Here is a 69104-nt window from a genome sequence, read left to right on the forward strand (position 1 = left end):
GGTAGTTTAACGATGTTTCATTTCGCCTGCCTTGATCATCTAGAAACTGCACTAATAGCAAAACCCGTGGGATAGGCAGCCGATTCGTCACTAAGGCGCTGCTTCAGAATTGGAGGGAAATTTCATCGGTTCAAAATTTCTGACCTTAAACGCGCAAGCCCTTTCCCCTGCCTCCAGCAACAGCCCTCAGGGGCCCCACCCGCTGTTGGAGCGGCGAGGCAGGATCATAATCAAGAAATAACTTCACTTCCAATTTCCATTCTTCATTCTGGACCTTGAGATCCATTTCAGGGTCATTAGAGTCCCAGTCTCCGGCATTACTTCAGGGACTTAATGATTAGAAGCATGTGCTCTGGGGCCACAGCGCGTTATGTCCACTGTGAACCTCAGGTCCACAGCTTAGTAGTTGCAGAACTTTAATCACTGTGCCTCAGTTTTCTCAAGTGCAAAATGGGGACCAAAGATAATTACCTCATAGGGTTATTAAGATTAAATGAGTTGAAATACGAAAAGCCCCTAGGACAGTTACCCGCGCACAGTAAGCAATATCTTAAGTATTTGTTAAATTCAATTTTTGAAAATGACCTGATCCTTGCATTCTTCTCTTAGGGAAGAGAATGGCACAGTCCACCAGCGAAGCATTAAACAAGTTATCTTCTCCCTTTAGCCATGTCACTCTACCCTTTCTTCCCTGAATTTGTGTGTGTGTGTGTGTGTGTGTGTGTGTGTGTGTAGTAAAAAAATGCAATCATTAAATTCACCATTTTAACTTTTTAAGTGCATAGTTCAGTAGCATTAAGTACATTTGCATTGTTGTGCAACTCTTACCACCATCCATCTCCAAAACATTTTCACCTTCCTGAGGCTTTGTACCATTAAACACTAATTCTCCATTCCTTGTCTCCCAGATTTTGGCACCCATCATTTTACTTTCTGTTTTTATGAATTTGACTACTCTAGGAACCTCATATAAGTAGAATCATGTAATATTTATGCTTTTGTGTTGACAGATTTCACTTAGCCTAACGTCTTCCAGGTTCATTCATGTTTTGGCATGTATCAAAATGTTCTACTTTTTTAAAGGCCGAATAATATTTCAATGTATGTATATACCACATTTTGTTTACCCATTTAACTGTCAGTGGACACTTGGGTTGCTTCCAGATTTTCACCATGGTGAATAATGCTACTGTGAGCAGGGGTGTACAAATATCTCTTGGAGCCCCTGCTTTCAGTTCTTTGGGGTGTACACCCAGAAGTAGAATTGCTAACCATATAGTTATATTGTTTTTAATATTTGGGGACTCTCCATTCTGTTTTCCACAGCAACTGCATCGTTTTCATCCCCATCAACCCTGCACAAGGGCTCCAGTTTCTCCACATTCTTGTCAACACTTTGGGTTTTTTGGGTAGTAAGCTTCCTCAGTGTCTGAATATATTTTGACTAAGTGTATCGTCAAGCATATGATTGTCAAAATGCCAGTGCAGAGACTGGGGCAGTGCAGTGATCACAAGTGACTTTACTGAAGGTTGTTTTCTTAGGGCAGATTGCTATTATTTTAGAAAATACCTTTCTTTAGTATTGTGAGATGAGGCAGAGATATATATATATATATTTTAAGATTTTATTTATTTATTTGACAGACAGAGATCACAGAGAAGCAGGCAGAGAGAGAGGAGGAAGCAGGCTCCCTGCTGAGCAGAGAGCCCGATGCGGGGCTCAATTCCAGGACCCTGGGATCATGACCTGAGCTGAAGGCAGAGGCTTTAACCCACTGGCCACGCAGGCGCCCTGAGGCAGGGATATTCTTGTTACTCATTCATTAGGTAAAGAAGGGAACTGGCCATAGTCAACATGTCCAGGTCTTCCAGGCCTTGCCCTCCTAGTTTAGTTCAAGGCCAATTGATAGATGGCCACTGAATTAAGGCTCTTCCTCTTCCAAGGTGAGGGTCATACCCCACTCTCTCCTCACTTCAGCTTTAGCTAACATCTTCCCTCCATATGCTTCTTCATTCACTGAATCTTTCAACAAACACTGTCTCTTAAGAAGAAAGGAACTGAATATTTTAACTTCTAGTTTACTTTTTAGTGGACAAGTACTGAATTATGCCTTCAGGAGCTCCGGCACTGTGTCTCTGGATACCAGAACCGGGAATGCAGTTTTCAAGGTCAGTTCCCTCTTGCCCATCCCCAAGTGCTCTGCCCTCGGCACATGTCTCAGCCACAACCCGTTTGTTGGAAACTGAAGACATCATACGGCAGGCTAGACTTTAAAAGCACCATCAGACAACACTGAACAGACAATATACATCATAAAACTATAAAGAACTATGAAAAGAAAAAGAAGCTAAGGAGACAGAAGAGACAGTCATTCCTTTCTCCTGGAAATTGATATTTAATGGGCCTTTTATTTAAAAGATTTTATTTATTTATCAGACAGAGATCACAAGCAGGCAGAGAGGCAGGCAGAGAGAGAGGAGGAAGCAGGCTCCCTGCTGAGCAGAGAGCAGATTTTGAGGCTTGATCCCAGAACCCTGGGATCATGACCTGAGCCAAAGGCAGAGGCTTTAACCCACTGAGCCACCCAGGTGCCTCTTAATGGGCCTTTTAAACTCAATGCTTTATTTCCCTATGATTGTAGTCATATCTTGGGAAGCAGTCTTTTCCTTCTCCCGTTAGGGTTTAAGATGCTAAGAAATGGCAGTGCTAGGGTGGCAGACTGAGGACTCTTCCCCTGTCCCTAACAAAGACCCATTTCCTTCAAGGCTATGCTATAGTAGCTGGAAGATGTATAACAAATTTTGAGCACTTACTCTGTGCTGGGCACACTTTTAGTCCTGTGACTCATGAAAGTCATCCAACTAGATCTAAAGACAGACACTACTTCCATTGATTACAGGAGCACACAAAGCTACCTGTCTTTGAAGACCCTGCCAGGAAGTTAAAGAAAATTTCTCCTAGGCTTTTTTTTTTTTTTAAACTTCTACCTCCAATCTGCTGACTCTTGCTCACCATACTCATAAGAAAGGATGGGACACAAGGGCTGTGTGTCTGGTTCGTCTGTCTACAACCCCAGAGGTTGGGTAGCTTTGGAGACATGTTCATGGTTAAGGAGGATGGTCCTCTGCCCTCAGTTCACAGCCAGAAAGACGGGGCCCCAGTCAATTTAAACGTTTAATTTCATTTTCTCTTGTATATTTCTTCTTCCCCAGGCTTCTTTCTTCCTCTCTATTTTAAAGTGTTAAGAGCTAAGGTTAGGTGGATTTCTGTAAATAGAGGTTTTGTTTGGGTTGTGGGACTATGGGAGCATTCGATTTTTCTTCTTCATTTTCCTTCATGAGATTTAAAATTTTTCGTGACAAAAGTATTTAAAAAATCTATGTACCCACTTAAAAAATTACTCTTTGTTTCTGTCATACTGAGCATTTGTTATATGGAAAAAATTCAAGGATGCCACCACCAAAACACACACATAAAAAATAAGAAGCAGTGTATTCTGTAGTGAAGGGTCATTTTCTGGAGTCACACTGCTTGAGGCTAGCATACTTGCTACGTAACCCTGGGCAAAGGCTGAATTTTTTATGCCTGTTTCCATATATATGCCTCTCATAGGGTCACTGTGAAAATAAAAATAATCCACGTGAAGTGCTTAGGGGAATACTTAGCACTCAGCACTCAGATGTTGCTACTGGCAGCAACAGTTGAAAATGGAAAGGTGCTTAAAATCCCCGTACTTGCAAATCAGATAGCTGATATTCAAAATTAAATGAAAAAAAAATTAAATGATAGTCACTGCATTTGGGTGACGTTATCTTCGAAAGTGAAACTTGTTGATTAAATATCTTAGGGAGGGTGCGTGGGTGGCAAAGTGGTTAAGCCTCTGCCTTCGGCTCAGGTCATGGTCTCAGGGTCCTGGGATCGAGCCCCACATTGGGCTCTCTGCTCAGCAGGGAGCCTGCTTTCCTTCCTCTCTCTCTCTCTGCCTGCTTCTCTGCCTACTTGTGATCTCTGTCAAATAAATAAAATCTTTAATAAATAAATAAATAAATATCTTAGGGAAGGGGAACCTGGGTGGCTCAATTGGTTAAGTAACTGCCTTCAGCTCAGGTCATGATTCTGGAGTCCCCAGATTGAGTCCTACATCAGGCTCCCTGCTCAGCAGGGAGTCTGCTTCTCTCACTGACCTCTCTCCTTTCGTGCTTTCTCTCTCTCTCAAATAAATAAATAAAATCTTTTAGATAAATATCTTAGGAAATAGCGTACTGCGTGCTACTCAAACTGTACTTACTGGGCCCCCCAATTTACTACGGAAACATGCATGTCTCCATTCCATATATGAACATGGTCTCAAAAGCTAACATAAACTAGAAGCTCCAAACCCCAAAAGGGTCAGTTCTGTTTCTCTAAATGTTAGGACAGATTTTCCTTCTTTAAAGATTTAAAAAAAAATTTTTAAGTCATCTCTATACCCAACATGGGGCTCAAACCCATAACCCCTGAGGTTAAGAGTTGCATGTTTGAAGGACTGAGCCAGTGAGGAGCCCCTGGGCTTATTTTCTAAAATACGTTTTTCAGGTCCAGTGTTCCCAGAAACCTAACTGACAGAACGGAGATGGGAAATTCAGACTTGCAGTTAAGTCTTGACTTTATTATAAATTCAACTGGCTGCCTTTCGGTCAGTCAAATTTCGAGACATTCCCTCAAACATAAAATGCGAAGAACCGTTCGTTTTCTTATTTCAAAGATGGCATAAGAAGCATACACAACTCACAGATCTGAAGGAAGAGTTTATATCAAATTAGGTATTAGCAGCCAGTACTCCCGGGCTGCCCTCCTCACAGCGTGACCAATTATAAAATGCTTACCTTATCTCCTTGCTCAGCCTACCTGTTCTCTCCTCTTTATTCTCATTACTGTGTGGTTAGTTCCTAATCCCACACACTTTGAGTGTGAATCAAATTTTGAGTGTGAAGAGGAATCAAAACACTACCATCGTGGGGCACCTGGGTGCCTCAGTCGGTTGAGCGTCTGACTCTTGATTTCGGCTCAGGTCATGATCTCAGGGTCATGAGATCGAGCCCTGCGTGGAGCTCCTCACTCAGGTGGGGAGTCTGCTTTCCTCTCTCTCTCTCTCTCTCTCTCTCTCCCTGCCCCTCCCCCACCTCCCCTCTCAAATAAATAAATAAATCTTTTAAAAAAAATATTTTATTTATTTATTTGACAGACAGAGATCACAAGTAGGCAGAGAGGCAGGCAGAGAGAGAGGGGAAGCAGGCTCCCCACTGAGCAGAGAGCCCGATGTGGGCTCGATCCCAAGACCCTGGGACCATGACCTGAGCTGAAGGCAGAGGCTTCAACCCACTGAGCCACCCAGGTGCCCCAATCTTTAAACAAAACAAAATACCACCATTACACAATGAAATGCTTTGAAGGTTAGGTGATAGTTAGTCAATTTGACTAGGCCACGGCATGTCCAAATATCTGGTCAAATATCATTCTGGGTGTTTCTGTGAGGGTGTTTTTGGATGAGAGTCACAGAAATCCGTAGATAGAATCCGTAGATAGGGGCGCCTGGGTGGCTCAGTGGGTTAAGCCGCTGCCTTCGGCTCAGGTCATGATCTCAGGGTCCTGGGATCGAGTCCCGCATCGGGCTCTCTGCTTGGCAGGGAGCCTGCTTCCCTCTCTCGCTCTCTCTGCCTGCCTCTCCATCTACTATGTGATTTCTCTCTGTCAAATAAATAAATAAAGTCTTTAAAAAAAAAAAATCCGTAGATAGAATATAGCGGATTATCCTCCATAAATATAAAAGGGTCTCATCCAGTCAGTTGAGGGCCTTAAGAGAACAAAAGATTGACCCTCTCTTGAGTGAAATAGAATCCTCCTGGGTCATGGCTTTCAAGATGGAATTATCAGCTCCTCCAGCCTACCAGCTCTGAGACTCGAACTGGAACTCCAGTCTGCATGTTGGACTCACCAGCCTCCATAACCGCACGGAACAATTCCTTGTAATAAATCTCTTGACGTATGTATCTCCTCTTAGTTGTGTTTCCTTGGAGAATCCTAATACAGAGCAGTACCGTTATATACTGAAACCCTGCAGATTAAATTTAAGAGGATTCAAATTATGCTTGAAAGCCAGACATAAGGCAGGGTTTCTCTACCAATGAAGGCCGTATATAGATATATTCTCAAGTCACAGGTATTTATGGCCGAAGCAAAAATACATGTAGTACTTTCCAACACATACCATTTTTCTAGTGGCTTCCTACCTATTCCAACCTGCACCTTTGGGGATTACTTGGCTTTCATAAATGAGTCACTTACATAGCTAAAGCTTCTTCAGGAGGGTACCGTGACCCAAGAGGGTAAAGGGGAAAAGGGCACTGAGGTTTGTTTCCTCGGGAAAACTGCCAGTGGATCTTATAGAATACCATGGAGACATTTACACCTTCTAACCACAGCCTGAGATCGTGTCAAAAGCAGACTACTGCTTACAAAAGGCACAGCAGACAGGAAAAGCCTGTTAGATGGGACAGTGTCCTGAGGACAGATGACAGACCACTTAAAGACGAGTTAAATCTGGAGATTATAGGACAGAGATTTTTTTTTTTTTTTAAAGATTTTAGTTATTTGAGAGAGAGAAAGCACTAGCAGAGGGAGAGCACCAGTGTGGGGGAGACGCAGACTCTCTCCATAGCAGGGAGCCCAATGTGGGGTTTGATCCTAGGACTCTGGGATCATGACCTGAGCCGAAGGCAGAGGCTTTAACCCACTGAGCCATCCAGGCGCCGCCAATTATATTTCTGATTACATAAATATTTCCCTCTTTTAAAAAATATTTAATTGCTTTCCTTTTTTTTATGGATAGAGACATAGAGAGGAATTAGTTATATTTCAATTTCTTCCTTAATTAGTTTCAGCCCTATAATGGTCACCACTTATGAGAGAAAATCCAGAACAGCCAGCAATGCTTGAAAAAGCAGGTAAATCCTGAGTCAGCACACAGAAAAAGAAAACATATTCCATTTCCCACAATGGTCATATTTCCAAGTGGTATTTGGAATGTCATGTACTGAATTAGTAGTAGGCAATTGATACCAGTAAATTAATAGATAGAATAACATTTACCTTCATTTTTAAAGAAGGTATTTAAAAAATAGGGGTACCTGGGCGGCTCAGTTGGTTAAGCGTCTGCCTTTGGCTCAGGTTATGATCCCCGAGTCCTAGGATCGATATCTGCATCAGGCTCCTTGCTTAGCAGGGAGCCCTCTTCTCCCTCTCCCTCTGCCTCCTGCTCTGCCTACTTACGCTTTTTCTGTCAAATAAAGAAGTAAAATCTTTAAATAAAATTAGATAATAAATAAATAATAAAGTCTCCATTTTCCTAATACTCTTAAATTTTAATAAACTCACATTAAAAGCCAATAACCACCATGAATACAAGACTTATTTTACCTTTATTTGTGAGTCTGCAGAAGTTTAAACCAGTAAATAAAAATCAATGTTCTTTTCATGCAAAGGAAATTTGCTATTCCACTCTTATCTTCAGAATCATTGTAATAAAAACCTATCTGAAAAGGGTAATACAAAAAAGAACTTCAAGGTCTTAAAACACTGTGCAAAAGTTAGTAACTGGGGGTGCCTGGGTGGTTCAGTCATTGAGTGTCTGCCTTCAGCTCGGGTCATGATCCCAGGGTCCTGGAATCGAGCCCTGTATCAGCCCTGAGCCCTGCTCAGTGGGAATCCTGTTTCTCCCTCTCCCTTTCCCACTCCCCCCGTTTGTGTTCCCTCTCTCGCTGTGTCTCCCTCTGTCAAATAATAAATAAAATCTTAAAAAAAAAAAAAAAAAGTAACTGGCATTAAAAACAGACCAACCAACCAACCACTGAAGGCCTGGCTCCTGTTTTCCTTCTCATATTTGGCTTCTGATCATTCGCTTAGGAGAGTAGTTTCCAAAGTCTGGGGTGTATCAGAACCACCTGGAGAGCAAAGAGAGCAGAGGGAAACCCAGGATCATTTACACAGGGAATGCCTGGGTCTCTGCATCTTTCCTAAATTCTCCAGCAGTGTCTTCCAAACAAGGCTGGTCAAATGACCCGGGTAGGTTTGAAAAACAATCACAGTTATATTCCCACACCATGCGCCTGGAAATTTTGATTCAGTAGGCTTGAGTTTTGGACCCAGAAATCTTAAAATGTACTCATTTGATTTTTTAAAAATTTGAACAAACTTCCCAGGTGGTTCTGGTAAGTCTGATTGGGGAATCACTTATTTAGGACAATGTATTTAAAATAAGTGTCTTTCAAAGAACTCTAGGACTCTGAGTTCACGAAGAATATTCGTAACTTTGAGTGGGTTATAAATCACCATCCTGTGAGAATTCAACAAATGAAGCTGTCTAGAAGTGATTTGATACTAAAAACCCTACCCGATTTAGCACTTAAATTGCTTAATGATTTTCTGTCTGTCTACTCTCCCCACTCAGACAAAGGTCTGCACATAAAATGCGTTTCCTATGGCTGGTAAGTGGTAGGCACCAACGTGCTCAGAAGTGGCCCCGCAGGATTTTGTCCTGTTAACCTCTCCCTCTTCCATTCAGACTCCCCGGGCTGTAAAGAACAGATCTATTTCAGGGCACCACTGCCCAGCGATGTCACCTGCAGCCTTAGGCATCAAGACATCAACCCTGAAACCTTGTGAACCCTGCTCCCACCCCATTGGTAGGGAGATACTAGAAAACCCTAATGGGACAATTGTTTCTTTGGGGAAAGAAAGGCTCTCATCACCCACCACAGATAGTTTAAAAGCTTGACTATTCTTGAAGCCAAGACAAGAGAAAGCCAACTATGACTTTAGACGTTTCAACAATGGTGTGACTTTTGGGTTACCTCCTGTGACCCATGACCCATGGATATCCAGCCCCACTCCTTGCCTGTCTCAGAATCAAGAGGTTTAAATTCAAAGTCCAAGACAGAAAGAATCTGAAAGAAATAACCTACACTGAATTTGGAAAATGCCCTTTGTTCTCATTTTCCTTGAAATCTGAAGTCATATAAGACTGAGATACCCACATACAACAAATGGAAAAAGAAATGCAAAAACAAGTGGGAATTAGGATCCTTAAACCACAGGTGCTGATCCCTAGTGCTCCCCACAAAACCCTAGATCACAAATTGAGGGATGAGGTGATCTTCTTTATACGGAAGGGACTGAGCCCCGGGAGCCAGCAGCAAGCGGGAGCTTGCGGACAGATGCAGAAACACACACGAGTCCCAGGTCTTTCCTTAGTGACGATGGTCCTCCTTCTGGACAGCTTGAAGGAGACAGTTCAAATGTGCTTAACAAGATTGCTGGGTGGGCATCAGAAGGGAAGAGATGAAAAGACCCCCTAAATGTAGGAAGAAAAACAAGCCGGATGCTATGAGCAGCAGGCCCAGCTGGAGGCGGACTTGGTCTGTAGATTGATGTAGTCCCCTTGGGTGGATAAAGACACATCTTCTCTGGAATTGCTCATCATCTTCTCAATGAGTACTCTAAAAAACAAGGAAAACAGACAGAAGACGGATTAAATGGATAGAACAATGGGAGAAATGATGGCATGCAGTCAAGCCATGAGGTTTAAATGCCCCTCTGTCCCCCGTTGAGAAAGGAGAGCATCCTTGACCTTCAGAAGCTGACATTCCAGTGGCTTAGTCTGCTCTGGTTTGCTCAGGAAAAGGAAAGAAGGTCCCAGGGCGCGGCAGCAGAAGGCAGGTAAATCTGCGTGCCTAACCCCCGAACAACTCGAGCTACTCACCTCATGGCCTCATTAATATTTTTGTTCTCCTTGACTGATGTTTCTGTCCAGCCCGTGAAACCATTCTCTTTACTGAACCGGTCAACCTGGTCTCTGCTCACTGCCCAAGGGGACAGGTCACACTGGCAAAGAGAGAACATAAAAAGCAACACCATAAACTTCCGGCAAAGAGGAACACTGCTCAGATGCTTCTGGATGCAAAACCTTTCTGCCAGTGGCTGAGAACACCGGCATCTAAAATCTGGCCAACGTTCTTCCCAAAGAAAGTCCCAGCATCCCTTGAAAGAAGGTAGAGATGATTTTGCCAACTTGAGAGGGGGAAATGGATGCCCGGAATCGGAGAGCCTTTTAGACATGCTTACTCTCCGACCGCAGAGAGAGGCCAGAGCCCATTTTCCTAGATTGACCACATACTTTGTTGGCCAAGAGCAGGCAGGGCACGGGCTCTCCGTTAGGCAGGGTGAGCTTGCTGTCCAAGTCCTGTTTCCATCTCTGGCTATTGCTGAAGGTCGTGGCGTTGGTAACGTCAAACATAATAACGCAGGCTGACGCATCCCGATAGTACAGTCGAGTCATGGAGGTGAAACGCTCCTGCCCTGGGAAGAAAGGAGGGAGCCCTTGAGCAGGTAATACTGAGAACCAGTCTCAGAACGCCCTCCAACACCCTGCCCTTTCTACCTTCCTTGTTGGGGAGGGCAGTGTGCGCTATGGCTGAGTCCAGACCGCCCAAGTCCAAGTCCCTGCTCTGTCATTTACTATCTGTATGACTTTGGGCAAGGGAAGCTTCCAGTGCTTCAGACTTCTCATCTGTAGAGCGGGCATAGAGGCAGTAGCTTTCCTTTCAAGGTTGTGATGAGGATTAACGAGTCACTGAATCTCAAATGCTCAGGAAAGTGCTTGGCACATAGTAAAAAAGTCACCTATTGTTATTATTGTTTCTATTTTCTGGGGATCCTCTTTCTCCCCAAGGTCAGCTGAAACGCTGGAAAAAGCACCCACCTATGGTCTGGACAATCTACTGCCTTGCCAGCCATTCCACCCACAGAGAGACGGCTTGACATTTATTCATGGCAAAACATCTACAAAAAATATCTACGAACACTCTCCATCCACCACAACTCAACCATTCCGGCTCCAGAAAAACATCTTCTGGTTGTGGGACACCTGGGTGGCTCAGTCCATTAAGCATCCGCCTTCGGCTCAGGTCATGATCCCAGGACCCCCATCAGGCTCTCTGCCCAGTGGGGGTCTGCTTCTCTCTGCCCCTTCACCTCTCTTCCCACTCCTGCGCGCTCTCTCTCTCAAACAAATAAATAAAATCTTAAAAACAAAACAAAACAAAAAACCTTCTGGTTTTGCTACCCCCCTTTTTCTGAGAGCTTGCTGATTAAACCAAAATGTCTTCCCTGGTTCCTATCCCATCGCCCCAGCCTACCTGCAATATCCCACAGCTGGAGCCGCACCATCTCAGAGTCAGACCACTGGAGAACCTTCAGAGCAAAATCCACTGAAAATACATGTACAACTGAATAAAATTTACCTTTAAAAAAATCCGTGAATAAACTCAGATCAAATATGCGGTTACAACCCTAGAGACATACAACTCTGATCCCATGTATCTATTTATTTTTAGGCTCTCAATGGGTTGAGATGAGCCCACAGAAAAGGTTTTAAGAGAGGAACAGACAATTCTCTCTTTTTAAAACACTGTTATTTTTAAAGTGAACTCCACCTCCAGCGTGGGATTTGAACTTACGACCCCAAGATCAAGATTTGCATGGTCTTCTGACTGGGACAGCTAGCACAGATAACTCATTACCACTCTCTGAAGGGGTCCTCAGCTTTTACTCTCTCAACAGACTAATGTATTTGATACTACTTGTCCCTAAGGCTAGGGTTAGGAGGTATGGAAGCAATTATGAAAGCAACTCCTGATCTCAAGTGAAACAGTTTCTGGAAGGTCTAGGGGGGTTTTCTGGGGGAAGGGATGACAGGGCAAAAGGGGGAAATGAGGTAAGTGTGGTGGCTTTTGTATCTTCCACATTCAATTTCACTGTTGGTTTCTAATCCAATTGTATTAGGAGAAAAACACTGGGGGAATTCTACACCCTCCACAAGGCTGTAGGGATGACTCTGGGTGGGAACAGGGTCAAGGGAACAGGTCCCAGAGGATTCTAAGGAAGACGACACCCTATGGAAGGTGCCTGAGAGCTGTGCTCCAATGCTGAGACTCCAGAAGCTAAGCAGGAAAGAGTATGCCACAGGGACAATCTTTTGAGGAGAGAAACAGAGAACTTCCCAGAATTGGAAACACATTTTTCCATATCTGTGACAGAAATGAAAGCTAGGGGAAATTGAGAATAAACACTGGAAAAAAAAAAATTAGCCAGAGCCATTATTCTTTACTAAAGGAAAACTAGAGTCATTGCTAAAAACTAATTAGTGAAACACTTTTAACCAAACCCATGAAATAAGAGCCCTCCTATTACTTAGGAGTTTGGGGCAGAATGGTAGGGAAATCCTAAATGTTGCTGGATATTTTCATTGCAATGTTCATGCTTATTAATTTTTAAATTTAATTCAATTTATTTAATTCCCTAAGGAACCATCTTCAAAATTTACATTAGTGTAGGTTTCTTTCCTTAAAAAAGGTTCTCTTAATGTTTGTTAACTCTCCCCTTTTGCCAACTCTTCCCAACTAAAGACCTTAACAAAAAGGCCGTTCTACTTCTGGAAAGACAAAAAGTTGAACCCAAGGCCGTCCCTAAAAAGAAATGAATGAACTTGGTGTTTCCTTCCTTCCCACCGCTTGCAACCCCGCACCCCCCCAACCCCGCAGCTTGAGAGAAAGGAGGGTGGGAAGACAGGTCGGATACCTTAAATAATTTCTAGCTGTCTTTATTTTAAGCAATCCATGGACAAAAATACACAGAGCTCCTCAGCCTTGGTGAGCATAAGAGATAGTGCGGCTCAGGGGCTCTTCCACGCAGGCATCCCCCAAACAAAGGGAGGCTCCTTGAGGCCAGACGACACCTTCCTGTTCCTTCATCAGCTACCTGTGAGATGCGGGTCAAGGGCCCCAGCTGGCACCCAACGAGGCCTCCCCGAGGGGGTCCCAGCGGCCTGGGCTGATCGCAGGATTTGCGGGTGACCGCTCGGGAGGCTACGGGAGACCCGAGTTCACGGTGCCCCCGAGAAACGAACCATTGCGTATTTCCTCAACCTCCCTACCCCATTCCTCCTCCTCACACCTTCGCCCAGTCCCTCTCCAGGCGGTCAGCTCCGACTGCGTGAACCTCATCGGGGGAAACCAAGGGGAAACGTGCAAATCGAACCCCGGCAAGTACTACTCCCTCCAGGCTCCCGGACACCGACTTCCTAAGCCGAGTAAGGACCCAAGGCCACCGAGCCCCCGGAGGGCTCCTCACCCGCGCGGGTCCACCCCGCCCCCGCGGCGACGTCTCACCTCCCACGGTGGACTTGTAGTGTTTGCTGAAGCTGTCCTGCGAGTACCGCTGCACGAGCGACGTCTTGCCCACCGCTGCGTCCCCCACCACCAGCACTTTGAACAGGTGATCTCTGCCGCCCATGGCTGGCGGGCCGGACGGGTGCAGGAGGCGGCGGGGTGGGTGGGTGGGTGGGGAGGTGTGTGTGGAGGGAGTCGTCTGTTTTAACCCCTTCGGCTCCGGACCCCCTACAAACTGAAGTTCGGCATTGCAGCCCACCGCCGGTTGGGGCTGCTCTGACGAGAAAAAAGAAAGGGAAACTTCGCACTCAGCCTTTACGCGCTTCCTCCCCGCGCGGCCTCAGCCTGGGTGGGGCCCAGGGCCCGAGCTCCGAGCCCCGGGGCTGTTTGCACCTTCTCCCCCACCCCGCCCCGCTGCCGGGAAAACGGACCCGACGCGGCGGTGCCTCGCCCACCGGGACTTCCCCGGAGCGGTGCCCGGGGCGACTGAAGCCGGGGCCAGGTCATTTCACAGTCGGGGTCAGGTGATGGGGTCTTCCCCGCCCGGCACAAACCAAATTCGGGGGAAAGAGCGGCTCACGCTTGGATTCCCGAGACCCTGGACCGCCTCAGGCTGCGCGGTCCCAGTTATCCGCACGCGTCACGAGCGGGGCAGCTTGGAGCACTACGTTTCCCAGGTTACCACGCGGCGAAGAGACCTAGAAGAGTGCAGAAACTCGCCGCGAGGCCACCTGGGAAATGTAGTTTATGAACTCCCCCAAAAATCTACACCTAATTTCAAGGCTTTCAAACTCCTTCGACGGTTCGAAATCTTATTTTAAAGTCATTCTGTTATAGAAGGATCCTTTGGAGGCTCTTTGTCCCACATGGTTTCTTCACCTGCCTGACTCCTTCTCCAAATTGATTTCTTATGCATGATCTTTAAATGTTTTATGGAACTGAGGCATCTGGGTGGCTCAGTTGGTTGGGCCATTGCCTTTGGCTCTGGTGATGATCCCGGTTATCATCCCGGAGTCGTGGGATCGAGACCCTTGTTGGGCTCCCTGCTCTGCCCTCTGACCTTCTCCCCTCTCATGCTCTCTCTCTCTCTTTCAAATAAATAAATAAAATATTTTTTTTTAAGTAAAGGTTTTATGGAACTAAGATTAAAAATTATTCCATAAGTTCCATAAATTATTCTACTAATAGAAACTCACGAAGTCCATTTGCTATTACTTTAATATATTTATTTATATATCTTTAAATTTATTTATATATTTATATTATTTGTATATTTATATATTTATTTATATATTTTTACTTATATTTACTTTAATTACTTTAAGATAGACATGCCCAGGATCCTATGAATATGAAGGTTAGCTCTTTTATTTTCCATATGACCCAGTATCAGTCAGGTTCGGGAACATTTGATCAAGAGACTGACCCTTAGGAAATCTCATGCCATTAAATGTCAGTTATTATCATTTGATAAGGGGCCACAGTAGTAAAGGTAGAAAACAAAAGACAGTTCCTCATTCTCACTTCCACCATTCCTAGCCTATCACTTGAGCTGGGTGGAAGTCGATTAGAGCACACTGGGAGACCTCCTCCATCTGTTGTTGCTGTTGCTCATAAATAATGATTAACCTACAGTTTTGCAATGACTTAATTTTTTCAGCCCATAATTTTTCTGACCTGTCCCATCGTTAGTTAAAGAGTTAAGGGGACATGAGTTTCATGGCAAGCAAAATAGCTCTGTTCTCTGGGCTGTTGGCCCAGAGGAGAAGAGAAAAAAACAACAAGGCTATGGGAAACACAGCTCTGCCCAGGTCTCTTGACAGAGAGGCTATAACTTATACCCTGGGAGGAAAGAACATTGGCATGGTTCTCAAGGTATTTAGCCCAAAATGTTTGTAACCCAGGTATGGGAGGTCAAGCTGGCTACCCATCTTTCCAGATGTCTGAGACCCCTTTCCAGCAGTCTCTTCTCAGTTCCCATTGGCTTTGACATTAACTACTCTTTGACATTTATTTCTCACATGGCCTTCTTGTTCATCGTCCTATCTTTCTGATGATAATCACCTTTTTCTTTTATGGTTTCTTTTGCATCCGACAGCCCCCAAAAGGGGCTATTTTCTAAGGCTTGGCTCTTAATCCCTGAGTTAATCATTCTTTAAACTCTTTCTCTTTTTTTCTCTTAAAGATTTATTTACTTATTTGAGAGGGAGAAAGGAGAGTGTGCACACTAGCAGGAGGCACAGGGGGAGAGGTAGAGAGACTCTCAAGCAGACTTCATAGTGGAGCCTGAGGTGGGGCTCAATCTCATGACCCTAACATCAGGATCTGAGCTGAAATCAAGAGTCAGACACTCAACCAACCGCCTATGCCACGCAGGTGCCCCTCATTCTTTAAACTCTTTAATGAAGGGGCACCTTGGTGGCTCAGTGGGTTAAAGCCTGTGCTTTCAGCTCAGGTCATGATCCCAGGGTCGTGGGATCGATCCTTGAATTGGGCTCTCTGCTCAGCAGGGAGCCTGCTTCCTCCTCTCTCTCTGCCTGCCTCTCTGCCTACTTGTGATCTCTGTTTGGCAAATAAATAATAAAATTTTTTAAAAATAAAAAAATAGATAAATTCTTTAATGAGTTGTCCTTGGCTTCATCTCTCTCTTTTTAAAATATTTAATTAATTTATTTATTTGACAGAGAGACAGAGATCACAAGTAGGCAGAGAGGCAGGCAGAGAGAGAGGGAGGAAGCAGGGTCCCCGCTGATGAGAGAGCGAGACGCAGAGCTCAATCCCAGGACCCCGAGATCATGACCTCAGCCAAAAGCAGAGGCTTAACCCACAGAGCCACCCAGGTGCCCTGGCTTCATATATCTCTTAGTCTTGATTTTATTTATATTTTTTTATCGCCAATCGGTTATGTTCAACTGCCATGAAGGTACCTCTACTTGGATGTCCTTTCATAGCTTCCCTCTTACTACAGCTTCATGAAAAGAGCTCCTTTTCCAGGTTCCCCATTTTTGTCACTGATCTCATTGTTTTTTCTTTCCACTCAGGCTTTGAACTTCGAGCACTTAAAATTTTTTATTTTACTGTGGCAGGAATGCTTAACATAAGACCTATTCTCTTAACAAAATTTTAAATGTGTGACGCCATTCAAAAAGTACAAATGTGTAAGTGTGCCATAGAGGTACTGTGTCTTACAGCAGATCTCGAGAACTTACTCATCTTGCTTAACTGAAACTTAGGCCCATTGCTTAGTAACTCCCAACTCCTCCCTCCCTTATTTTTGGGCAACCACTATTCCACCCTTTATTTCTATAAATTTGTCTGTTTTATTTTTATTTATTTTATTATTTTTTAAAAAATATTTTATTTATTTATTTCAGAGAGAGAGCGCAGAGGGAGATTGGGAGGCAGAAGACGACTCCTTGCTGAGCAGGGAGCCTGAAGCAGCACTTGATTCCAGGACTCTGAGATGATAACCTGAGCCAAAGGCAGACGTTTAACCAACTGAGTTCCCCAGGTGCCCCATATTTTTATTTACTTTATTTTATTTTCAAGATTTTATTTGACAGACAGAGATCACAAGTAGGCAGAGAGGCAGGCAGAGAGAGAGGGGGAAGCAGGCTCCTGGCTGAGCAGAGAGCCCTACGCGGGACTTGATCCCAGAACCCTGGGATCATGACTTGAGCCGAAGGTAGAGGCTTTAACCCACTGAGCCACCCAGGAGCCCCCATATTTTTATTTTTATTTTTTTAAAGATGTATTTATCTAGAGAGAGAGAGGGCATTCATGTGTGTGCTCGCACACAGTGCAGGGTAGTTGGGCAGAGGGAGAAAGAGAATCTCAAGCAGACTCCCCATTGAGCTCTCCGGGGACTGAGACCGACTGGGGACTCCATCCCACCACCTGAGATTGTGACCTCAACCAAATCGAGAACTGGATGCCCAGACACCCCTAAATTTGTCTGTTTTAGATATCATATAAATGGAGTAGTTGTCTTTCTGTGATTTGGTCATTTCACTTAGCATAATGTCCTCAAGGTTCATTCACGTGGTTGCCTACTGCAGAATTTCCACTTTTATGGAAGGCTAAATGATATTCCACTATAAGCATACACACCTTTCCTTCATCTATTTGTCTATCAATGGACATTTAGGTTGCTTCCATGACTTGGTTATTTGTGAATAGAGGTTAATGAACATGGTAGTGCTAATATCTCTTCAAGATTCTGATTTCAATTCTCTTGCATAATTGCCCAGAAGTGGGATTTCTGGGTCATATGGTCGTTCTATGATTAACTTTTTGAGGAACTGCCATACCGTTTTTCCAGAATGGCTGCACCATTTTGCTTTCCCACCAGTAGTGTGCAAGGGTTCCAGTTTCTCCACATTCTTGCCTACAGTTGTCTTTTTTTTTCCCCTTGGGTAATAGTGATTTTTTTTTTTTTTAGAGATTTTATTTATTTATCAGAGAGAGAGAGAAAGCGAGCACAGGCAGACAGTATGGCAGGCAGAGGCAGAGGGAGAAGCAGGCTCCCTGCCGAGCAAGGAGCCCGATGTGGGACTCGATCCCAGGATGCTGGGATCATGACCTGAGCCGAAGGCAGCTGCTTAACCAACTGAGCCACCCAGGCGTCCCGGGTAATAGCGATCTTGACAGGTGTGAAATAATATCCCATTGAGGTTTTGATTGGTATTTCCCTAATGATGAGTGACATTGAACATTCTGTTATCTACCTGTTGGCCATCTGCATGTCTTCTTTGGAGAAATGCCATTTTTTAATCATGTTATTAGTTTTATTATTATTATTATTTTTGCTATTGCAGGCCTCGAGCGTTATGAACACTTCCTTTTACACACATCACTTTATAGCCCCCTCCTTTTAAAAAAGCTTGTCACCACATCATCTGATACTTCTTTCTTTTTTTTTTTTTTAAGATTTTATTTATTTATTTGACAGACAGAGATCAAAAGTAGGCAGAGAGGCAGGCAGAGAGAGGGGGAAGCAGGCTCCCCGCTGAGCAGAGAGCCAAATGCGGGACTCGATCCCAGGACCCTGAGATCATGACCTGAGCTGAAGGCAGAGGCTTAACCCACTGAGCCACCCAGGAGCCCCCTGATTCTTCTTTCAAAACATTTCTCCACCCACCCTTTTTGCTTCATGTTAGGGTCCCTTTCCTGGTTTAGGCTTTCATGATCTCATACCTCGATCATCTTCAATAACTTGTTCATTGGTTTGCCTGATTCAAGTTTCTTTGTCTTCAGTTCATCCTACGTACTGGCCAGGATGACTTCCCTAAAACATCATTGTTCCTTCCACTGTCTAGCAAGTATGCAAAGATTTAGCAGCCTTCCTGAGCTGGTATCCAACACCCTCTACCCTGCCACCCTCCTGACCCAACTTTCTCTCACCTGATCTCAAATGGGAGTTTCCCCCTTCAACAAGGTCTGGTTCCTTATACTCTTTAAAAGCCCTATTTCATTTCTGACTTTGCACCTTTGCCCAGGGCCCCTTACCTATCAGAATACCCTGCAGGCTTCTCTTCACAAACCTCTCTTACCTCACTTCAAGTTCTCAAACTTCTGTGTGCACAAGAATCACCCGGGGCACTTGTTAAATATGGACATTGTGATCCAGGGAAAATTTTTTTATTTGCTACCAACGTGATTCTTAGACCAGATTCCACTTTGAGAAATGCTGTTAAGGCTTGACTTTAGTGTCAACTCACCATGAACATTTCCTTTATCACTGCAGCCCTCAACACCTGTAGCTTTTACAGTCGGCTTGCCTTGTAGTCCCTTATGTGACCAATTTATAATAATCTAACTTAAAAGCAACCAGCATGTTGCAAAGTAAACAAAGACTTCAAATACAAAATTTTGGTTTTGGGCCCTGTTGTCTGTGAGAAGAACTTCCCGAAGTTCCCAAATCAGAAAGGTGAGGACCAAAGATTTAAGAGGGAAGATTAGCAAGTTCCTGGTGTCCCCCGCAACCCCCCATCACAGTTTCTCTCCTCCCTTTGTTGGGGGCCAGGTATATTTCTTCCATAGTAAGTTGCAGTTTCCGAGAGAGGCAGTTATAATAAGAGGGAGGGAAAGCCCATGCAGAGTGCCAAGCAACTGATTTGCATATGCATGTTTGGAACACAGTGGTTTGCAGGCTGGGGCAAGTGGTAAGCCTTGTTTTGTTACTATCACACTTCCTAGGGCTGTCTGCCTCCTTCCATTTTACGTTTGATTTCTCACTTTTTATTCTGAAAATGTTCAAACCCACAGGAAATTTGAAAGAGGAGTTGAATGCATACCAGTATGTCTTTGAGTTGGATTTCAATGACTAACATTGTGCCCCATCTGCTTTGTCTCTTTGTGTGTAGGGAATCATTTGAAAATAAGTCATACATACCATCCCTAAATAGTTCAGCACACAGCTCCTAATAATGAAATTTGCTTACAAGACCCTAATACCATGATAACACCTAAGAAAAGTAACCTCAGTTGAGGAGTATCTGAACCTTTACATATTTCTATAGCATTGAAATATTTTTTCTTGCCTCTAATCTAGAATACTAAATTCATGCATTGTGTTTAGTTCTTTTATATCTTTCATTTTTTTTTAAAGATTTTTTTTTTATTTATTTGTCAGAGAGAGAGAGCACAAGCAGGGGGAGCAGAAGACGGAGAAGCAGGCTCCCCACTGAGCAAGGAGCCTGATGCTGATCTCAGGACCCTGGGATCACCACCCAAGCTGAAGGCAGACGCTTAACCACTGAACCACGCAGGCATCCCTCTTTCATCTTATTTTAATGCAGAACTACGCTGTGTCCAGTACAGAACCCAGTAGCCACGTGTGGTTATTTATATTTAAATTAATTAAAATTAAATACATTTAAAAATCAGCTCATCAGTCATCCTGGCCACATTCCAAGGTGCTCAGGGGCCACATGGGCGCCGCTGGTGAACAACCCAGATGTGACCATTTCCACCATCTGTCAGACAACATCAGTCTGTAATCTTCTTTTCCTTTTCATAACATTGACTTTCTTTCTAACGAGTCCAGGCCATTGTCTTGTAGACAGTCTCACAGTCTGGATTGTCCGTTTTTTTCAGTGTTAGTTTCTGGAAGGCCATGTTTTGGCCAGAGCCCTGCACAGAGGATGTGTTCCATCACTAATTGCAGAAGACTGCTAGTGTTACCTACGGTATGAGTCGGTAAGTACTTACGTAGGTGGTGACCCAGTACTGGGCAGTCACCGCAGGGCTCAGGAGCTTGACTTCAAATAGAAGAGCAAAGGGTAGGGGCGCCGGGGTGGCTCAGTCGGTTAAGCCTCTGCCTTTGGCTCAGGTGGGGATCCCAGGGTCCTGAGATCTAGTGCCACATCGTGTTTCCCTGGGCTCCTTGTTTGTGGCAGGGCTGCTGCTCCCCCTGCTTGTGCTCTCTCTCTCTCTATGACAAACAAAAATCTTAAAAAAAAAAAAAAAAAAAAGAAGAAGAGCGAAGAGTTTATATGGTCTCCAGAGCCTCTATCACTGTGCCAGGACAGGGAGGAAAATGCTTTGTGACGTGAAATGCAGACAGAAGTGACACAGCAAGCAGCCCAGCAGCACAGAGGGAGAGGAGGCACGGACCCAGGAAGGGGGAGGTCCTGGGGCTCTGGCTGTCCCTGAGCCCCAAAGTCCATGCTCTTTTAAATAATCATAACTGTGGGGGCACTTGGGTGGCTCAGTTAGGTAAGCGGCCAGCTCTTGATTTCAGCTCAGGCCCTGATCTGGGGGGAGGGTCCGGGGATTGAGCCCCACATAGGGCTCCGCGCTCAGCGGGGAGTCTGCTTGAGGATTCTTCCCCTCTAGCTCTGCCCTTCCCCCTGCTCGTGCGTGCACTCTCTTGCTCTCAAATAAAGAAATCTTAAAAAGAAATAAATAATCATAACTTTTTGGTGACTGCTTTGGGCACAGGAAGCAGCTTGATGAGATGCCTGTGACCCAGCTAAGCATTCAGCCGGAAGGCTTCACAGCAAGGTCCCCTAGGGAACCCTCTAGAGAGAGGCTGGCAAGAACAACTGCCGCTCACTCCACAGGCTTGTGCCCTGAGTCGGGTTAACTTTGCCCTTGGGAGCATCAAGGGAAAACACCGAACTCTAGTTCTTACAGTTTGGTTTGCCACATTACCTCCTTGGAAGGATCCCCTCCCTTCCACCTCCAAATAAGGACCAGGGAAAGAAGACAGAAAAAGGGCAGAAGCTAGAGGGGAAATTTTGGTTTAAAGAGCTGAGGGTAGGGACGCCTGGGTGGCTCAGTTGGTTGGGCAGCTGCCTTCGGCTCAGGTCATGATCCCAGCGTCCTGGGATGGAGTCCCACATCGGGCTCCTTGCTCGGCAGGGAGCCTGCTTCTCCCTCTGCCTCTGCCTGCCATTCTGTCTGCCTGTGCTCGCTCTCTCCCCCTCTCTCTCTCTGATAAATAAATAAAATCTTTAAAAAAAAAAAAAAAGAGCTGAGGGTATGGTCCCAGCTGTCCATGTTGGGAAGTCGCGTCTGTAAAATGAAGGTGTTCTCTTCCAACACGGATGGTTCTGCTCTAATTTTCTGTGTCCTTTTAGCTCTGCAAGAGGGGAAGAAGACAGAGATCATTGCACCTCTAGACCATCCTTATTATCCACCGACAACCCCTTGCCCCTCCACTAAGACCGGGAAATACCATTGTCTCCCTAGCTCTTGGAGTTGAACTCTAACATGAACATGAATGAGAAGTCCCCAGGCAGGAGACTGACGAAAGTACACACAGAGCTAAAGAAGGAATGCGTTGATCTATAGAGAAATTGGTCAACCTCAGAGGCAGGGAGAGGACACTCGGGGAGTATACCGTTCACCCCTCTTCCGGCTCTGTCTGGTAGACACCAGAATCTTCAGGGAGTATCTGGCTGGCTGTCAGGTATCCTTATCGTGGAGACTCATGGAGCTGAATAACAAGACCCGGTACCTTTCTATCTTCAAGTTATAAAATTAACATTTTTGTTAGGATTTTAAACCCTCTGGGTACCTCCTGACTGCCGACCTTCCCACGAAGCTTGCTCTAGAGAGCGAATGTGCTGGGGAGGCTGATGTGTCTTTTGTGCCCATTTGGTCCTAAGCCCAGGCCTGAAGGAGTCTGTGTGGGTCCAAGTCAGCCTCCCTGAGATGATTTCTGGATGGCAGCAAGTTTCTGAGCCTCTGAGGATGAAGCCAGGCTTGGGGGCGGGGTCTGTTCACCTAGTGGAGACCTACCTGTGAAGACAGCGGCCCCCCCTCCCTGCACAGCTCTGTCCAACTTCAGCTGCACTCATGTCCCTGATGGGTAATATCCAGGATGGATCTGGGTCTGCCAGCTTCTGGATTCACTAGTTCCTTCCTATCACCCCAAACTCTGTATTCTGAGTATTTCTCTTTTTGTTTTGCTCTACCACCAAGTTAATCAACATTATATAGTAATAATAAAAGCTTCTGTTTATTGAATCTTCCATGTGCCCGATGGCCCCACAAGGAAGGCATCGTTGTTCTAATCTATAAATGGGACAACTGGGGGATCAGAAGAGGCGAATTATGGCCACCAGCTGAAAGAGGTGAGATTCAAATCTATGTCTGTCTACCTCTAAAACTTGTGTTTAAATGTTATTATTATTATTGTTTTAAATATCTTATTTATTTTTAAAGAGAGAGAGAGAACACATGAGCTGGGGAAGGGGCAGAGGGAGAAGCAGACTCCCCGCTGAGTGGGGAGCCTGATGCAGGACTCCATCCCAGGACCCTGGGATCATGACCTGAGGCAAAGGCAGATGCTTAACCCGCCAAGCCACCCAGGCACTCTACTTAATATTATTTTAACAATTAAGCCCCATGAGATTAGGAGTTTTCTAAGTCTCCTCATTCTGAAAGTGGACATGGGGATTCTTACTTATTGAGGTCAAAGAATAAGAATCTGTCTTGACTGGAGAAGCAGCTTAGTGATAGTGTCTGGTGAGAGCAGGAGAATTCCAGTGCTGCCCTAGGGCATCCCAGGGGATTCTGACTGCCATCTTTGACCCTGATACAGGAAGGAAATAACCCAGATTCTACATGATGCCTTGTCCTGCCCTCCTCAGCTCCACAGTTACTAGGGAGAAGGATCAGTAGCTACTGTGCTCCAAGCTTGGGAGTGGCTCCCCCGAGAGCACCTCAGGCCTCGGGGACATTCCTCCACCCCAGCCTGAACCTAGATGGAAGGAGGGTTCAGATTTTGGCCTGGCAATCAGATCTTAGTAAATACTTCATATTTGACAGGGCATTTATTCTTTCGAAGCTTTAGTTTCTCTTTCTACAGATTTCTTTCTTTTTTATTTTATATATATATTTTAATTTAAATTCAAGTTAATTAACATACAGTGTAGTATTGGTTTCAGAAGCAGAATTCGGTGATTCATCACTTACATTCAACACCCAGGGCTCATTCCAACAAGTGCCCTCCTTAATGCCCATCCCCCAGTTACCCCATCCCCCACCCACACCCCTCCAAGCCCTCAGTCTGTTTCCATAGTTAAGAGTCTTTTAGGGCGCCTGGGTGGCTCAGTGGGTTAAGCCTCTGCCTTCGGCTCAGGTCATGATCTCAGGGTCCTGGGATCGAGTCCCATATCGGGCTCTCTGCTCAGCGGGGAGCCTGCTTCTTCTCTCTCTCTCTCTCTCTCTCTCTCTGCCTGCCTCTCCATCTGCTTGTGATATCTCTCTGTCAAATAAATAAATAAAATCTTTAAAAAAAAAGAGTCTTTTATGGTTTGCCTTCCTCTCTGTTTTTATCTTATTTTATTTTTCCTTCCCTTCCCCTATGTTCATCTGTTTTGTTTCTTAAATTCCACATATGAGTGAAATTACATGATATTTGTCTTTCTCTGACTGACTTATTTTGTTTCTTCCCACAGGTTTCTAACTCCTCAAAACCAAACAAACACTTCGTTTCTGAATAACTTGTGAGGTAGTCAACAACTTGGGTAATGTACTTGAAACTCACACATGTGACAGTCTGTGGCATAGTCAAGGACAGAAAAACATGTGGTTGTCCCTGGCCGACCGCAGTTTGGAGCAATGTTCTCTATCTACTCGTTCAACATTCCTTTGCTTCCTTTGAACTCCCTTTGATGGGAGTTAAGAGAAAAATAATTTCTATAATGTCCAAAATAAGGGAATTTTTTTGGGGGGGGGCAGGTTACTGAGTGTGACATCACATTTAAACTTATTTGGAATTATTTTAAGTTTTTAAAAAAAGGTGACCAATAGCTTGGCAGTATTAGTCATCATACTTAACTAAACATGAACGTTGCCATAAAGTCTTTCAAATTATGGTTAAGAAAAACCTTTTCTGGCTGGCCAAACTGTTCTCACTTGTCTGCAATTTCTCTTTTCTTTCAATTTGTTTGTTTGCTTGTTTTTAATTTCCTGAAGCCAGTCATTTTCTTGGGAGCCACATGAAAAGATGTTTGTATCTAGATAATGTAATAAAATGCAGTATAATGTGGTCAGCGGCCCGATACTGTCCATTAGTCAGTTTCTGGATTTTAGCTGGAGGAGAACGGATTTCAGGAGACTGTCCACTGGCGCTGGTGAATCTTGGGGCTGGTGTTGTTGTCTGTAATTATGTAGCAAAGATACCATCAAGGACAGACTGGAGCCTGGGAGGCCTGTTTTAAATGTCCACTGGAAGATATTACCTATTTCAGTAGACAATTAACACTGTGCCGTAATGTAAGGTGTCTCATGGGCAAAACTGACATAACAGGTACCACATTTCTGATCATTTCAGCGATGCCTTTGTCTTCTCTATATAAGGCACCTTGGCCAGCTGTTTCATCTGGCTCCAGGCACGGTGGGAAGGCACTGGGCTGAGAGAAGCCTGGGTGTGAATATGTGACCTTGGGCAAGACACTTAACTCCGCTGAGACTCAGTTTCTCTCTTGTAAAAGGGCAATAACATCAATTTTGCAGAGTTATTAGAAATAATATTGAAGTTGCAAATGAGGCCATTATTATTTTAAAAAGTATACGGTATAGTACAATATACTGTGTATTAAAACATTATATAAATAATAATTAACAAGCAATTATCCTCTGTTAGTTCTTAATAAACCTTGTTAACATATTGCTTCTTTGAAGAATTAGTTCGAGAGCCCAGGCCTGTTATAAAACACTGATTTCTGGACGCCTGGGTGGCTCAGTTGGTTAAGCAACTGCTTTTGGCTCAGGTCGCGATCCCGGGGTCCTGGGATCGAGTTCCACATCGGGCTCCCAGCTCCATGGGGAGTCTGCTTCTCCCTCTGACCTCCCCTCTCATGCTCTCTCTCACTCTGTCTCTCCCAAATAAATAAATAAAATCTTTAAAAAAAAACCTAAACCATACTGATTTCTTTTTTTTTAAACTATTTTCTTTTCTTTCTTTCTTTCTTTTTTTTTTAAGATTTTATTTATTTATTTGACAGACAGAGATCACAAGCAGGCAGAGATGCAGGCAGAGAGAGAGGAGGAAGCAGGCTCCCCGTCGGAGCAGAGAGCCCGATGTGGCGCTCAATCCCAGGACCCTGGGATCATGACCTGAGCTGAAGGCAGAGGCTTTAACACACTGAGCCACCCAGGCACCCCAACCTTACTGATTTCTTAAATGTTCTCATGGAAAAAAAAAAAAGAAAAAGAAAAAAAAGGAGAAGAAAAAAGAGGGGTGCCTGCATGGCTCAGTTGATTGGATGTGTGCCTTCGGCTTGGTCATGATCCTAGAGTCCTGGGATCGAGCCTCAGGGTTCCCTGCTTGGTGGGGAGCCTGCTTTGCCTCCCGCCCCTCACCTCACTCGTGCTCGCCTCTAATCAATCAATCAATCAATCAATCAATAAATCTTTAAAGAGAAAAAAACGGTAAATATGTGAAGTGAAGGGTGTGTTCATTAACACAATGGGGGGGAATCTTTTCTCAACCTATACGTGTACCAAATTATCATGTTCTATTTTAAATATTTTACAAATGTGTTTGTCTATTGTACCTTCACGAAGCTGGAAAAAAAAGGCTAATGACTGAGATGAGTAATGCTCAGCATTTAGCATATGCTCGGCAAGGTTGTCACACGTCCTGTGGGGGAAGGGTCCTGGGTGGGCAGGGGTTCCCAGCAGAGGCTTTGGCGTCTGACAGACCTGGGGGCACCACACAGGGCCTCTGCTCTTCCATATCTGCCGTCTCAGAAACACAGCCTTGTCACAAACGTGTGTCAGTGTGCGTCTCATGAAGCCACATTGTCACCCTCTGCCCTCCAAACTCCAGCCACACGCGACTGCCCGTAGTTTCCCAAAGCTGGAGGCTCAATTCCCTGCCTCGCAAATCGCTCCCTCCTCCAGACGGCTCCCACTGTCTGCTAACTCCGATTCCCCTTGGCTTCCTCCCAGACTCCCCTGACCCTCGAAACTGGATTTCACCTTTTCCATTCGCCTGCTCCCGTAGCCGCCCTCCGTGTACCCCTGTGGTCACTGTACTGACACTGCCTTGTCATTGACCCATCTCCCACCCTTTAAATAGTGACTGGTTAGTATCTTGGGGTTTAGTGTGTGCTAGGCACAGAGCCCAGTACTTTATGCATCGCCTCGCTGAAGTCTCCTAGCAATTGTAGGAAAGAGGTATTAGTGCAGACAAGGAAGGCCAGGCTCGGAGAGGGTCCAGGATTCCCTAAAATCAGGAATGCAAGCGGAAGATCTGGGATCTGAATCCGGGCTGGTCTGACTCCAAACCTGCAGTCCATTGTAAATTTCTAAGGGCTTCCAGGGTTGAATACAGTGAAGGCACGTTCTCAGCACTCGACAAATTAGAGCTGTTAATAATTTTGACCCAACTAGATGGTAAGACTCTGCAGTGAGGGAATCTTACCCCACAGACGCTTGTGTTCCTCAGCACAGTACCCGAAGGAGGCGGGCTCCGTGTGGGGAAGGCGAGGACACCGCACTGGCTTCTGGTCTGTGTCCCAGAGCACCGCTCATTCAGTAAATGACTGATGTGCACTGTGGTTTTTTCTAATCACACATCTCTATTTAAGAGCTGTTTCTTTCCTGGTCACGCTCTGGCCCCTTTCCGTTTCTGAGCGAGGACTGCCCGGGTAAGACGCACAAGAGGGGACCGCTCTAGGGTAAGACGCATAGGAACCAGCCACCATCTAAATAAACGTCCTCTTTATTTTACCAAATATAATTTATCAGTTACGTTGACATTTGTCAATTCAGTTATAGTAACTATAAATAATTCTCTTAAGACACAGTTCTGTAACTTTTTAAGGATACAAGAGTAAACCAATGTCGCTCCTTGCAGCCAGGCCAAAAGTACATGCAGTTTGTGCAATCGGGAAAAGAAATGAATCTTCCACGGAAGTCCACTTCATTTTCTTTTCCCTCTCACCCCGCGGCCCTCCCTTTGCTCACGCACTTGGGGCTGGGGGCGCGCCCGCCTTCCTGCTTCTTCGGCAAAGAAGGAGGCTCCAGAGTCTCCAGGGTGGCCTGGCTGAACTCGGGAGATGAGGAAGAGGTGACGGACTGGGGCCAGGGCGACAGGGGGACACAGGGGAGCGGCCTCAGGGGCAGGGGAGCTGGTTTTGGTGCCGTACAAGAGTGTGTGTGCAACCGTGTTCGCAGGTGGACGGCGAGGCGAAGAGAGGGCCCGAGGGAAGAGCGGCTGCAAGCCCAGGCTGGTGTTAATGAACTCCGCTGGCCCCAGCCCCAGTCCTGTGGTCTCTACCTTTCCTTCCAACTGAAAGACTCCAGAAGGTAGCATGGGTGGAAATGGATGGAAAGGACAGACAGTCTCTGGAGGAACCGGCCAAGTTCTGGGGATGAGGCACAGGGTCGGGAGGACCCGGGGTCACTGCCTAGCCTGCCCCTGGAGGTGGACCTTTTCCACTACAGAGAGGAGGGTCGATGGTGAGGCTGCGGATGGGGAGCCTAGGGAAAAACCTGCATCCGAACGCTCAGATTCGCACACATGCGAGTGTGGACAGATTTCTCATCTGGTCAGAGCAATGGGTGGGGCGGATGCCGAGGCTCCCCTGTTCCCTGAAGCTTGTGCTGGGCAGAGAAGGGCAGCCGCAGCCGGTGCCGTCCAGCCTACTGGGTCCAAATCCTCTGTCGGGCGGCTAGTGAGGACAGGTGGAGGGAAGAAAAGGTGAGGAAGGGTGCATGTAGTTCAGGGAAGCGAGCTGCTGGTGGAGCGACGGGCCTGGGGGCTCTCGTGGGGGTCGGCCTGCACAGAGGGGAGATCGGGAGGCAGAAGCTGGCCCCATGACACAGATGCAAACGCTTCTAGCAGGGAAACTTAACCCCGCGAGATTGGAAGGAGCACAAGGCCTTTGTATCTGGGGATGAGGTGAGCTGAGAGCCGGCTCCCTTACCGCTGGCACAGGACCTACCATGCAGCTCAGCGGAAGCCTCAGACCACGCCCGCACGGGACTCCTCTTGGGGAGGCTGTGCACTGGCTGAATGGGTGACTGAGGGTGTGATGGACGAGGGCAGAAGCCAAGACACAGGAAACCTCCACAGCAGGACAGCAGGAGGGATCTCAGGAAGTGAGGGGGACTAAGGTGACCCCGTGAAATGTCATCGGTGGCACTGAAACAACCCCTGTTGCCCTCCGCCTCCCAACCATACCCCGCGTCCTTGCTCCCTGTCCCTAATCTCGGAACCCAACCTGGCAAGCTCTGGGAAAGCTAGTGTTGAGACAATTAGACATCAAGATTGAACAGAGATAAACAATCGATGCTCTGGGCCCCGGAAGGACGTAGATCTTGGTAAACCTATTGGTGGCCTTGGGTCAACCGAGAGAGCAGGCTCTGGTTCATTTCTTCCCACTGTGACAATCAATGGGAAGAAGATCAAAGGGAGGGGTTCGCCGTGTTTATCAGGCAATCGGGTAAGAGGTGTGTGTGCAATTTGAATGGTTAGTCCACCTCAGTCTTTTTTGGGACAGAGGGCCGAGGATAGGGTTAAGGTTACAAAGGGCCAGGAGCAACTATCTCTTTACTAGTGCTTTGAAGTTGGTCCATTTCTAGAAAAAAAGTGTGTGTGTGTTTTAGGAGCTGGGGGGGGGAGGGGAATGATACTTATCTCTCTGTTCAATCAAAAAGAAAAAAAAAAAGGAAAAAAAAAAGAGAGAGAGAAAACAAAAACAAACCCAAAAAGCCAGAGCCCATGCACAAAGGGTTTCTCATTAGGGCACGACTGAGTTTGCTAAAGCTAACCAAATGTCCCCCGACCCCAGATGGAACCCCCGCCTCAGTCTACCTCGCCTGGAGGCACCCACCATGAAATTGCACTTGGTGATTGTCTCAAAAATCTACTTGTACTGCTTATCTCAGTCCATCTGTCCTGTCGGAATTCTTGCTATAGAAACTTGGCTCAATGTATAAAAATTCCCATTGAAAATAATGAGAATTCGGTATCAAAGTGAAGTCCTAGAAAGAGGTGGGAGTGTGGAGTCGGTATGGGCGAAGGGGACAAAAGAAAAAAATTTGAACAGAAAGTGCATGGGGCGGGGAGGGCGGCAAAGGTGGAGTGACCAGGCTAGTCCCCGACATCCGTGTCTCGGTCCCCGATGAGCCAGAGGACATGGAAGCTGAGTGCTAGGAGCCCAGTGCCAAGCAGGTCCCCCAGAGCCGTCAAGTACGGGATGGAGAAGTTGTCTGGGTCCAGGCCCCGGCCCCACATCCAGTGCACCATCCAGTCTGCGATGTACAGGAGAATCAGCACCTGCGGAGACAGACGGGCCCGGCCTATTGCCATCCCCTCTCTCCAGGGGGAGCCAGAGGCCACTCAAGAGAGCACATTCTTTGTAAGCCCGGGCTTGGCCAGCCACAGTCCTTATGCTGCGATGCATCTTTCCACCCCAACCAGACCTTCTGTTTCCTCTGTTTGCACAGTCACTGCCTGGGGCAGACAGTCCGCGTCCCAGAAAGATACTGCTACTCCCCAGAAACCACCCCCAGCAGCATTACATCCTGCCCCCAAGTGGACGGAACGAAGGACTCCAGTGCCTGCCACGGGGGCCTCTCCAGGGGCCTGGCACAGGGCTGGGGCCTGGAGCTGGCTTTTCATGCAGGTATTTCTCCTCGGAACAAGGACAGTGTTTGAGGCTGCTGCCGGCACAGCTGCCTGAGGAACACTCGATTATGCCAAGCTAGCGTCCTCCTGGCCCTTTCCATTCTGCTGTTGTGGGCTCAGACAATGCAAGTCTAGTTTAACGTGAGCCCAGCAAAACAGAATTATGAGTAAGTCGGCCAAATAGAAAGCAGAGAGTGCACATCAATTCAAAAGACATTTTGGATTATCTGCTGCTTTATGTGTGCCCTTGCTTCCCTTCCATGTCTACAGATCAAGCATGATCTCGACTAGACCTCTGCTAGTGGGCCCAGGACCAGTGACATCAACAACAGCTGGAAGAGGGTTAGGAATGCAGAATCTTGGGACGCCTGGGGGCTTGGCTGGTTGCATCTCTGCCTTCAGCTCAGGTTATGATCCTGGAGTCCCAAGATCAAGCCCCGTGTTGAGCTCCCTGCTGGGTGGGGAGTCTGCTTCTCCCTCTCCCTCTGCTCCTCCGCAGCTCATGCTCATGCTCTCTCTCTCTCTCTGTGTCTCTCAAATAAATGAATGAAATCTTAAAAGAAAAGAAAAGAAAAGAAAAGAAATGCAGAATCTCAAGTCCACTCTTGATCTCCCAAATCAGAATTTGCACTTTAGCAAGACTCCCATACACTTTGAAGTTGGCAAAGCACTTGATGTGCAATACCAGGAAAGAGTGGGCGGGCCTGCATCTTCTCTACACTCAACACCAGTCCTGACATCTGGGCTCCTTAAATGACCGCATCTGCGTGAGGGTGAAATGCTTTCTAACGGTAAATCTCCAACTCAGTCATTTGGGAGGGAGGTTTTACTCTTGACTGTACTTTGCAAAAACTGTGGTATGTAAATTCTGCCCTAAGGGGCTCAGACGCAGGAAATGGAGACCTTGGGCGATCCTGAAGCCAGAACTGATACCTAATTTTAGGCCAGCTTTGTTGTTCTCCAGTCTTCTCTCTGAGGCTCTAACACCCTTCCTGCTGCCCCACCCCCCACCTTGCACACAGCTCCCTGGTGCTCCCATGGCCTGCCCCTGGCCCTGTGTGAGGGCCAGTCCCCCACTGCCTTGCGTCCTTTCCAGCAGCTGCAAAAGAGTCCCAAATAAAGAGTGTGACCAGGACTTTGGGACATGCTCCAGGAAGGGCATGGTAGCAGCTGTCTGCTCATTCCAGCCTCATTCCAGAGACACATGGCTGAGCGGAGAGAGCAAAGCGATCAGGAAGCACTCTCCAGGGGACTCAGCACCCCGCTCTGGCCCTCCACAGGCCCAGAGGAGACCGCAGAGGTGAGAGTAGGAGCCCAGGGCTAAGCCCCAGCAGCAGACCCTCGGATCTCCCCGTCACACCCCCCACCCCGCCTTCCCCACGGAGTATACTTAACTCCAGCTTGCAAGGGGGGTGTGGCGGCGAGGCAAGAGCCTATGGCTGGTTCTCGCTAAGCTGTCCCAACACACAGTCCTTTTAAGGTTTGAGGTGAGGGGCTAGAGGATGAGTGTTCACCCAGAGGGAACTGGTTACATGAGATGATGTAATCTATAGGGCAGAAGAATGCCGCCATAACAAATCAGGTTGCTCTCCTCCTTAGGTATCCATGTGGAATGATCTCTAAGATCAACTGTGCTGCGAAAACACAGGCTGTGGACAGTGTGTAGAGTGCGTGATGGGTGTGTAAAAAAAAAAGGGGGAGGAAAACAAGGAAAATTATATGTTTGCTTGTATAAATATAGCAGGCGCTTGAAGGATATACAAGACACGGACTGCGTGGATGGCTGGGAGGAAGACGCTGGGGGACAGAAAGAGGGCGGGAAAGAAGAGCTTTCACTGTGAACCTTTAAAAAGTTTTGAATGACGGGACTGTTATTATTACTCAAAGTCATGTCTATGGAAATTGACAATGTCTAACAGGGTGAGTGTGGCCCCAAGCGGAGCATAGGAGGGGGCTTGTGAGGGGCGAACGGTTCTGTGTCTTCATGGGTGTTGGACAGATGGATCGACACAGGGGACAGGACCACACAGAATTATACACACGCGCGTGCACGCACACGGGTGTGCGTAAAGCCGCTGTCATCTGAGTGAGCCCCATGGACTGTTCCGAGGCTGAACGGCTGGTTCTTCGATGGGGCTGAACTATGTGAGAGGCTTCCAGTGGGGAAACCGGCTGAAGAGACATTAGGCCTCTGTGTACCTCCTATTTGCAGCCTCTTGTGAATGTATAATTCTTCCAAAATAAGTAGAAAAAAATAATGGGCTAACACTACCAGGGAGAGAGCGGATTGTGTCAAAGAACAGCAAGGCTGGGCAGGATCCCGCAGAGGACCCGGTGTGGTGGATCTGACACCGTTTTGAGCTCTGAAACCCTTCATTCAAATGACATCTTCTCAGGAAGCCCCAGCATGCAAAGCAGCCAAGAGGCGCTCTGGGGCCAGGCCAGTGGGGGCGCCCCCCCCCCCCCGGCACCTGACAACCACCACCTGCCCACAAACCACTGCCTTGGGTCCATTTCTCTCAATTGGCAAATGTATCCCGGAGGCTCAGAGAAGGGAAGCGACTGGGCCCGAGTCACACAGCATGTGAGTGACCCTGCCAGACCCACACCCAGTTCTCCGGAGCCCCTGCCCTGCGTCTCTTGGCCAGCCAGACCCAGAGCACGAGGCGGCAGAGTGGGTGGCAGGCCCTCCCCGCGCTCCTGCCCGCCTGTACCTGGAGCAGTGCAGCTGTCATGTAGAAGATGATGAAGATGAAGGTGAGCGTCGTGTGCCCGCCCTGCATGCAGCTGATGGTGTAGAGGAACACCAGGTGTCCTGGAACCACGAGGAGGAAGAGGACTCGGGCCGAGCGAGAATTCACATCTGGGGTCCGGGGAGAGAAGGGAGGACGAGTGAGGAGGAGGTGCCCCACTATGCCCCAGGACAGCAGGGGGCTGACAGTCTCTACCTCACCACCCTGAGGGCCCCTGCCCCAATGGCGTCCCCGGAAAGGACAGTCTCCCTGCCTAGGATCTACTCTCCAGAGAGCCGGCGCCCCTCCCCCCAGGGCTGGCACGGACCAGGAGGCTGGGACTCTGCCATTACCGGGACTGAAGAAGGTGGTGCAAGGACTGGGGCAGCGGCGAGGGGTTTGCTCAGAGTTCTCGCCTGGCGTCCCGTTCATGTGCAGGAAGGTCGAGATGCGGCTGGCCTGCACCGCCACCAGATTCCCCCCAACACCTGCGGAGCGACAAAAGTGCTTAGACGGGGTGGAGTGAGGAGCAGGGAGGGCGTGACACATCACTGGTCCCCAGCAGACAACGATTACCACGCCCCACTCCACCAGGGAGTCTTCTAGTTGCTTCTACCCTCCTCTCTATGGAGACACGGCTGTCCCACGTGCCCCCAGGGTGACTAAGGGTGCAGGAAGGGGCGCCGACAGATCTGCCCACTCAGGCAGCCTGACTTCACCAGCGTAGCCTGCACACCTGCTGTCTCACCCAGCCGAGGGGACAAGGCCTTGCCCTGCCCAGCCCCTGTCCGAGCCGACCCAGGCATCCCACGCTCCTGTGCTGGTTCCAGGAACCAAGTTCAAGTGTCAGGTTTGAGCTCTGGACTCTGGGGCCTGTCCTAGGAACCGTGTTTGTTGTTTGCCCTCCCAGCCCCGACCTCTTCCCTGCTCTTGCCAGCCTTGCCCAGAGCTCTGAGAGGCTGACTACAGACCGTGTCCCCCAGGCTCCCTAGTGGGCTGCTTCTCATCCGGTTTGTTTAACAGGAGCCACCAGGACACGTCCTGGGAGGTGGAAGGAAGGCAAGCTCGGGTATTCTTTTTTCCTTTATCCCTCTCTTTTTGGCAGTGGCTTATCCCCGTCGGGGGCAGAAGAGTGTTTTCTCTAGGCTCCTGTAACATTTTTTTCTCCCCTTGACCCTTGAGGATGAGGGCTTCCGGCTGTTGTTCATCTCTGGGTCCTGTCCCCGCTCCCCGCTCTGTGAGCCGCCCCTTCGCTCAGGTCTGAGCTATCTGAGCCGGATGCTCTTGCTGCGGGAGTCCTGACTGATCCGGAGGCCCCCGCCTTCTCTTCTCCTGCCCCTCTCCTTTTCCCCGGCAGCTGACGCCAAGACCTCACCATTAATCACAGGCGTGAAGACGGCCATCCCTGCAAAGTTGGGGTCAGAGACAGTCTTGTCCAAGATGAGGCCTCCCACACTACAGAGGAAGACAAAGTGACACAGAGATCACTGAGACGTTGTATGTCAGTTCCGGGGAGGACAGGCCCATCTGGCCTTGGCGAGCAAGGGGCTCCCAGGGGTCCCTCGTCTCCTTTGCCAGAACCAGTTGCTGCTTATAATATTCAGACTGGGCACAGTGCCCCCCCCAGAGCAAACTGGTGGTGTGGGGTCAGGCCCCTGCCACCTGTACCTGCCCCCCGGGTTGGCGAGAGGAGCCCGGGACGAGCCGCCCACAGAGACCGCTGGTGTTCTGCCCATTAGTCCCCCTTGTGGTGACAGCACTGGGCTCATTCTCAGGAACCACCTCTCTCAAACTCAGCCCCTATGGTTCAGGTGACATTGTTCTACGGATGGCTAGGCCCCAGCCCCAACCAATCAGAGCAGCACATTCCTGAGGCCGCAGTGAGACAGGGACAGCCATGTGACTGGACGAGAGCCAGTGAAATTCTCTGGCGGGACTCCGTGGAACTGCGGACAGACTTCTTCCCGCCGGAGTTAGTTGGAACCTCAAGCCACAGGCCATCACAGGCACAAGCAGAACCAAGAGAGACCACCACAGCCCCGATGGTGTCATCAATAGCCCTGAAACCAGCTGTGCCCTTCTCGTGCCTTAAGCCAGTGCATTCTACTTTTCAAGGAAACCCACGTCAGATGGTTTCTGTCACATGTGACAGAAGGCCATGGAGCTGATACACTCTGGAAGGTGTTTCTAGACTCTGTACCACTTTTTCTCTCTCCAGGGCTCAACAGGGCATCTGTGAGTGGGTGTGAGAGGGGGTGAGGGCATGTCCCAAGGGCCCAAGCCTACCTGCTGATGGCCATGGCGATGATGACAGGCTCCCAGCCCGAGTACAACACCTCCCTTGTGGCTGGGCTCCGTCGGGCCAGCACCACCCACACAGGCAGCAGGGCCACGAAGAAGGCACACACCAGGGGGTAGATGTATTGCCAGTCATCTGAGAGAGGCAGAGAAGAGGGAGGTAAGCGCTGCAGCTGCCCGCTCAGGCCTGCCCCAGCTCAGCCTGACAACAATCCGGGCAGGAACCAAAAACGCAACACAACACAACACAGGACCTCATTGATCCTCCCTGCAAGCCTGGGGGTGGGGCAGGGAGCCTTGTCCATTGTGTGGATGAGAAACCAAGCTGAGAGCTCCCCAGGCCTGGGGCTAATGAGGGGCAGAGACCAGCTTCTAACGTCCCCTGCTTGGAGACCCAGAAGCACAGTCTCCCGGCCCCTTCTCCATGCTGCGGGCAGATTCCATGCTTCAGCTTCTCTCCTTCAGCCCTTCCCTTTTACTCCTCCAAGGTAAGCAGGAGTCTGCAGGACCAGGCAGGCATAGAGTTCTCAGATCCTTTCCCCTGTGGCCCTGCTGCCTTGTGTGACTTTGAGAGTACTAAGCCTCAGTCTCCAAGCTCGGGTACAAAACTTCGCTCCAACCAGATGGTTAAGAACATAGAGGAAAGCCTTACACATGTGTAAACCCACCACCGTCTCCCCACAGCCCACCCGGGGATCCGCCCTGGTCACACCCCCAGTGGCCTCAGCCTCACCTCGCTCTAGGTAGAGTCCCCAGCTGATGCCTGAGAGCAGTGCCAAGGTGATGAGGTCACCCAGACTGGCGGCAATGGGCGTGGCCACGTTGTCTGGGTTGATGCCAATCTTTCGAGAGCCAATGATGACTCCGATCATGATCATACCTGGGGAGGAAGAGGTGGGGCCGGGCAGGGGAGAAGAGATCAAGGGGTATCAATGAACAAAAGGAGAGACTCGAGGTGCCAGGCCCCGCGACACCTCTGAGGCCGCCTCCCTCCTCCCCTGCCCCGCCCGTCCTTCCTTACCCAGGACCAGGGAAGCGATGAAGGCCGTGGCCACGCTGCTGGCACAGAGCAGGAAGGCGTGCGGGATACTGAAGTGGCCATCAGGGATCCAGCCGAAGACAACGGCTGCGATGGATGCCAGGAAGCCCACGACCGTGGCCTGCACCTGAGGCAAGAGTGGTAACTCAGAGGAGCCCAGGGGCCGCGGGTTTCCTAGCGCAGGTTGCCCGAGTGCCGGGCCAGCCTTCTGCCTGACTCTTAGCAGCCCCAGGAGGCAGGCTGGGCTGGACTGTGCAGTCCTCCCAGGCCAGAATGATGTCTTTATTTATTTAGTTTCTCCCCAGACACTAGTCCTGGGCAGTGCACCCTGCAGGAGCCGGTCATCCCTCTGGGGATTGGGGTGAGAATCAGCAGAGCCTAAGCCTGCAGTCAGGAGACAAGGCCGGGACTCAAGCGGGGAGACTCCCAGTCTGGAATCCATGTCGCCTCACACACAGATTTGACAATGGTGGTCGAGGACAGTCCGGCACTCCTGAGTCTGGTCTGTGGGAACTCGAGCCCAGTGGACCCCTGCGAGCTGGGCCCTGACATGGGACCTGCTGGGGCCCTCCCCGTCTTGGCTGCTGGCCTGGGAAACTTGGTTCCCTCCTAGAGCCGCTTCGGGAGCGGCCAGCTCGGCAGGATGCTGGCGCCTCACTCACAAGCTGGCTAGGGCTGAGCTCAGTCTTTCAGATTCCTGACCAAGGGGGGAGCTTAGCCCACCCTCTCTAGTCTCTGCTTTCTTACCTGGATGAGGGCCATGTTCCCAGTGATCATGCGCCAGAGCTCCTTGGGTGTGTCCATGTGCCCAATGTTGGCCTGGGAGAGGGAGGGCAAGGCTGGAGCTCCAGGCTGGAAAAGGCCTGCGGCTCCTTCGTTAGGACCCTGCCTGGATCAGGAGGCAGTGCACAGGGTCTAGGACTCGGGGACGGGGACATAACCCCCAGGGAACATGAAGCCGCATCAAGGAGGCCAGAAGGAAGGAGCTAACAAGCCCGAGTGAGCTCCTGCAGCTGGGTGGGGGCAGAAAGGAGGCTCCCAAGGCGGCCCCGCCTGGTCCCCCTCTTTTCAGGACGGCTCCATCCTGCGCACTGCTCCTCCCAGGAAGCCCGCGCCCGAGTGGGTCAGAGCGACCCGATCCCTGGCCCTGCAGCCAGCCTTCTGTTCCAGCGCAGGTGCTGGTGCGGGGCTGAGTCTGCAAGAGGGTTTGGGAAGAACGGCGTGGCCCAGGTGGCCCAGGAGTACTCGGGAGGTCAGGCCGTGGGTGGGGGTGGGGTGGGCTGGCTGGACCAGCTGCTGCTCCCTCTGCTGCCTCCTCTAGACTTGTAGCCACATGGGCCAGCCCTGCCCCCCGCCCCCCTCCCTCCGCCCCACTGAGCTTTTCTGCTTCTCACCTTCCACCCCAGAGCCCTGTATCTGGTCCAGTCTCGGGACTATCATGGCCCACCTACGGGGCTGTGGGCAGGGGGACTGATAAGCTGCCCCTTCTCTACTCCCTTAGTGAGGAGCAAGCTGCCGCGAGGGAAAGGGAAAGGGACGAATGGGGGGCTGGGAAGGCCTGGCTCCACTCCTGCCCAGCTGCGGGGCAGGGCTGGAGATCAGAGGAGGCCCCCATCTGTGCAGGTGGAGGGACCAGCGTGATGCTCGCGGGTCAAAGCTGCACAAACAGTCACGAGGCGGGTTGCGGAGCAGGGGGCGAGGCAAGAGTCCAGGGATGGCCGGGACATCCAGAAACCAAGCCTGGGAACCACTCCGGGCAGGGAGCCCCTATGCAGGAGCGGGACACGCGGGCCGGGATCTCCCCACACCTTCCCACCCCAGCCCCACACTCCGGGCCTGGGCTCTTGGGAAAGGCCTGCAGTGAGCTCTCAGTCTGGCTCCACGCCGCCCCGCGTCTTCCGTGTGTTTCCCCGCCAGGACACTCACTGCAGTGGACAGCCTCGACGCCAGGGTCATTTCCAGGTTCCCCTTAAGCCCCAGCAGCGCAGGCACCAGGATGAAGACCTCGGTCACCTTCTGGAAGACTTCCCAGTGCTACAAGGTGAAAACAGAACCCAGGGATTTCAGTGCCCCAAAGAGCTGGCACCAGGTTGAACAGATAGTCTGGGACCAGGGGCTTGAGGAGGAAGTGGAATCAGCAGGGCGTAAGCACGCCGGCCGCCTTTTCCCCAAGAACCCTGGACCCAAACCAAGACCACGGTGCTCCAACAACACAGCCCCCCCCTTCTTGCCACCCAGAAACAGGGAGACACGGAGGTGTTCTTCCAGGCGGAAGACCCCAGCCTGGCTCTTCTCCCTCTGCCTGCTTTCTGGAGCCGACGGACAGGAGGTAGGAACCCACAGGGCCATCACCCCAGGCTACCTTATACCCCAGAACTCCTTTGTGATCCCCCCCTCAAATAGCAATCCCCAACCTCTTTGCCTTCAGCCTAGTTTCTCCCTGGCCTCAGCCTTGGGTGGTGTTGTCTCAGCTGTGAGAGCTGGGCACCATGGGGCTGGGCTGGGGCCGAGGAGATTCGAGTTTGTTTGGTTTCTGTGTCCAAGGGCCTTGGGCCTCAGCCACAGCAACTCTCCTCTCCAATAGGCTCTGAATTAACACAGAGGCCCGGGGCCTCTGCGTGCTGCCTGCAAGAGGCTTCTTATGTGTCCTCTGCAGTCCCTCACCCCACATAGCTTCCCCAAGCTCTCAGGTAGGAGAGGCGAGCGTACGCCTCCAGGAAGAGCACTGGATTAGGAGTCAGGAGACCTGGGTTCTAGTCCCAGGCCCATCAGGCCTCGCTCTCCTACCAGCTCCGTCAGCTGAGAGCTGTTCAGTGCCCACTGCGCACTAGGCGAAGTGCTCTCCGTGCATTTGCTCATTTCGGCAGATCAACAGTCTACTGCCATGGGGGCTGTTTTGATCCCCATTCTGTGCATAAGGAAAGTGAGTTTCAGAGGACACTGTGCTTGTTCCTGCTAAGGGGGAAAAGCCAAGGAGCCAGGATTGGCTATTTGAAAGCTACTTTAATTGCAAGTGAAACTGAAGACTTGCAAAAAAGCCTGGGATTGTGCCTCCCTGCCGGGGCTGACGGCCTCATGGGTTCCTTTCTTTGTTCTTTATTTGTTTCAGGAATGGAACGCCTTCAGGTTGGGAGGAGAGGGCAGGCAGCCAGGCAGGCTTATGGAGGTTGATGAGGGGGTCAGGAGGCAGAGTACTGTAGGTGTGAGGACACCGGACTGAGAGCCTTGGGTCTCCTACAGAGACCACGGTGATGGGCCTCATGATATGTCCCAGCATCTGCCCACAAGGCCCAGCGTGGGGACCTCAGGCACACTATGGGGGCCTCAAGCTCCCGACTATAAAATGTACAATCTGGGGGCCATGCTGGAGGGTCCCTCAAGGCCGTTTCAGCATTGTCACTCCACAGTTGAGACACTGCAAATCAAACCCACAATGAGATTTATCACCTTATACCCATGAGGATGTTACTACAAAGACACCCCAGGAGATAACAAGTGTCAGCCCGGGTGTGGAGAAACCAGAACCCTTGTACACTGTTGGTGGGGATGCAAAATGCTACACTGTCTATGGGAAACAGGAGGCGGTGTCCCCCCAAAATTAAGAGTTTCATGCTCTACTGACTGAGCTAGCCGGGCACACCCCCCCAAAATTAAAAATAGAACTACCATGGACCCAGCAATCTCGCTGCTAGATACATATCCCAAAGAAGGAAAAGCAGAGTCCTGAACTCATGTTTGCTCACCCACATTCCTAGCAACATTATCCACAATGGCTGAGACGTATGAGCAACCGAGGTGTGCACGGGTGGATATGGACACATGAAGGGTGGTACACACAACCAGTGGGATTGTATCCATCCTCCAAAAGGACATTCCGACCTGCGCTACAGCATGGGTCAACCTGAAGGACATTATACTAAAGTGAAATAAGCCAGTCATAAGAAGACAAATACGGTGTGATTCTACTCATGTCAGGTGTCCAAAGTAGCCAAATACACAGAATTGAAAAGTAGAATGGTTGGTTGCCAGGGGCTGCAGAGGATTTAGTGTTCAGGGTTTCCGTTTTGTAAGATGAAAAGTTCTGGAGATGTTTCACAATGATGTGCATATACTTAACACTACTGAACGGTATATTTAAAAATGGGTGAGGTGACAAACTTTGTTAGGCATTTAAAAAAAAAAACAGTAGTAATAACAAAATATGAGCAAGGAATAGCAGAGGGGGCTAGGGCTAGGGCCAGAGACCTGGGGAGGCTGGACACCAGGAGCGCCTATAAGGTAAGGATTTCTCTTCTCTTGTCAGAGTGTGTTTTGTTGGGGGTGTGTGCCTGTGTGGTGGGGGGGACGTCCACACCAGGACTCTGGGGGAAGGGCACATCTTCTTAGGGCTACAACATATGCTGACCTGAGCTCCTGGTCTGGTCCCTCACAGGCGGAGGGCCTAGGACTCGCTTTAGGGGACCCCCTCTCCGAGACTAAGGATGGGAAAGAACCCCCTTGTCCTGCTCCCTCTCCCCCAGCAATAGGTGCTGAGCTTTGAGGTACCCACAGGAAGAACCAGGCCCTTGCAAATGCTGGAAGGGATGCAAATCCCTTCTCACTCCCCTGGAGGAACTCGGGCACTGTTACTCTTAGACACGGCTGGTGCCTACCATTGGGGTTCCAGTTCCCTGCAGGCCTGGCCACACTGGGCTTTGTCCCATTCTTTCTCACCTGAACTGGACCGAAACTGGACAAAGAGCTCCAGAGAGGGGAAGAATTCTCCTCGGCTCCCCTCCTCTCATGAGGGTGGCTAATAGGGGGTTTTCGAAGCTTCTCTCGGAGCACAGCCTCATACCCCTCCTCCCTGCAGACCACCTGCCCCTCCCAGCTTCCAAGCTACTAGCTTTGTGTTGAGGTGTCTGTAACGAATATGGGCGGGCAGCGTCAAGGAGCCTGGACAGACATAAGCTAAGCGTATGCATGGAATATTGTCTCAATTGTTTGTAAGGAACACTGTCTGTGTGATTATTTAAAGACAAAATGTAGGAAGTACAGCTAGGCCCCTCTGGCTGCCCCCGTCAGCACTCCCAGAGCCCTCCGCCTCCCAGCACACACGTGAGCAGGACCCAGAAGGTATAGGGTTTCAGCAGTGATGAGCTGGGAGGCAGCCCAGGGGAACAAGGCGCCACAATACCAGGCTCTGTGCAGAAGTCTTCCCAGCCCACACGGAATTCAGCCCGGGATCTCACACCACCTGACCTCCAGCCCAGGGCTGGCCAATGCCTATACACATTCTCCACCCACAGAACCTTCTCGAAGAGGCAGCTCAGGCGGGGGGCAGTGGGAGCTTCTGACACACACACACACACACACACACACACACACACACACACACACACACGGGGGGCCCCCAGAGGCTAGGGATGTGGAACCAGCCTGGGGGGCAGGGCATCCCTGAGGTTGAGCGGGTAGAACGTGGCAGGGGAGACAGTGAGCGTCTCTCTTTCTTCCTTTGGCCTAATTCAGGCCCATCCTGTTCATCCTGGCTGGGAGTGCCCGCCTGCTCCTGAAGCCGAACCTGTCAGCCAAGCCCACGCCCACGCCTTCCTGCTCTGCTGGGGATAGGAAAGGGCACGTTCCAGGAAACACTGCCCCACTTGGCAGGGGGAGGGCGTCCACAGAGAGCAGTGCTTTGCAGAAACGCCGCTCCTCTTCCCTGCCTTTCTCCATCCTAGAGGGGCCTGAGGTTGGGGGCTCAGGGGGCTCTGCTATCCAGGGGTGAGAAATGAGACTGCTCCCCCATACCCCCAAATAATCCTGACTCAAAGCGATCACTGTCAGTTTCAGACCGCAGCAGCCCAGCTGGTACCCCTTCTCTGTCCTGTCAGTTTCAGACCGCAGCAGCCCAGCTGATACCCCTTCTCTGTCCCTCCCTCTTGCCTCTTCTGTCCCTCACCTCCTCCAGCCCCATACTCTGACTTCTGCCTGTTTGGGGAGTTCGGCTCCGAGCTCTCCTCCCCACACCCCACACCCCACACCGGGACAGCAGAAGCAGGGAGGAAAGTCAAAGCCAGGAAGAGCTGGAGTCAAGACATTAAGAAGATGACAATCCCTAGAGGTAAGCTCTGAGCACCAGGCTGTGGGGGACCCCAGAAGCTGGGCTGGGGTTGACCTTGTGGGGTGAGGACTGAGTCAGATCCCCTGTCTGAGGCTTTTCCCCTCTGCAGGCATCCCAGGCATCCAAGGAGGAGGGCCTCGGGGCAGTGCCTGGGTATTCAGGGCTGTACAAATTGTGAGAAAGCAGGTGGTCCAGGAGGACAGGTTCCGTCCAGGAGCGCAGGTGGCCCCGGGAGCAGGCCAACCAGGGGGGACCGCTTCTTTTCCCCTCCACTCCACTTTCATCTTGGTGGACTCCTCTATACACACAGCAGGGAAGGGAAGCTGGACGAGGAGGTGTTTGGGCGACGGGTTTGTCTCCTTTCCTTGAGATCCTCAGCAAGTGAGTCGTAAGTTAAAATAAGGACCTAGGGGTCCCACCTGTCTTAACACAGCTGGGAATTCCGAGGAAGCAACCTTCCCCACCACCTCCTGTCTCCCCTATCCGTCAAAAGGCTGACAGCAAAGGGGAGTGAGATGCTCCCCAATGGCCTAGGACCAGACTTGGGGGGGGTGGCCCAGAGCACAAGTGGCAGATCCAGAGCCAACTATGTTCAACCAGCTCCAGTCCCAACATGGGGCCTGATCCTGCTTTCCTTCCTAAATATCATGGGAGCTGGCAGCCACGGTGGGACTGTGGAGCGGGTGGCAGTCCATTTAGCCTTTTTCTACTTCTGGCTGGTACACCAGCCCCTTATCTCACTGTAGAGGCTGGCTGTACACGTTGACTGGGCGGAAGGGCAGATAAGAGGCAACAGAAATGACCTTCCAGAAAGAGACTGAGTCTTCTGCAGTAGTAGGGAAAGATGGGGGGCCCTGACCAAGGAGACACTGGCATCAACTCAGACTTCTGCTCATTTGCTCTGAGATGCTGGGGACACTCTCTAGCCATCTCCTCCAGATGGCCCCAGTCTCTTAGGCACTCCCAGATTCTGTCTCACTGAAGGCCAGCTTAGCTTATGGAAGGGGGATGCGAGTGCGAATCCCTAGAAATCATCCTTCTCTTCCTGAATCTGAGCTTGTCAACCACCCCTCCCCCGCCCCTGACCTTTGCCTCCCTGGATGTGGAATAAGAATGTCCCTGTGGTCCCATGTCCTAGTCTTTCTGCACCCTCCTCCTCCCCTGATATCACTGTAGCCATCTGCTTCAACCCAGCTGTGGCAGGAAGGCTGGGGGAGGGGGGCAAGGACAAACCAGCCATTGTCATCCACATCCAATGGACCCTAGCTCTAGGGGTGGGCCTAAGGGCCACACCGAGGGCAATTGCTGGCCCTCTGTGGGCATGTTGGGCAGGCACCAAAGGTCCCTACCAATGTCTCTGGCTCATGGGTGCGGAGGCTGGTGGTGGGGCAAGATGTCAGAAGCTTCTTCCAGCTCTGGAATTCTCCAAGTATGTGGGAATGGGGTGGGGGTGGGAGACTGCTAAAGACCTTTGCTCTTGTTCACTTTAGAATATAACTCCAATTGTTCCAGATTCTGATCCACCCTGTTCTTCAAGGGAAGACACAGAGAGCAGACTCCTCCCTAAGTCTTTAACCAATTGGTGAACCATGGACATGGTGTAGGCCATAGAGGTTAATGGCACCGGCTCTGAGTCAAGACGACCAGGGACAAGTTATCCAATCCCTCTAAGCCGAAGGTTCCCTAGCTACAAAACGGGAGATGATTACGTTTCCTCCTCATGGGCCTACCTCCAGAAGGGCCCAACAAATGCTCCCCATTACTGTTATTAGTACCCAGAAAATAAAACAACTGGAACCTGGTGCTATGCCTCTATGTAAGTACCAAACCAGAACTCAAAACTCTTAAGAATGAGAATCAAGGTCACAGGAAAGGGATGGAAGAGTCGGAGAAATTGCTACCCCCGTCTTATTTCTCCTCCTGCCACCAGCCCCCCTCACTGCCCTAGGAGGCAAAGCAGCCACTAGGGGGAGGGACCCAAGGTCTGGCTTCCCAGCTCCAGCCTGGCTTCCCAATCTCCTCGAGAAACAACCTGGAAGATAGTAAGTTAGGGGAGAGGGACCGCAGCACATTCTGGCATGACATTAAACACCATCCTCATTAGCAACAGGCTTCTCCTAAGGGCTCAAGTCAAAGTGGTCCGGGTGGACACCATTGACAGAACCACCTATAACCAACCACCCTCCGTTCCCTGGGACACCAGCATAGTGACCTCCATCCACCAGCAGACCTCTCTGCATCACTGCGCCGGTAGGGCTGGCTTGGCACTGAGAGGGGACACTGAGTTCCACGTCCTCCTGGGAGATTTCATGGTTAGGGACAAATTGGAAGGTCCCCAGGGCCAAGGCCAGATCTCCTCTAGTCTTTGCATTTCTCCAAGTACCTAGGACAGAGCTCAGCATCCAGCAGGAATTTGATACCTGCTAATGATTACCTTTGATAACCCTAGAGCCTTGGGGGAAACTCCACCGCGCTTGTCATCCTCAACTTCAAAACCCTCCCCTGGTAACAAGACTGGAATGATGTCTTGGACCTGAAGGTTCTGGGTGAGTCCTAACCTGCCGTGCGTTACATAGCATATTCCTGGCTCTCAGCTTCCAGGTCCTGCCAGTTTCCATCCTTAAATTTGCCCAGTAGCTCCACAAAGAGCCCTCTTTGCCTAGGGCAGGTTCATGAAAGTCAGGTAAGAAGCAAAGAGAAGAGGGAGTCTGCCCAGGCCCGGTTACATCCTGTCCCCATTTAGGGCCCATAATTAGCACTTCTAGGTCTTGCCATGTCAACCCCCCCACCCCCCCGCCGGCCCAAATCATGCACCAGACAGCATGTGCCCACCCCCGTTCCCCAAGGAGATCATGCCGAGGTTACAGGCAGATAAGCAACACAGAATGCCTTTAAGAACCTTCCCACTTAATCTGAGACCCTCTTGGCAGCTGAATAAATTCCTACCCAGCAGGGGGATGGAGGGGAGACTTGAAACTGAACTTTCTACTGTGGCTATCCTTGAAACCCCAAGTGACGGGAAAAGAAAGCATAAAGAGGAGTCCCATGTAAGTGTCTCCCCTATGGAGCTGGCTCAGGAGGAATGCCCGGGAGGGACAGCAGGCAACAGCCTCATTCCATCTCTCCTCCTCCAAGCCTAAGCTCCGGAACAAATTCTGCTTCTGTTAAGCAATGCTGCGCTGACCAGCTCCTCAGGTGAAAGTAACTAGACCAAGAAGAAATCGAGGACATGATCCAAAGGGAAACGGTTCTAGGAAGCAGCAGCTGCTTCTCACAGGGAGGTGGAGAGAAAGCTACAGGAGTCGGTTTCCCAGGAGGAAACGGTAGCCCCAGGCTCATGGTCAAGAGCTGCCCTAGCCAGGTCCTACCTGCACGATGTCCAGCACCATGCCAGCAGCCACAGTCCCAAAGCCTGCCAGGAGGAAGGGGAACAGCACTTGCAGCCCGATGGAAAAGGAGGTCTCCTTGAGTGGGGAGGGCGGTGCAGGGCCACGGTCCGTGCTGACATCATCACTTTCATTGCTCTGGCTCCCGTTCTCCAGCAGGGCGTCCTCCTCCCGGACCCCCTTGGCGTTGGCCCCGGGACCTCAATCACCACCACCTCCACCCCGGCCCCATCAGGCCCCAGGAACTCGGAGGTCCCGGCCAATGGCTCTCGCCCGGGGCCATCTGAAGAGCAGGGTGAGGGAGCAGGGCCAGTCCCGTTGAGCTGGTGGGTGTCCTTCGGCTCTGCTTAGAGGACATGACGGGAAGGGAGGGAAGGGAAGGGGGACCTTTCCTTTCTCTCTCCCTCTCTTTTTTTCTTTTTTTCTTTCTCTCTCCCTAAGTCGGGAAAGCACTTAGTCTTGGGATGAACCCAGGCTTGGGCGCCGCGGGGCCTCTTCCCACGGCTCTCTGCTCCTACCAGGCGCTGCAAAAATGGATCCAGCGACAGGCAGCCCCATCAAGCACTGCAGCCGCGAGCTGGAGGGAAGCAGGAGACCCCCCACCAGACTCCACAGCCAGCCACCAGAGGTGCAGAGGCCTGACTCCGGCCGGCCAGCGCGCTGTTGCGGGGAAATGTATCTGGCCTCTTATCTTCTTTGGTTCTGAGCAGCAGGCTCCTCAGAGCCGAGGGCATCCAGAGTGGAAGAGCCCAGTCAAGTCAGGGGCACCCTCGGAGGTGGCCCTTCTTTCATGAAAAATAGCCTGAGTTCGAATCCCCCAGAAGGCAGCCTTGGCCTAGGGCTGTGGCTCCCGCCCACGCCTCTGGCTGGGCTCCTTCGGTTTCCCGCAGCTCCTCGGGCTCTGCTGGTCCAGGCGCACTGTCTGCTGTCCTTCCCCTTTGCTCCAGAGATTTCCTTCCTTCCTGGGAAGACCTTGTACTGCCCCAAATCCCTGGTCCTTCAAGTCACCGGAATCTGCGTGAAACACCTGGTGTGGGAAGGAAGAAGACAAAAAAGAGATGTCATGACCTAGCCGAGGACAGTTCACACCCAGACGACTTTCCCACAAGGCAGGCAAAAAGGGTTTGCTGATTTCCTCGTTCTTTTCACTAAAACTACCCATTCCTGCCCTGTGAACTCTGCAGGCCCAGCAGGAGCTATTCCTGCCCTCCTCCTGCCCAGCAGCCCACTGCCGCACAGGGATCATCTTGCTGGTCAACAGCATCGAGATGAGGCCGGCCTGGGGATTGGGACGATGTGGCTGGCGCAAGAGACCTTGACATTGTCTTCTCAGAAACCAGGGGTGGACAGGGATGTCCTCGGGGAGATCCCTTCCTGAATGTTCATTAAAAACTCAGGATTATTTAAGTGTCGTCTCCCAGTGGGGTCAGTCATAAATTCAGTCACAAGCTCCCTGCCACACAGCACAGACACCCCACTGTAGAAAGTGATTGTTTACAGTCACAAGACAGCTGCGCAAGAGAAACAGGCAGAATCTGATCATTAAATGAGAGTCTCCAGACCCTCAAACGCCCTAGCCCCCGAGACGGGGAAAACAAAACAAAACTAGGAGGACTCCCTGGGCAATGGGGCAAGGCTGCCAGACCAAGGCCAAGAGCCAGAGGCCTACCCACTCCTGCCCTTGAGAGTCAGCAATGTTACAAAAAGCTCAGACGCTGACTGGGATCCAGGCTTCTGTCTCTACTTCTCTCCCCCCTGCTCTTGGCCCTGTGGGTCTGTCAGATAGGACAAGAGAGTTATCTCAGTTTGAAGGGGGAGAGGGCAAAACTATTGGTTATTATGCACACGTTTCAGTTCCCTAGGTTCACCCTGTTCCCCTGGGTGACTGAGAGTTGGATATAGTGGAATTCTAAAAAACAAAAACAAAAAACAAAAGCAGCAACCAAAAAAAAAAAAAAAAAGTAAAACAAAGCAAAGCAAAATACAAAGCAGTATAAGCCAAAATGCACTTGCTCCCAAAGGCCACCATCTAGATGGAATGGCCCCACTTTTCTTGTTTAAGGAATCCCCAAGCCCTGATCCCACTCTATCCCGTTTCACCAACATAGTTCTTACGAGGAGAAAAATAAATTTAAAGAGAATTTCCCTAGGCAGGATGAACAAGTACTTAAGTATTCCAGACACACACAATTAGTCAACTCCAGTTTGGGAAAGGGTGATTCAAACTCCAGTAAGTGACCCATGGGAATTGTTTTCTCTTTCTATGGGCTCAAGTCACACATCCAGATTCCCTTTTCCAAACTCCTAAAACACGGTCCCGTGGTTCTCTCAGGTTCTCTCAAAGACCCTCGCGGGAGATCCAGAGACTGCCCTCAAGGCGGGAGAGATGCCCCTATGCCAGCAGCGTCTGCTAGAACTTGACCCTCCCTCCTCCGCCGGTCTTCCTGCCAGGCCACCTAAACTGAAAGGGGGCTCTCAGGAAGAGAAGCCTGTCCCTCACCCCACTCCTTCCACTAAAGACACTCCGGACGGGCCTAAGGCCCTCGGATGAAAGCAGCAAAAGTGAACCAGGATGCCCTGAGGAGGGAACAAAAAAGACCCGTTTCAGTATCTGCAAACCCAGGGAGGGGGAGAAGTAACTGGGTGGCCTCCCCCGCCTCTCTCGCATTCAGATTCAGCAAATGCGCTGCGCGCCAGGGCTCCCGCCCTCCGCCACCCACCGCCCCAGACCCCACAGGACTGACCTGCCTCTCGCTTGGGAAGAAGGGGGGAGCCTGGCGAGTGGCAGCAGGGACCCGTGGTCTCGGGGGGTGCAGGGCTCCCCCTCTTCTCATCACTCCTCCTCGGCAGTCCTCCTCGGCCCCCGGCGTGCCCACCCCCCGCACCCCCGGCCAAGGCGAGCGTCCAGCCGCGACACCCGGCTCGCTACATTTCGCCTCTGCGTTACAGCGAGGCCGCCGCTCCGCTTCCACGAGGGGTAGGTGGCCGGGGAGGGCAGGATATACCGCCTCGGGCCCGGGCGGGGGGGACCCGGACGGGGGGACCGCGGGGCTGAACTCACTCGCCCCCAATCGCTTCTTGCCCGCGGACTTGGGCCCGACTGGTTGGCTGCTAGTGGCAAACGTGATCTAGGGCAGACTGGGTGGCACCCCCCCCATCAAAAATAGGTTCGGGATGGACAACGGCAGCAGCCAATCGGAGGCCGGGGAGGGGGCGGGCTCGGCCTCAGCCCGGCCCCTTTCCTTCGCTTTGTGCCCGGGAGGCGGGGCGGCGGGGAAACGCAGTGCGAGGAGTGACGGGAGCTGCGGGCCCGCGGCCGGTGTCGCGAGCTCGCGGGTCCCCTCGCCCGACGGCCGGCGACCAGAGGTTCCCGCTGGCCGGCGCTCGCGGCTCAGGCCACCTCCTCCGGGGTCGTCCCGCCCCGCCCCGCCCCGCCGTGCCGGGAGCCCCCCCTCGCCCTTTAAAGGCGTGTGCGCCTGTGCGCGTTTCCTCGCGCGTCTTGAGTGTTTCCTCCAGCCTGTGGCCTCCGGGAGGACGGGGAAGCGTCGGTGTGGGGCTTGCCAGCTCTGGCCCCGCGGGCTCAAGCAGCCATCCCCGGGCTCCTTCCCGCGCTCGGCACCGGGAGAGAACCGTCCCCACCTCGTTCTTGGACACAGCCCCTCTCTGGTTGGCTCGGCACCTCGCGCTGCCTCCGGATCCCGCCTTCCTCTAAGCAAATGGCTCAGCCCTGACGGAACCGGCCTTAATAACGTCCCAGTTTTGGAAGGGGTGGGGATGGGCGGGCGGGAGGGAAAAGAGGTCAGACTCGCGCCGAGGGTCCCACGGGCACCACCTGAGGGAGGGGCGGGTGGGGGGAGCCTGCCTTCCTCTGACCCCCTGATCCTGATGGCAGCACAGGGGAGAGAAGTCTCCATCCCGGCCTAAACGAAATCCAACTTTCCCTGACGCACCCTTGTGGATCAAAGAGGGGTGTTCCCATCTCGCTTTTTTTTTTTTTTTTTTTTGCCACTTCCTCCCTGGGGTATCTCCACCTTTCCAAAGCAAACTCAGTACCAGCTCTCTTTGGGATGTTTTTGTGAGGGGGTGTGACCTACCCCAGAAAGGAATTGCCACCCCCCAGGTTTTCCCCTCTTGTCAGTGGAACCTGTGATCAGTGGTTCCTTCCTGCCCTCTTCCACTGGGAAAGTGGCTCAGGGGGCATTCTAGCGTGACTCCAGACCCCTGGATGCGGTTTGGAATAGAGATGGGCCTGGGGAGAGAAACAGTACTGGGGTTTGAAGCTGTTGGCTGCCCCTTCCTCTCTCAGACACACAGGAAAGCACAAGTACCCTGAGTAGGTAATTCCTTTGGATGCGGTGACGATCATGAGCGCCTGGCCCCCTACCCCCCACTCTAGTACTTAGGATTATTTCAGTTTAGCTGATAGGACATTTGCATCAACGGCCTGCCGTCTCGCAGGATCTCTAGAGGAAATGTCAGTGTCTTAGAACCCCAATTTTGGGGGCACCTGGGTGGCTCAGTCAGTTAAGCATCTGCCTTCAGCTCAGGTCAGGACCCCAGGATCCTGGGATAGAGCCCTGAGCAGGCTCCCTGACTTGAAGCTTCCAGAGCATCTCCCTGACTCTCTGCCCCTCCTCCTGCCCCCCCACCTTTCTGTAAATAAATAAATAAATAAATAAGTAAAATCTTACAAACAAAACAAAACAAAAAAACCCATCCAGTTTTGGCTTAAAACACTGGGTCTCTTTGCCTGGAGACAGAAGTGGCTGTTAGACTGGGGAAACAGTGGGCTCCAGCCAGAAGGACCCAGTTTTGAATTAATAGAGGGTGTAGGATTAGGTGGGAAAGGAAGGCTGGTGTATCTGGAGACTTTTTGTCCAGGGACTGGAAACAATTCCTGTCCTGCTCAGTTCAACAGTCTTCCCTGCTGCTTTAAATCGGTGCCACAGCTCAGCCCCTTGGATGTAAAATCTTCATCTCCCCCTAGTCCCTCCCCACCTTCCATTTTTTACCCACCTGAAAATAGTTTGCTCTCCTGTGGGTTTTGTTGTTGTTGTTTTTTATCAAAGTATACCAGACACGTGTGAACATGCACAAAGCCTAAGTGTACTGGTCAACAAATTATGACACAGTGAACATACCCATGTAACAGTGAACCAAGTCAAGAATTAAATCGTTGGGGCGCCTGGAAGGCTCAGTGGGTTAAAGCCTCTGCTTCGGCTCTGGTCATGATCTCAGGGTCCTGGGATCAAACTCCGCATCGGGCTCTCTGCTCCCCAGGAAGCCTGCTTCCTCCTATCTCTCTGCCTGCCTCTCTGCCTACTTGTGATCTCTGTCAAATTAATAAGTAAAATCTTAAAAAAAAAAAAGAATTAAATCGTTACTGGCATCCCAGAAGCCCTCCTCGTTTCCCCTCCTAGCCACCACCTCACCCTCCTTACCAAAGGTAACCTCTAACACCATACAATGGTTTTGCCTGATTTTGAACCAGTATCATTAGGTATCATTTTGTGTCTGGTTTCTCTCAATATTATGTTTGTGAAATTCATGCATATCACATTGTGGTAGCAGTGGTTCATCCATTTGCATTGCTTTACTGTATGGCATTAAATGAACATACTACAATTTAACTGTTATTCTCTCTCTCTCTCTCTATTTTTTGTTTGTTTGTTTGTTTTGTTTTGTTTTTAAAGTAGGCTCTATGCTCTTGGAGCCCAACATGGGGCTTGAACTCACCATCCTGAGTTCAAGACCTGAGCTGAGATCAACAGTCAGTTATGATCTCATAACCAACCGAGCCACCCGGGTGCCCCTATCTGTTATTTTGTTGGTGGACATTTGAGTTGTTCCAGTTTGGGGTTATTATGAATAATGCTGCTGTAGCACTTTTGTTTGTGTCCTTTGGTACACTTACGTTCATCTTTCTGTTGGATATATACCTAGGAACAGAATTACTAGGTCATAGAGTAATCCTACGTTTAGTGTTAGTAAATGCTCCTAAATAATTTTTTGAGCTGCTCATGTTAATTATACTTCTGCCAGCAGTGTCTTAGAGTTCCAGTTACTTCACATTTTCAGCAACATTTTGTATTATCAATCTAAAAAGGTTTAAAAATTTTAGTCATTTAAAATTAACAAGTCAGGAAATGGACAGATGTGGTGAGGATGTGAAGAAAGGGGAACCCTCCTACACTGTTGGTGGGAATGCAAGCTGGTGCAGCCACTCTGGAAACCAGTATGGAGGTTCCTCAAAAAGTTGGAAATAGAGCTACTCTATGACCCAGCAATCGCACTACGGGGTATTTACCCTAAAGATACAAATATAGTGATCTGAAGGGGCACGTGCTCCCGAATGTTTATAGCAGCTATGTCCACAATAGCTGAACTGTGGAAAGAACCTAGATGTCCATCAACAGATGAATGGATAAAGAAGATGTGGTATCTATATACGATGGAATAGTATGCAGCCATCAGAAAATGAAATTTTGGGGTGTCTGGGCCGCTCAGTAGGTTAAGCATCTGCCCTTGGCTTGGGTCATGATCCCAAGGGTCCTGGGACTGAGCCCCACATTGGGCTCCTTGCTCAGCGGGGATCCTGCTTCTCCCTCTCCCTCTGCCTGCCTGCATGCCACTCCCTCTGCTTGTGCTCTCTCACTAACTCTGTGTGTCAAATAAATAAGTAAAATCTTCAAAAAAATGAAATCTTGCCATTTGCAATGATGTGGATGGAACTAGAGAGTATTATGCTAAGCGAAATAAGTTAGAGAAAGACAATTATACGATTTCTCTGATATGAGGAATTGGAGACGCAGGGCAGGGGGTTGTTGGGGATAGGGAGGGGAAAAAATGAAACAAGATGGGACCAGGGAGGGAGACAAGTCATAAGACACTCTTAATCTCAGGAAACAAACTGAGGGTTGCTGGGGGGTGGAGAGGGGGGATAGGGCGTCTGGGTGATGGATATTGGGGAGGGTATGTGCTATGGTGAGTGCTGTGAATTGTGTATTGTGTAAGATTGATGATTCACAGACCTGTGAATGAATCGAAGAAAATAATACATTATATGTTAATAAAAAAAATTTTAGCCATTCAGGTGGGTAAATAGTGGCATCGCATTGTGGTTTAAATTTACATTTCCCTGATAACCCATGAGGGGAAGCACATTTTCATATCTTTTGTCATTTGGATATCTGTTCAAAGTATTTTGTCCGTTTTTGAGGGGTCCATTTTTGTATTTGGCTTTCCGTCTTCTTGTTTTGTAGGAGTTCTTTAAATATTTCAAATATGATGGGGCGCCCGGGTGGCTCAGTGGGTTAAAGCCTCTGCCTTTGGTTCAAGTCATGATCTCAGGGTCCTGGGATTAAGCCCAGCATTGCGCTCTCTGCTCAACGGGGAGCCTGCTCCCCACACCCCTGCCCCAACTGCCTCTCTGCCTACTTGTGATCTCTGTCAAATAAATAAATAAAATATTTTTAAAAATAAATATTTCAAATATGAGTTCTTTGTTGGCTTTAGATATTGGAAGTATTTCTACACGTACATAAATACAGAAGACTTTTGGTTTTGGGGTTTTCCAGCCCCAGGACCCCTGGGACAAGACTGTGAGCTCTGGGTCCATTTTGATCACTAGTGTATTCTCGGTTCCTAGCCCTTAGCAGGACTCGGAAAATACACTGCATGAGTAATGGATGGGAAGCTAAGACTCGTCCAGGTAGTTTGTCCTGTGTTGTGCTGATCCCTAGGGTCAGACCTCCAGAGGGGCTGGAGGGAGCAGATTTCCTTCCAGCCCAGCCAGCTGTGACCTTGGGAAGGGGAAGACACCCAGCCCTTCCCTACTAGAAGAGCAGAAATAGCTACAATCTGTGAAGACAGAAGCACGGATGTAGGGAGCAGAGGTCACAGATGAAAAGGCAGGAACTAGCAGCAGGTAGCAAGCTAGCCAGATGCTTCAGAATGAAGGACCCAGTTGGGAGTGGATGCTCAGAGACCCTCAAGGAGACGGTGAGCATCACAGCACACAAGAACCTTCAAAGTTCACATGGGGCTCCTACTGCCTCAAGACATGCCCACTCCTAAAGCTTGACAGCTGAGGGAGCTCACCTCCACTTAAACACACCTCCCTCTCTGAAGGGACTTTCTGGAGACTTCCGTTGCCTGGTCTCCTTCCCACCTCCCCATGCGGAACTCTTTTTTTTTCAGATCTGGGCCTTGATTTCCTCATGGCCTGTAAAGTCTATCCTAAAGAAGGGAAAAAATTACGTCACTGCCAGTCCCTTTTCTGGGAAGTCTTTGCCCAGGCCTGTGGCGTTCTCTAGCCCTTCTCTGTCACTGTCCTTCTCTCCGGTGTCCTCTCCTTTCTTCCTTCAGCCATAGCAGATACCAGGTCAGCTCGGAAGTCTTTATAGGAGAGGGATTTCTCTCTTGCAACCTTCTAACACACTCACAGCGCCCCTCTCCCAGGTCCCTAGAAGACAGTGAGGTTAGTGGTGCCTTCAGAATTTTCTATATAGGATGAATGTGAGGTAGAAGACTGGTGGGAGAGAAGCTACACGGCATGTCATGAAATGGTGTTTGTATCACACCCACAGTATTTTCCCTCAGAATATGAGATTTTTGGTGGGGTTGAAGGACTTGGGGGGAGGCAGAGGTGTTGCTCATCGATAGGGGCCTGTGAAGGAAGCATCTCTGTGGGGCAGGCTGCTTCAGTCTTGCATGGCATTTTTCCTAATATGGGGTTCAACCAGCCTCAACCCTGAGGTCCTCCATGTCTTGTGGCTTTCCTTTAGGGACAGCTGGTCTACCAATGGCTTCTCCATTGATTACCCGGATACTCATCCTGAAACATCATAAAATTCGAGAGCCCTGTTCATCCTGGATCCCCTAACGAGTATGGCATAGTCACAAGACTAGCCCTGACATGGCTGGAAACTTTTCTGTCTTTTGTTCCTGCTCGGGAAGGGATGCCCCCTCCCATTTTTCCCCTTGCCATAATCCCTCCCCTGCTATCTCCCTCCCAGAGGTCAACTTCTTTCCTGCTGCCCAGAGCTGAGGTGATATCCCCTTCCGGCTTCATTCAGTTCTAGGAGGATGTAGTGATGGGGGTGGGATAGGGAAGTGTGGCCATCTGTGCTCAGGGCTGGTTGCTCTCACCATTGCCTTTGCTTCCCTATAACTGAGCTCCCCTTTCCCAAAGTCCCCTGGATACTCTCTCTGGATTCCTGTGGACAAGAAGGTTCCAAGTATTTCCGAGCTGCAGTTCTGAAATCACTGGCTATTGTTGGAAAGCCCCAGCTTCAAGTCAAATTATCTGGTGATGTGTAACTATCCATGCTCGGCCACATATTAGGCCCATGACCTTGGGCCTTTTATGAGACCTTTGGGCTCCTTTATGTCTCTCAGCCATATCTGTAAAATGGAGACACTACTCCTTTTTGCAGAGATGCTGCGAGGGTTGGTGATTATTAATAGAGCCTTGGGAACACTTCCTGCAGATGGTAGGAAAATTTTGATTCCACCAAAGAGGAAGAGGACGAGGCATCAAGGGGCAGGACGAGGCATATGGAAGGGGCAGGTCGGGTTCTCTCTGGGATGCACACCGAAGTGTAGGCTTGAAGACTGTGTGGGTACTCCTAACTGGGAAGGGTTAGAGATGGACAGTCTTCAGCATGCCCGTGGGGAGCTAGCAACCAGATATGGGTCATCTTTTTCTTTCCAGAGCCACAAGGCAAGAGGATCCTAATTTACAAATCAGATGATCATTTTGATCTGCCCTCCATGTTTTCTGTTCTCTAATTATCCAAAAGCCCAGGGTTTCCTCAACCGGCCTGGTCCTTGGAATCACCTGCGAGCACTTCTTTTAAAATATGGATTTCCAGGCCTCTCTTCTGGAAATTCTGTTTCCAGAATCTGCTGCTAGGCCAGGAAATCCACTCTTTTAATTGGTGCCCCAGATGATTCCCATGATTTGACCAATTTGGAGAATGGCACCCCAATCTGGTGGTTTTCTTTCTTTCTTTTTTTTTTTTTTTAAGATTTTATTTATTTATTTGACAGATCACAACTAGGCAGAGAGGAGGAAGAGAGAGAGAGAGAGAGGAGGAAGCAGGCTCTCTGCCGAGCAGATGCGGGGCTCGATCTCAGGACTATGGAATCATGACCTGAGCCGAAGGCAGAGGCTTTAACCCACTGAGCCACCCAATCTGGTGGTTTTCAACCACGACTGCCTATTAGAACCTCCCGGGAAGCTATAACAGAAACAGACCTTTGTTGTAGGAGGAAACACCGAACTTTGTCTGGGAAGGCTCTGGAAGTCTTCGAAGCCCTGGAGATGCTTCAGTTGAAACTTCCTGTGTGGATTTATCTATTAACTCACTTAATCCTAATAATTACACTATGAAGTGGGCTGTGGCAACATAACAGATCACAAACAAGACCATGATTCAGAGAAAGGTAGGTATATTGAAAAGTTATTTAGTTTAGTCCTTAGGGAAACGCAAATCAAAACCACAGTGTGATAACACATCTCACTCACTAGGTAGGCCATTAAAAGAAAAAAAAGCAAATCCTAGGTTGGCGAGGATGTAGAGAGGTTGAAACCCTGGTACATTTGCTGGTGAGAATGTAAAAGGGTGCAACCACTGTAGAAACATTTCATTGTTTCCTCAAAAAGTTAAGCTTAGAATGACCACGTCCCCAGCAATTCCACTCCTAAGTTGATGCCCAAAAGAATGGGGAGTAGAGAAAAGCATTCTAGTTGGAGGAAACAGTGAAATGGCAGGACAGGGAGAATGAGGCATTTTGGGGGGAACAGGTTTTTCAGTATGTAGCTAGATGCGTGTTGGGGTGCAGAGGGAAAAGACAGTGTGGTTTGTGATGTTATCAGTTGTACAGCTTGAGACTTATTTTACATGGACCTTTTGTTTGACATACTGGTTTTGTTTTCCCAAGTAGATTGCAAGGTCTTTGAGCATAGATACTTGATATTCTTAAATTTATACTAATATTTAATGCCTTATATTTTAAAATTTCTGTGCTGTTGGCTGACACATTCTATTTTTTTTTAAAGACCTTTTTTTTTTTTTTTTTTTTTTTTTTAGGAGTAGCTTTGGACTTACAATAACAAAGGCACAGATACTTCCCATATACCTCCTGCCCCATAAACACATAGCCCTCCGTCATCAATCTCACTCACCAGAGTGGTACATTTCCTACGAAGGATGAGCCAACATTGACATATTGTAATCTCCCAAAGTCTCTTGTTTACCTTAAGAGTCCCTCTTGGTGCTGTACATTCTATGGGTTTGGACAAAGGTATAATGGTACGTTCATCATTAGAGTGTCATATACAGTATTTTTAAGGCCTTAACAATCCTCTCTGCTCTGCCTATTCATAACACCCCCTCCCCATGACCACCGATCGGATTATTTTCCTGTCTCCATAGTTTTGTCTTTTCCAGAATGTCCTATAGTTGGAACCATACAGAGTGTAGCCTTTTCAGACTGGCTTCTTGCACTTAATAATACAGATTGAAGCTTCCTCCATGTCTTTTCATGGCTTGATAGCTCATTTCTGTTGAGTGCTGAATACTATTCCATCGCGTGGACGGACCCCAGTTTATCCATTCACCTACTGAAGGACATCTTCTTTGCTTCCAAGTTTTGGCAATTGTGAACCAGGTCTTTGTGTAGATAAACGTCTTCCGCTCTTTTGGTTAAATAAATACCAGGGAGTATGATTGGTGGATCTTACGGTGAGGGTTTTGTGAGAAACCGCCAAACTGCTTTCCAAAGCTGCCGACTGTATTCTCCCCAACAATGAAAGAGTGTTTCTGTTGCTCCATATCCTCACCAGCATTTGGTGACGTCAGTGTTCTGGATTCTGGCCATTCTAATAGGTGTGTGGTGGTAGTCTCATTGTTTTAATTAGCGTTTTCCTGATGATGTGTAATACAGAGCATCTTTTCATGTGCTTTACTTGCCATCTCCTTTGATGAGGTGTCTGTGAAGGTCTTTTTATTTCTTAATTTTTAAAGATGTATTTATTTGACACAGAGAGAGAGAGAGAGAGAGCACAAGCAGGAGGAGCAGCAGGCAGAGGGAGAGGGAGAAGCAGACTCCCCACTGAGCATGGAGCCCAATGTGGGGCTTGATCTCAGGACCATGATCTGAGCCGAAGGCAGACACTTAATGGACTGAGCCACCCGGGCACCCCAGGTCTTTTGTTTTAAACATTTTTAATTTGAGGGGCGCCTGGGTGGCTCAGTGGGTCAAAGCCTCTGCCTTTGGCTCAGGTCATGATCTCAGGGTCCTGGGATCGAGCCCCGCATCAGGCTCTCTGCATGGCAGGGAGCCTGCTTCCCTCTCTCTCTCTCTCTGCCTGCCTCTCTGCCTGCTTGTGATCTCTCTCTCTGTGTCAAATAAATAAAATCTTTAAAAAAGAAAAACATTTTTAATTTGAATTCAATTAACTATTATGTATTATTGGTTTCAGAAGCAGAGGTCAGTGATTCATCAATCTTATCTAACATTTATATAACATTACCTATACATAACATTATATAACATGACATCACCTGTCCTCCTTGATGTCCACCACCCAGTTATCCCATCATCCCTTCACCTCCCTCCCTTCCAGTCTGTTAAAGTCTTTGGCCCAATTTTTATTGAGGTTGTTTGTTTTCCTGTTGTCCTAAGAGTTTTTTGGTTATGTTTTGGATAGCAGTCCCTTACCAAAAATGTCTTTTGACATTTTAATTTAAACTTACAATAAAGTTATAATACTTATAATAAAAGTTATAAAAGTTATAAACTTATAATAAATTTAATTAAATAAACTTTAATTTAAACTTACAAATTGAGTTCTCCTTCCTCAGACCCTCAGATTGTGAGTCTCATTCACTCTCACCGTGTCAGTTTATGGTGTTAGGTTGATGACTCCCAGATACCTTTGCCTTAGTCTTTTCTTCTGAGCTCTGGGCATGGATGTCTCAGTACTTTCAGCTCATAATATCCAAAATGCAGCTTGTCACTTCCTGGGTATCTGCTCCTTCAGTGAATGAAGTCACACCTCTCATTTGCTCATGTCCGCCACCTGGGAGTACCTCTCAATGTCTTCCTCTACCCTACCTCCCTACTACCCATTGACTCAACCTTCGAAATACCTCAAAAAGAATTTTTTTTTCTTGAGGTAAAATTCACACATAAAAATGAGCCATTTCAAAGCATACAATCCACCGGCATTTGGTAAACTCACCACGTTATGCAACCATCAGCTTTATTTAGTTCCAGGACATTTGCATCACCCCAAGAGGAAATCTTTTACCCATTAAGCTCCACCCCCCTCTCTTCCCCAGATCTACTAGCCTGCTTTCTGTCTCTGTGGATTTCCCTACTGTGGACATTTCATATAGGAAATACGGAAACCATGCTATAGGTGGCCTTCTGCATCTGGCTTCTTTCATTCAGCATGAGGTTTACAAGGTTTCTCCATGTTGTAGTGTGTGTCAGTATTTCACTCTTTTTTTATGGCTGAAAAGTAGTTCATAGTATGGACCTTGAGAGCTTGTTTGGAGGTTCTAGCAGGGGAGCGCAGCTACTCGTATACCCTTGACCGAAGAACGGTCCTCTCCTCTATCGGGGAAGGTCGTCCTCTTCGACCGAGCGCGCAGCTTTGGGAGGGACGCACATGGAGCGGTGAGGGAGGAAGGGGACACCCGCCTAGCCAGCCAGATCAGCCGAATCAACCCTGGCGATCAATGGGGTGACAGATGTCGCAGCCAGATCGCCCTCACATCCCATAGTATGGATATAACATATTTTGTTTATCCCATTCATTCATTAATGGACATCTGGGTTGTTTCTACCTTTTGAATATTAGGAATAGTGAGGCTACGAGCTATTGGGTACAAACTTTTGTTTGAGAACTTCTTTTCAGTTCTTTTGGGTACATATGTAGTGGAATTGCTGGCTCATATAGTAACTCTATGTATCACTTTTTAAAAAGATTCAATTATTTATTATTTATTTGACAGAGAGAGACAGCAAGAGAGGGAACTCAAGCAAAGGGAGTCGGAGAGGGAGAGGCAGGCTTCCCGCTGAGCAGGGAGCCTGATGCTGGGCTTGATCCCAGGACTCTGGGATCATGACTTGAGTCGAAGGCAGCCATTTAATGACTGAGCCACCCAGGCACCTTTATGTTTCACTTTTTGAGGGAAACAACCAGATAATGAAATCTATTAAAAACCCAGGGGTTGGGGGGGCACCTGGGTGGCTCAGTGGGTTGAGCCTCTGCCTTCGGCTCAGGGCATGATCTCAGGGTCCTGGGATCGAGCCCCTCATTGGGCTCACTGTCCAGCAGAGAGCCTGCTTCCCTCTCTCTCTCTCTCTGCCTGCTCTCTGCCTACTTGTGATCTCTCTGTCAGATAAATAAATAAAATCTTTATAAAAAACCCAAAACCTAGGGGTGGGGCTCCTGGCTGGCTCAGTCGACAGAGCACACTACTCTTAATCTTGGGGTTGTGAGTTCAAGTCCCACATTGGGTGTAGAGTTTATTTAAAATGACATCTTAAAAGGTGGTGAGATGGAGCCCTGCTTCCCGCTCCGTGCTTGGCTTGGGGTCTGCCTGAGATTCTCTCTCCCCCTTCCCCTCCCACTGGTGCTCTCTTTCTCTCAAATAAAATTACAGGAGGAAAAAAAAAAAAAACCAAGGATGTTTCTGTCACTTAGGGTTCAGCACGTGCAGAGCAATCTGTCCCCCGACCCACATATTCCTGAGATGAACACAGCCCCAGCCCCAGAGAAATATATCCTCACAGAGCTTGCCCTATGTTGTTGGAAAAGAAATGACATGTGAACACCCTGAGTGGACTTTAGAGATGCCCGTGGCTTTGGAGCGCAGGGAGGAACTGAGCTGCCCATGTGCTTAGCTCAGAGCAAAGAAAATTGACTTGTCAAATCCTTCCTCTCAGATAGCATGACTGCAACGGATTCCTGTGTGACACGTTCTTTCTCAGGAGTGCTGAGTGTCCATTTTCCGGCTCCTCTTTGAGTTCCAGTTTCTGCTTCTGGACGTGGTCATGAGTGCAATGTTTACAGCATTGCCCATGGTGGCTGAGGAATACTTTTTGGTATTAAACACTTTATATATATTTTTGTATTTGTAGGTTTGGGTGTAACCTACATGAAGCATGCTGCTTATCCTTTTTATTGACAGCTACATGGACCCTGAACACTAAAATGGAAAATGGTTTCATTTTTATACAATTATGTACATTTTCCAAAAAATGAATGAGTGCAGACTTTGTGTCTTTCTACTATCTCCTCTGGGGGAGAAGAATATTGGGTCCGAAAGGGCCAAGATTTTAGCAACCCGGCTTCAACCTCCAAGGACTCCAGCCCCACTTTATTCCTTTCCTTTCCCTACTTCTTTGCATGACTATTTTGTCTTCCTTCCAACCTCAGGGAGTGAGGTGTGAGTAAGAAGCTTGAGCCAAGTCCTCGATGGGGATGTAGAGTACACCTGCGATTACTGTAGGAGATTTTCCAAGGTGGATTTGTGCAGTGGTAGATGGATGCAGGTAGGGGTGGAGGAAAGTTCCAGATTCATTGCCCCTTCCTGCCCAGAGTCTTAGAGCTCATGTTGTCCTGGTCTGGCCAACAACCTTTGCAGAAGCCTTCAAAGACCACAGGGCTGAAAGGTCTGCATTCTTGGAACTGGGATTTGGAGCAGTTCCCTGTCGAGGGCTTTCCTTCCCACTGCATTGTTTGGAACTAGACTATCCTTTCTGGCACTAGAAGAGAGCGGTGACACCCAGCGGGGACAAGGTCCCTGCTCATTCTTCTCCCAGTTATCCTGTGGATGATTGGAGACCTAGCTGTCCCCAAACTCAGACAAGGGGAAAAAACCGAACTCAGAAGCTGGGGTGGGGGTGGTAAGAAATGTTGGCAGACCGAGGGAGAGGTGTCAATAGAGAGAGGTCAGCCGGGGGAACAGCGAGAGCTTGAGCTACGAACCAAAGCCAACGGTAAAACAGCCTTTGTCCTTGAGATCTCCTTGGACGGGTATGAATGAGCTACACACCACGGGTCTGGGGGCGGGTAGTGGGTTAGGACTGCAAAAGCGCTGGACTTGGGCTTTTTGCCTGGCACTGGAACTCCAGGGCTGCCCCTTAAGAGCTGTGGGATCTTGGGCAGATGACCTGAGTCCCAGCTTTCTCCCTCTTCAGTACTCTTAGCACAGGCTTTGGGCCCAAGAGGTTTTGCCCTGAACACCTACATGACCTTGGGCAAATTACTTTATCTCTGGGTCTAAACTGCCTCATCTGGAAAATAGGAACAGTTTTCTCGTTTCTTCCTCGGAGCTGTTGTGAGGATTCAGTACGATAATGGATGGGAAGTCGACTCCATTATTGATTGGGACCATGGAACAATGGTGCACTTGGGGCGAGGTGACATGGGCTTGATCTGCCCCCAGCTGGGTGTGTGACCCTCAGAGAACCAGTTCCTCATCTGTTCGGAAGGCTGGGAATACTCTCTTCCTGGAGCTCTTCTGCGGCTCCGATGAAATCAGGTGTACGAAAGCACTTTCCGCAGTAGGAAGGTGAAGGATTATGTCTGCTCTTCAGCTCACCCGCTAACAAAGGCTGACTAAGTTCTGAATTGGCCAAAAAAAAGGAGGGTGAGGGAAGGAATGTGAATCTTAGGGGGAGGAGCAAAAAAGCTCAAATACTCCCCACACTGTGTTTCTAACTCTTTCCATGGAGCCTAAGCTCCAAGGAAGAGCCCGTGGCCAAGGGCACGGAGGGAAGTAAGGTGAATTGGGGGTATGGGGGTTGTGAGGTGGAAATAGGAGCCTTTTGCTGTCAAACCCCGGAACGGCATGAAAGGTCTTGGGTGAGGGAAGAGGAGGGAGTCTCTCAAGTCCTAGCTCCTCGGTCTCCCTCTCTGACCCCAGCTCCCTTGTGACTCACAAAGCTCAGCTCCCAGCCTTGAGCCAAGAAAGGCTGCCTTCCAGTGCCCCTACCTGGCAGCCACTACGCGGATTCAAATCCGCTCAGGGTTGCATTCCAGAGAAAAAGGACAGGAGTGCTGCTGTGCCCTAAGGCAGTGCAGCTTGCCCCTTCCAGGCCCACCCCATGGGGCAGAGCCCCTCAAGTCAGGCTCCTCCTTGCTCCCCCATGCCATACCCCCCACTTCCCTCTGAGAGGTCAGAACCAGGACCTGATGCCAGGGCCAGAGCCCTGCTGGTCCCGGGCCCCACTGCAAGGCGGGATCGGGAGTGCCCTTCTCTTGGGAGCTCAGCCCATAGGATGTGCCAGCAAAATGTTTCCACAGATTAGTGCCTCCCGGGGTGGGACAGCAGCAGCAGGTGGCAGAACAGGACAGGGGAGGGAGCAAAGCCCACGAAGCCCTTGGGAGGATCCCAAGGACAGAGGCTTTCTTCTCCAGCCTTCTGTCTCCAGAACCAAGAAGTTCTGGGGTTCCTGCAAAGCCCCTTGCCTCAGTTTCATCTCTCAGTGACCGATCGATGCTGCCTTGCTCACTTTATTTGACCAGTTTTTGGGTAATTACAGGGGTCTTACAATTTGACTAAGTTCTGCTCCAGATGTAGCATCAATTGGAGGGATGCAGGGGCAGGAGAGGAGAGATGAAGGGCCAGCTGAAAACGTCCAAGAGAAGACGGAGGATGAGAAAGGCAGTTACGGCACAAAGAAACGTCATCAGTGATGGAGGGCAGCCTGGAGAGTGTGCCCTAAATTAAACACGTCTAGAAGATGAAACCTGGCTGAGGTTTTCCAAATCTGCATGTGTTGAGTCAGGCCTTAACAAGGAGCAGCTAAATAACCAGCATGAGACCAGCAAGCCTGGTAACTTGTAAGATCGGGGCATGAAGGCAGTAAATGCTGGTTGAGCCGAGGTATGCGGGTGTCTGGAGGAAGGAGGAAGTCAGGCTCCTGCCTGCCCACCCCCACCCCTTGGCCTTTTGGGTGACTCTGGAGTGAGTAAGGCGGGTGGGTGATGGATCACCAAGTGGTTTTGACCCAAAGTTTTGTCAACATTAGCTTTCCCCTTGGGTTAGTCACGGCTGAGGTCAGGCACCCCAAATCCAGCTGGCTCCTTGACCTCACAGTTCGTGCTGGTGGGGTGCTGGCTCCTGGTCTGCGTCAGCATTCTGGATGAACTCAAAGAGGAATTTCACCTGGGTCTCATAGGCCTGGACTGAGATTTTCTCATTGATCCCGTGGATGCTGAGCAAGAAAGTTTGGGGAAGAGAGGAGAGAGCCATGTGCTGTAATGGGTATTACAGAGAACCCCTCCACCCCACGTCCCCTGAAGCCACCAGCCTTTGACCCTCCAGGCCTAAGAAGTGAGGTTTCAGGAGACACAAGATCGTCTCTCCAGGGTCCCGCCCCATGGCAGAGAACAGTATGGGGAATATAATAAAAATAAAATCCCAGGGAGTTCCGACTCGTTTCCTGCTTGGGAATCTACGTGATAATTTCTCCTCCGAGGGGAAATTATTTTCTGAATTCTCTTTCTCTTAGGCCAGAGTCTCCTGGCCCCCACTTTAGTCCCTCTCCAAAGGAGAGGGAGGGCGACTGCCCAGGGTCACTGTGGGGCCTTCACTTCACCTGGGAACTACCCATCAGATCTCGTGCTCACGACCTGCCTCCACACAGCGCAACACACAACCAAACCACACATGTACCTTCAAAGATAAATGTAATAGAGAGTAGCAACCTCCTCTTCCAGTTAACAGACAAAACCCACAAAGCTGTTCTTACACTCATATTCAAATGTTTTCGTTCTAGTGGCCTCTGACTTACCGGGAAATTAAACTGGGTATGATAAAGAACAGAAAGGTAAATGGAATTCAACGACCCCACCCCCCCCACCCAGGACTAAAAATTTGCTGAAGAACCCACCCACAAAGTCGTAATTCACACACAGTAGTTGCAATTGGTGATCATGTCTTAGATTCCTACAGTGTGTTTTCTTCTGAGAATTCAAAGCATGTATCCATCTTTGACAACATACGGGTCTGGATTTCACTGAGTGGTCACTGACAAGTCTAGAGTCTCCCTTTTTGGGGAGAAAATGAAGTCCAGAGGGTAAGTACTTCTCCAAAGGGAGGAGGGAAAGGAAGGAAATCAGACCCAAGGGTCCTACTTCTACCAGGTCCTTTCCAATCACCTGATTATCTCCATCCCCAAAAAATAGTGGCCAATTCCCCTACATTCTGGGGAGTGGCAAGACTCTGACAATGAGGAAAAAGTTGGCCAGTTGGGCTCAATAATGTCTCCATTTTAGTTTGTGCAAACCCTGGCTTTGCCCCATTCTGTGCACTGGCAGGAGAATGCGGTGGGGGTAGGCCAGATGTATCTCCTCTTTGGCCCTTGCTGTCCAAAACATCTCCCTCACTCACCTACGGAAGCTCTGAGGAGTCATGTAGAGGGGGTTGAACCGGTAGATGCCAGCAGTGAGGTTTGCATAGTGTCTGCTGTCTGTGTTGCCAATACAAATGCCTAGATGGAGAAAATCAAGAATGGAGCTTTATGGGAGCCGCCAAGCCAAGGTAGATGGGGGAGGTGGGCTGACTGGGAAGTTAGGACTTCTGGGTCAATAAGAACATCACCAGGGCCCTCCAGGCAGCCTGCAGCTGTGAAAATTTTTGTCCTTCAGGCTACCCATTCTTAAAACCTTACTAAAATGCTCTTTCGGCCAGAAACATGGACTCTCGTCCCCATGACATGAATGACCTACCCTTCAAATGACCCAGACCAAAGTGTCCTCTCTCCACGATGACCAGGGAGGCCAATACCTTCATTTTATACCCTTAGCTGGGCTATTTCAGAAACTGAGCTCTCTAGAAATCTAGATATCCGTTCTTTATTGCCTCAGCTCTTTATACCGCCCTAGCTCCAAAATAAACACCCTCCAGAAAGCGTTCCTGCTCTAAAGTGTAGTCCTCTTTAAGCAGAACATAATTTCCTGTTATTTTTATCCTCTGAAGGATGACTTTGTCTTCCAAGAGTCAAACTTCAGGTTAGGAAAGTCCCAGGACGGTCTCCAGTGTGTTCATCTCCAGAAGACAGTGGCAGCACACCCCACGCTCTGGCTAGGGCTTGGGACCTGTCCCCACTGGGAGTGGTCTCTGAGAAAAGACATTCCCCCCACTCCCTACCCCGAATCACCAATTAAAGAATGGTGGGATGATCTGAGATGTTAACTGTGTTTTATTTCATTTTCCACTCCTGGTTTCCAAAGGGTAACTAGGCCCTTCAAACTCCTTGCTTTAGGGATTTCTACCAGTTGATGTCTGCCTATCTTTATTCTGTACAGACCTAACCTTTAATGGGATTATGGTGGGTGCCCCAGAAGGGAGATGGTAGTTCAGGGAGGCTTTGAGGGCCAAGAAAGAAGAATTGGGACTAAGAGGGCCAGGATAGTGGAGACCCAGGCCTTGCTCTGTGGAAGGAGTTGGAAGAGGTGGCCGACCTCAGAGGGGATGGCTGTCTGGTATGCTCAGGGAGGTGGGGGTCTTAGGTCCAGAGTCAAAGATCCCACTCCCCGCACAGGCCAGGAAATCAATGGAAATCTCCAACCTGAAGTGACTTTCTAGCTGGGCCATGGATGTCTAAGGTAACTGCCCAGGACCAATGAACAATGGCCCAGGGACTCCCACGCCATGTTGCTTCCTAAGACCTCAAGGACTGGATTCAAAATGAGGTGGTGGTAGGGGTGCCCCAAGACCCTAACAGTTCCTGTAGTTGAATTGCCTGAATAGTGGGACTTAGAGCCAGATTTAAGTCGATTAAAAACCAAGGCTGACCTTTTCACACCTGAGGATATAGAACCGTGTGCTCCTTAAGGGGCCTGTGCCCAGCATAGAGGCGTGTCCGAAGTTTGCGCTTCCAAAATGAGGGACCTGGGGCATATGGGTGGCTCAGTTGTTACGTGTCCAACTCTTTTTTCTTTCTTTTTTTAAAAGATTTTATTTATTTATTTGACACAGAGAGAAATCACAAGTAGGCAGAGAGGCAGGCAGAGGCAGAGGGGAAGCAAGCTCCTTACTGAGCAGGGAGCCTGATGTGGGGCTCGATCCCAGGACCTCAGGGTCATAACCTGAGCCAAAGGCAGAGGCTTTAACCCACTAAGCGACCCAGGTACCCCAAGTGTCCAACTCTTACTTTTGACTCAGGTCATGATCTCAGGGTCCTGGGATGGAGTCCCACGTCAGGCTCCTAGCTCAGTACAGAGTCTGCTTGTCCCCCGCCCCCCACCTGCTTTTGCTCTCACTCTATCTCTCAAATAAATTAACAAAATCTTAAAAAAAAAAAAAAGCAAATGAGGGTATCCATGATTAAACCTAGATTTTGAAAAACCTGGTCTTAGCATTAGAGCATCCCCTCTCCACATCATGGACTGGAGATCCTCAAACTGTGGGCAGCCATCACCTGGTCCCAGGATGCCCTCAGGGGATTTGTTAAAAAGGTGGATTCCAGGGTCCTGCCCAGATCGGGTTAGCCTGAGTCTTTGGGAGTCCAGATTATCTGGACCCACTTTAATGAGTTCCCTAGGGAATCCTCTGCCACTCAAACTGGGGAGCCACTGTCTCCCCAGCCTAGGTTTGGAAGGCAGGCTGGACAGGTAGGGAAGGGGCACAGAGGCACTGCTGCTGGGACTGCTCTGGGCTGGGCGAGCAGAATGGGGTTCCTGCCAATGGTATAGGCAGGGAGGCATTTCTGAGCTCTGATGCTGAGCTATTATCCTAGGATGGGCCAGAACCAGCCTCAGAGAAACTTGGCCCCTTTTGTGGCTCCTCCAGAGGAGTGTGTGTATATGAGTGTGTGTGGTGGTGGGGTGGGTTCTGGGCTGGGCTGATCCTGTCCTCCATGCCAGAGAGGCTGGACTAGGCTAAGCTAGGACCCAGGCATGACTGACCTAATTTATTGTTTCTGCTCTTTTCCTGTTTGCTTTCTGACTTCCACTCTGAGGGGAAAATACAGTTCCAATGTCATCACGAGGGGAGGCAGCCAGATGTTTCCAGGCTGAACAGCTGGGGTGGAGGTGGGGCAGGAGACATTAGAGAGGAAAACGCTTCCAGCCCCCACCTCCCTCCAGCCACAGCTGATGAAGTCATTACCTGGGACAACAGTGCTGACTTCCGGGAAGATGGACTGTATGGTCTGGCGGAGCAGCTGGTAGCCCAAGGCCTGAGAATCAGAGGGGCTGATGGGAAGGGGGTCAACGGCAGTCAACACGTGGAACTGGACCCGGTCGTCAGCCACAATGTTCTTGACGAGGTCTAGAACCTTGAGGGAGCAAGGAGAGGGAGTCTGAGTTCGTACTAGCTGCTCTCCAAGTACCACGTGAACTGCAATAGCTCTGATCTCTCTGCAGCAAGGCAGAGCCCTGCAGCACACGGGGGAGCCCATTTCTGCACTGGGCCATCAATTTCAAGCACACCGGCTGTAGGAGATGGAAGAGTTGGGTCTTCCTGGCAAGCAATCTACAGCATGGCGGACTGAGGTTAAGTGTTCAAGGGGTTTGCCTCACAGCCACAAGGCAGGCAGGGAATTAGAAAATTAGGAAATCGTATGTCCTTCCTGTGGGCTGAGTCATGGGCCGGGTGGAATGCAGAAGACACAGCAGAAAGGGGAACACGACCATCTTGAGGCAGGGTTGCAGATGTGATGACCTCACTTCAACCTGGGAATCTGAGACAGTTGAGGAAAGGGTCACACACTTTTCTTCCTCATCTCTGGGCATCCCTGCTTCCTGTTTGTAACCAATTGCACTAGAGCCAGGAAGATGAGCTCAACACAGACAAAAAGTCAGGAGTTGGGGGACTGGTATTCAAGTTTTCTCTCTGCCTCCTTTCCTCAGGAAGGAACCTGAGGAAGCTCCTAGAAAATTCAGTCTGAAACAACTAGAGTTGAATCCAGCACAAGTCCTGGTCCCAGGCAGGACGTAGACCAGACCCTGAGGATCAGGTCACAGGGAGACATGAGAGAATGGACCCGGAGGCTGGCTTAGGGAGGCCCCCTGCCCCAGCCCACCCCATAACCCAGGGAAAGCCCCAGCACCGGTCTCATCCCATCTGATCAGCAGTTGTTTGAGCTGCCTCTGCCCTAGAAAGAGGGGTGTCTCACAGCTGAGGATCACCTGCATGGGGGGGCATTA

The 69104-nt window shown here is 49.5% G+C and overlaps 3 protein-coding genes and 2 long non-coding RNA genes across 10 annotated transcripts in view; 2 read left to right on the forward strand and 3 right to left on the reverse strand.

Moving 5' to 3' along the window:
* Window positions 1-8797: 8797 nt before the first annotated feature.
* Window positions 8798-13931, reverse strand: RAB29 (RAB29, member RAS oncogene family). 4 transcript variants are annotated; one of them, XM_032318599.1, is made up of 6 exons: window positions 13818-13931; window positions 13264-13534; window positions 11233-11304; window positions 10212-10393; window positions 9798-9919; window positions 8798-9534 (listed from the first exon to the last, which is right to left on the reverse strand). In XM_032318599.1, the coding sequence occupies exons 2-6, from the start codon at window positions 13385-13387 to the stop codon at window positions 9420-9422; spliced, it is 615 nt and encodes a 204-aa protein (XP_032174490.1). In that variant the 5' UTR covers window positions 13388-13534; window positions 13818-13931; the 3' UTR covers window positions 8798-9419. The 4 variants fall into 4 exon arrangements, with proteins under 4 accessions (XP_032174490.1, XP_032174489.1, XP_032174493.1 ...); XM_032318598.1 differs by having other exon boundaries at window positions 13264-13539; XM_032318602.1 differs by having other exon boundaries at window positions 13844-13922.
* Window positions 13932-16640: 2709 nt separating this feature from the next.
* On the forward strand, window positions 16641-25488 carry LOC116576414. 2 transcript variants are annotated; one of them, XR_004280146.1, is made up of 4 exons: window positions 16641-16774; window positions 20362-20463; window positions 22769-22847; window positions 24177-25488. It is a non-coding gene; the product is annotated as an uncharacterized LOC116576414 (long non-coding RNA). The 2 variants fall into 2 exon arrangements; XR_004280145.1 differs by lacking the exon at window positions 16641-16774 and having other exon boundaries at window positions 20005-20463.
* Window positions 25489-27428: 1940 nt separating this feature from the next.
* On the reverse strand, window positions 27429-49633 carry SLC41A1 (solute carrier family 41 member 1). 2 transcript variants are annotated; one of them, XM_032318327.1, is made up of 11 exons: window positions 49559-49633; window positions 45902-46946; window positions 38360-38467; window positions 37181-37252; window positions 36416-36560; window positions 36128-36274; window positions 35383-35530; window positions 34472-34551; window positions 33450-33584; window positions 33079-33227; window positions 27429-30013 (listed from the first exon to the last, which is right to left on the reverse strand). In XM_032318327.1, exons 2-11 carry the CDS (start codon window positions 45920-45922, stop codon window positions 29828-29830), a joined length of 1191 nt encoding a protein of 396 aa, XP_032174218.1. In that variant the 5' UTR covers window positions 45923-46946; window positions 49559-49633; the 3' UTR covers window positions 27429-29827. The 2 variants fall into 2 exon arrangements, with proteins under 2 accessions (XP_032174218.1, XP_032174217.1); XM_032318326.1 differs by lacking the exon at window positions 49559-49633 and adding an exon at window positions 48664-49078.
* On the forward strand, window positions 41842-45081 carry LOC116576269. The gene is made up of 3 exons (XR_004280097.1): window positions 41842-42533; window positions 44046-44349; window positions 44983-45081. It is a non-coding gene; the product is annotated as an uncharacterized LOC116576269 (long non-coding RNA).
* A 13489-nt stretch (window positions 49634-63122) lies between the features above and the next one.
* PM20D1 (peptidase M20 domain containing 1) overlaps window positions 63123-69104 on the reverse strand; it is a 20943-nt gene continuing 14961 nt past the window's right edge. Inside the window, exons 11-13 of the mRNA XM_032318957.1 lie at window positions 68065-68233; window positions 65344-65443; window positions 63123-64165 (exon numbers count right to left, since the gene is read on the reverse strand). Coding sequence (XP_032174848.1) covers window positions 64042-64165; window positions 65344-65443; window positions 68065-68233 — 393 coding nt within the window. The 3' untranslated portion in view covers window positions 63123-64041. The remainder of the gene's footprint in view (window positions 64166-65343; window positions 65444-68064; window positions 68234-69104) is intronic.

Source organism: Mustela erminea, chromosome 17 (genome assembly GCF_009829155.1).
Source record: "Mustela erminea isolate mMusErm1 chromosome 17, mMusErm1.Pri, whole genome shotgun sequence".
In the NCBI taxonomy this organism is placed as follows: Eukaryota; Metazoa; Chordata; class Mammalia; order Carnivora; family Mustelidae; genus Mustela; species Mustela erminea.

Coding starts and splice junctions, on each gene's coding strand:
- RAB29 (XM_032318599.1), bottom strand. CDS start 13,387: ATGGGCGGCAGAGATCACCTGTTCAAAGTGCTGGTGGTGGGGGACGCA. Junction 10,394..11,232: donor CCAGCTGTGGGATATTGCAG/GTAGGCTGGGGC, acceptor CTTTCTTCCCAG/GGCAGGAGCGTTTCACCTCC. Junction 9,535..9,797: donor AATATTAATGAGGCCATGAG/GTGAGTAGCTCG, acceptor CTTGTTTTTTAG/AGTACTCATTGAGAAGATGA.
- SLC41A1 (XM_032318327.1), bottom strand. CDS start 45,922: ATGGTGCTGGACATCGTGCAG. Junction 33,585..34,471: donor CTTCACGCCTGTGATTAATG/GTGAGGTCTTGG, acceptor GTCGCTCCGCAG/GTGTTGGGGGGAATCTGGTG. Junction 33,228..33,449: donor CACCACCTTCTTCAGTCCCG/GTAATGGCAGAG, acceptor CCCGGACCCCAG/ATGTGAATTCTCGCTCGGCC.